The 70,704-nt window shown below is 40.6% G+C and overlaps 14 protein-coding genes across 14 annotated transcripts in view; 7 read left to right on the top strand and 7 right to left on the bottom strand.

The window, feature by feature from the left end:
• Positions 1-30,150: 30,150 nt before the first annotated feature.
• Positions 30,151-31,356, top strand: J4E83_011040 (uncharacterized protein; the record flags this gene model as incomplete). The annotated part of the gene is made up of 1 exon (XM_049337916.1): positions 30,151-31,356. One exon carries the CDS (start codon positions 30,151-30,153, stop codon positions 31,354-31,356), a length of 1,206 nt encoding a protein of 401 aa, XP_049182985.1.
• A 415-nt stretch (positions 31,357-31,771) lies between these two features.
• On the bottom strand, positions 31,772-34,234 carry J4E83_011039 (uncharacterized protein; the record flags this gene model as incomplete). Its single annotated transcript, XM_049337915.1, has 1 exon — positions 31,772-34,234. The coding sequence occupies one exon, from the start codon at positions 34,232-34,234 to the stop codon at positions 31,772-31,774; it is 2,463 nt and encodes an 820-aa protein (XP_049182984.1).
• Positions 34,235-34,966: 732 nt separating this feature from the next.
• Positions 34,967-38,205, top strand: J4E83_011038 (uncharacterized protein; the record flags this gene model as incomplete). The annotated part of the gene is made up of 4 exons (XM_049337914.1): positions 34,967-35,391; positions 35,437-36,277; positions 36,330-36,675; positions 36,908-38,205. The coding sequence occupies 4 exons, from the start codon at positions 34,967-34,969 to the stop codon at positions 38,203-38,205; spliced, it is 2,910 nt and encodes a 969-aa protein (XP_049182983.1).
• Positions 38,206-38,467: 262 nt separating this feature from the next.
• J4E83_011037 (uncharacterized protein) lies at positions 38,468-40,401 on the bottom strand (the record flags this gene model as incomplete). The annotated part of the gene is made up of 4 exons (XM_049337913.1): positions 38,468-38,491; positions 38,701-39,670; positions 39,720-40,214; positions 40,394-40,401. The coding sequence occupies 4 exons, from the start codon at positions 40,399-40,401 to the stop codon at positions 38,468-38,470; spliced, it is 1,497 nt and encodes a 498-aa protein (XP_049182982.1).
• A 292-nt stretch (positions 40,402-40,693) lies between these two features.
• On the bottom strand, positions 40,694-41,837 carry J4E83_011036 (uncharacterized protein; the record flags this gene model as incomplete). The annotated part of the gene is made up of 2 exons (XM_049337912.1): positions 40,694-41,296; positions 41,346-41,837. 2 exons carry the CDS (start codon positions 41,835-41,837, stop codon positions 40,694-40,696), a joined length of 1,095 nt encoding a protein of 364 aa, XP_049182981.1.
• Positions 41,838-42,386: 549 nt separating this feature from the next.
• Positions 42,387-45,104, top strand: J4E83_011035 (uncharacterized protein; the record flags this gene model as incomplete). Its single annotated transcript, XM_049337911.1, has 3 exons — positions 42,387-43,784; positions 43,832-44,852; positions 44,905-45,104. The coding sequence occupies 3 exons, from the start codon at positions 42,387-42,389 to the stop codon at positions 45,102-45,104; spliced, it is 2,619 nt and encodes an 872-aa protein (XP_049182980.1).
• Positions 45,105-45,503: 399 nt separating this feature from the next.
• J4E83_011034 (uncharacterized protein) lies at positions 45,504-47,242 on the top strand (the record flags this gene model as incomplete). The annotated part of the gene is made up of 3 exons (XM_049337910.1): positions 45,504-45,635; positions 45,694-46,187; positions 46,240-47,242. The coding sequence occupies 3 exons, from the start codon at positions 45,504-45,506 to the stop codon at positions 47,240-47,242; spliced, it is 1,629 nt and encodes a 542-aa protein (XP_049182979.1).
• Positions 47,243-47,631: 389 nt separating this feature from the next.
• J4E83_011033 (uncharacterized protein) lies at positions 47,632-48,034 on the top strand (the record flags this gene model as incomplete). Its single annotated transcript, XM_049337909.1, has 2 exons — positions 47,632-47,881; positions 47,934-48,034. 2 exons carry the CDS (start codon positions 47,632-47,634, stop codon positions 48,032-48,034), a joined length of 351 nt encoding a protein of 116 aa, XP_049182978.1.
• Positions 48,035-49,305: 1,271 nt separating this feature from the next.
• Positions 49,306-50,444, bottom strand: J4E83_011032 (uncharacterized protein; the record flags this gene model as incomplete). Its single annotated transcript, XM_049337908.1, has 3 exons — positions 49,306-49,522; positions 49,570-50,282; positions 50,340-50,444. The coding sequence occupies 3 exons, from the start codon at positions 50,442-50,444 to the stop codon at positions 49,306-49,308; spliced, it is 1,035 nt and encodes a 344-aa protein (XP_049182977.1).
• Positions 50,445-51,003: 559 nt separating this feature from the next.
• Positions 51,004-53,001, top strand: UTP25 (rRNA-binding ribosome biosynthesis protein utp25; the record flags this gene model as incomplete). Its single annotated transcript, XM_049337907.1, has 1 exon — positions 51,004-53,001. The coding sequence occupies one exon, from the start codon at positions 51,004-51,006 to the stop codon at positions 52,999-53,001; it is 1,998 nt and encodes a 665-aa protein (XP_049182976.1).
• Positions 53,002-53,420: 419 nt separating this feature from the next.
• On the bottom strand, positions 53,421-55,125 carry J4E83_011030 (uncharacterized protein; the record flags this gene model as incomplete). Its single annotated transcript, XM_049337906.1, has 4 exons — positions 53,421-53,719; positions 53,867-54,152; positions 54,210-54,801; positions 55,118-55,125. 4 exons carry the CDS (start codon positions 55,123-55,125, stop codon positions 53,421-53,423), a joined length of 1,185 nt encoding a protein of 394 aa, XP_049182975.1.
• A 394-nt stretch (positions 55,126-55,519) lies between these two features.
• Positions 55,520-56,084, bottom strand: J4E83_011029 (uncharacterized protein; the record flags this gene model as incomplete). Its single annotated transcript, XM_049337905.1, has 2 exons — positions 55,520-55,757; positions 55,819-56,084. 2 exons carry the CDS (start codon positions 56,082-56,084, stop codon positions 55,520-55,522), a joined length of 504 nt encoding a protein of 167 aa, XP_049182974.1.
• Positions 56,085-56,618: 534 nt separating this feature from the next.
• J4E83_011028 (uncharacterized protein) lies at positions 56,619-57,533 on the bottom strand (the record flags this gene model as incomplete). The annotated part of the gene is made up of 1 exon (XM_049337904.1): positions 56,619-57,533. One exon carries the CDS (start codon positions 57,531-57,533, stop codon positions 56,619-56,621), a length of 915 nt encoding a protein of 304 aa, XP_049182973.1.
• Positions 57,534-69,536: 12,003 nt separating this feature from the next.
• The window catches only part of J4E83_011027 (uncharacterized protein), a gene marked incomplete at both ends in the record, with an annotated part of 1,848 nt that continues 680 nt past the window's right edge, over positions 69,537-70,704 (top strand). The window contains one exon of the mRNA XM_049337903.1: positions 69,537-70,704. This exon is cut by the window's right edge and continues 680 nt beyond it. Within this exon, the coding sequence (XP_049182972.1) occupies positions 69,537-70,704 (1,168 nt within the window).

Below are 70,704 nucleotides of genomic sequence, written 5' to 3'. Positions count from 1 at the left end.
TAATACTAGGTAAGTGTAACTTCTATTACTAGACAGCTTTATTATAATAGAGAATAGATTTTACGTAAGAGGTTATACTAGTTCTAAGTATAGAGAGTTAAGTAGAGAAGAGGCTTTTTAAGAAAAGTAATAGTTACTCTCTCTAGTTTTCTCTTCTCTTACCTCTAAAGTCTCTACTTCTATATATAGAAAGAGGGCAACTATTACTCTATTATGTTCTACCTACTTCTACCTAACTCTTTACTTTCTTTAAAGAACGCCTTAGCTAATTCTAGAGGTCCTTAATACGCTATAGATAACTCTACCTATATATTTATTACTCTTGTTACGTCTACCTCTCTACTAATATAGTAATTACTAGAACAATAGTTACTTACGTATAATATAAGATAGTACGTTTTAACTACTAATGCAAACGTTATAGTAGAATAATAGTATATAGTATACTATATATGCGTAATTTAACTACGTATTAATAACTATCTATACTAGCTACCTATATTACATTCTTATTTAATACTTCTCTTACTTAAACTAACTTAATCTAGACTATACAAAGTCTTAACTTAAAATAGTACTTCTAAACTTAAGCTCTATTACTACTATAACTAGCACTACTGTAACTAGTACTACTAGTGTTAGTACTTTAGCTGTAACTACGTGTGTTCTAAGCTAAACTAGTAGTTAGAATAGTGTTAGACGTACTACTAGATAACTTTAGCTTAGTAAGGTTAGGCTTACTCTTCTTAGAACGCTTTAGAGTTAGAGAAGCGTTATTAGTAGCCTTCCTCTTTTTTTTAGCAGCCTTCTTAGCTAGCTTTACCTTAACCTTTTCTTCTTTCTCTACCTTAGTGTTGTTATTCTTCTTTTTATAGTAGTAGGTTAGTATAGCTATATTTAAACCTAGTATACTAAAGCTTTTATTACTTGCGTTGCTTTTATTCTCCTCTTTTATAATAGAGTCTAGCTTTTTATATCTATTAACTGTCTTAATAGTAGCGTACTTCTTAGATTAACTCTCTAAAGTTCTGCTATATATAACTTAGCTAGCGTAATAGAATAAGTTCTAAGTAGTCTTAAAACTAGAGCTAGTTGTAGATAAGTAAGGCTTTATAGTAATTTCTAATAAGATGTTAAGTAGACGTAAGAACTTGTTGTTATTACTTAGAGTAATATTAACTTTATTCTACTAAATAAGCTTAGTAAACTTTAGATGCTTCTCTAAAATTAACGTATTCTAGAATCTATAAAAGGTGTCTAGCTACTTATATATTGCTTAAATGCTAATAAAACTCTTTTTATTAACTATAGTAGGCTCTCTACACGTAAAGGCTATAATATAAGTAAGAGTATTACGTATTATACTAGCTATCTAAGTAGTGTTGTACATTTCTTTTATATAATAGCAAATAATAAGTACTTTATATTTTTAGCTAAATTGTATTAGCTAACTATAAGACTAGACCTAGATAGATAGTAATAGTAGAGGCAACAGCGCATGTAAGTTATAATATTTATAGTAAAGGTTTAGGCTAGAGTTAAGATAATATAAGAGAATAAGAACCTCTATATTATTAGAGTATATAGCGCCTTTAAAAGCTAATCTCTATTAAGTAAGATAGAACTTAAACCTCTTAATAGTTACCTCTTAGACGTTCTTCTTTATATATAACGTAATAGCTAAAGCCTTATACTAAAAGGCTCTTAGTATAGTTATATAGAAGATTATTTTCTATAGTAAGTTTATAAAAATTAGGGCCTTCTTATTACAAACATTAACCTAGTCTATTACTATAGAGAATAATACTTAGAGGTAAGCTAACATTTAAATAAAGAAGCTAGCTAGCTTTTAAGCTCTTATCTTATTAAAGTTATATCTATAAGAAAAAAGATACTAGTTCTATAGTAGATCTATACTATAGACTTTCTTATATACGTTCTTAATAAGCTTCTAGAGAAACTTAGTATTCTTTTTATTATTATAGAGCTAGCAGTACTTACGCATATAAGAGTTTTTAATAAGTAGAATATCTTCTACCTCTTCTTCTATACTAGGCTTATTATTATTTATATTAGTATTACTATTATACTTAGGCTTAGACTTAGAGCTAAACATCTTACTAGCTAGTATCTTAGCGCAGTGTATATCTTTTAATAGAAGTAGTATTAGAGAAATAGCTATAAGTCTAAGTAGTTAGGCGCTCTTTCTATTAAGAAATATTTTACCTAGATTCTTCTTATCTTTAATAATAGTTAAGTGCATATACTCTTCTATTAGAAGGTTATATAGAACCTAGATAGATATAGAGTTCTTAAGCTTAATAGTATAGCGTAATAAGGTAGGTATAGCCTTGCTAATACAATAGACATTACTCTTATTATTAATAATACATAATAAGTTAAAATTACGCCTAACTATAAAACGCTTCTATATAGTAGTAAGATAAGTTCTAATTATCTTAGTAGCGAAGCTACTATTGCAAACAAAAGCCTTATAGATATAGATAGTAAACTTAAAGTGCGTATTATTAGAATTAATAAGCGCTTAATTATCTTTAGCTTTATTATAATATAGGTTAAAAAGAATTAGCTAGTTATAGCTCTAATATAGAGTGCTGCTAATATAGGTACGCGCTATCTTATTAGAATATAGTAACTAGATAAATAATAGAAGGCCTATAAAGTTATAATACTTGTAAGAGATAGAAGTAGTAGTTAAGATAGTAGTCTAATTATAGTCTAATAGGCAGATAGTATTTAATATATAGAACTTTATGCCTAGAAGAAGAGTTAGTGCATAATAGTAAAGGTAAGAGAGTAATAGCAGAATAAGAAAAGTTAGAGAGGGTAATAGTAAAAGAGAAGAACGCAAAGAAGGCAACGTTTAAGAGAAGAAACTAGAGAAGATAACTATAAAGAGAAGAGATTATAGAGAGAGCAACTATTGCTCTCTCTATTTTCTATTCTCTACTTCTACTTCTTTCTTTTAGTAGCTACTCTATACTAGAGAAGGTACAAACTAGGTATAAGAAATAGAAATATACTCTTTAAGTTCTAACTCTTATCTAATAATACTTTATTAATAAGACTATTTAGGTTATAAGACGCGCACTAATTAGGTTAATTATTATTATAAATACTACTCTACTTATTTTTATTAATATTGTTCTTATTCTAGTTATTAGCTAGTATCTACTACTTCTAAGTCTTTAGGCTGTGTTACAGAGTAAGTGTCTAGTATAATATAACTATAATAACGTAGGCGTTGCGTTTGTTAGAGGCGTTAAACATTAGGTAGAAGTAAGTAAGATGTTAGGTAATATAGCTAGTCTTTAGAGGTAGTGTTTACACACTATTTCTATAGATATAGACTAAAAAATACTCTAAGAACTTAGAGTAGTTCTCTATAAGCTAACTAATAAGATGTAACTATATAATAATAAATATAGGTTAGAGTTTAGAAGCTCTCTTAAGTAACTTCTAGTTCTTATTATTATAATATATCTATAGCTTAAACTTATAATTATTAATATACTATAAATAGAGTTAGCTAATTATAGTTCTTACGCAAGAGAAGAGTAGTAGAGAGAATTTAAAGAGGGTAACTATTGCCCTCTCTATAATTCTACTCTATTAGCGTTACTCTTTTTAAATTCTTCTATCTTGCCCTCTATAAAATATACTATAAGTTAGATTAGGTAGATAGTGTTTAACTTACTAATACTAATATTATTAGTAAGAAGTACACTATAATTTACATTACGTCTAGCGTCTATAGTAGCCTACTTACTATTAGAGTTCTTATTAATAATCTTATTATACTAGCGTAGGCACTTTGTATTAGCAACCTCTTATTATATTAACAATTCTACAGCGCTAGTTATTTGCTACTATAAATTAGTGTAGAACCTAGCTAACTATTCTAGAACCTTAGAGCTTAGGTAAGTCTATATATAACTATAATTTAGCGCTACACAATAATCTTTTAGCTAGTAGGCGTAGTTATCTATAATATTAGCTACGTTATTAACGTTAGCGCGTGTAGTTAAGTTATACATATTAAGAGTAGACCTATCTTTGTTATTCTCTTAGTCTTCTCTATTAGTTAAGGCAAGTAACTTATACTACTTTAACGCTAAAACTTAGGTTGTAAAGTTAGAAACGTTGTTAGCAGTCTTCTAGAGTTTCTTATCTACTTAGTAGCTAGTGTATATGCGTATCTTTTTAACTTAGTCTTTCTATGTCTTAGTGCTTACTACCTTATACTAGGTCTTATCTACCTCTTTCTTTAATTACGCAGCCTCTTTTCTAGATATATTACTAGTTACTTCTATAAGCTTATTATTAAGGTTAGTAGATTACGTATTTAGTTTCTATAGTTAGGTAGTTATATTCTCTATAGTGCGTAAAGCGCTTACTTTTGCTTTATTCTAATGCAGTATAAGCTTAACAACTATACTAGGCGCCTTAGTTATATACTATTTAGTTTTCTAAAAGTCTATAATAGTATTAAGAATATTCTTAGAGTAACTAATAATATAGCTATTATAGAACTAAGTAGCTTAAGAGTTATTAGAGTTAGGTATATAGTTAAATTTTAGCTATTATACCTACTACTTAAAGCTATTATAAGAAGAGCTAGTGTTAAGACTAAGACTAGTAGTAGACTTAATAATCTTATACTTTGTCTTACGCTTAGATTTACCTTTCTTACTATTCTTCTCTTTATTATCTAGAGAAGACTTAGCTATAGAATTATCTAGTTCTTCTATATTGCCTTTAGAATTAACTATAATAGCCTACTTAGTAAGCTTTGTGCTATTAATAAGTTTTACAACTAGAGTACTATTAGAATTCTATCTCTATATTTTAGCAACAGAAGTAGTAGTTTCTTTTAGCTTTTTAACGTTCTAGAAGAGATTAGCGTTAGCTACGCGCGTATTAGCAGCCCTCTATTAAAGAATATAGAGAGGCTTAATTAGCTTATACTTTAGAGATAGTGTATTATAACATTTACTATTAATCTTTTATATATTCTGTCTAGTGTTTATATTTATATATTTGCTGCTCTATTAGTCTAAGAGCTTAATAAAACTTATAACCTGCTTAGGTTCTATATTTTACTTAAGACTAGTGCTTTTTAGTAGCGCTCTATAAGAGGCGTACTAATAATTTTAGAATATAGTAATAATAAGAGTATATAGAGTTACCTTCTTATTAGAAAAGCTATTCTCTAAGTGCCTAAGACTAGCGTTAAAGAGGCAGAGGTTTAATCTCTAAAGGTTACTAATACGTTTAAGTATTTAACTAAGAGTAGAATAGTTCTTAATACCTATAGCTATCTTAAACTTTCTATTCTAGGTAAAGTAGATATAGGTAAAGTATGCTACGTTGTTCTTAATTCTAGACTACTTAAGAATATTATTAAACGTAGTAGTATATTTAAAGCTATAGAGGCGCGCAGCGTTAGTGTTAATAGTACGTATCTTACTAGAGTAAAACTCTAATAGCTCTAGAAAAGAAAAGGTTATAGTTATATTCTCTATATTAGATTGCTAATTAGCCTCTATATTAAGATTAGAGTTCTTATTGTCTATATCTAAAGGCAGAGAGAGTAGATTTTTATTGTAGAACTTCTCTTTCTTGTAAAAATAGTCTAAGTTAGAAAATAACATAGAGACCTTTAGCTCTATACCTTAGTTAGTATAAAAGTAATAGATAATTATAGAGGGCAACGCAAGGAGAATAAAGAGTAGAGAAATATAAAAAGAGTAATAAAAAGAGAAAAGAAACTAGAGAGAGAAATAGAGAGAGAGAAGAAAACTAGAGAGAGTAATAGCAATAGAACAAGAAACTAGAGAGAGTAATAGTAATAGAATAAGAAACTAGAGAGAGTAATAGCAAAGAGAAGAGAATCTAAAGAGAGTAACTATTACTCTTACTAAATTTGCCTCTCTCTACCTCTTCTAACCCTCTACTTCTTGCGTTGCCTTCTTGTAAATAGAAAATAGTAGTAAATCTCTAATTCTAATATTTGCACTCTAGATTTAGTAATAGTTAATATAGTGTAAACTACCTAGAAATATATAAATGTTAGTAGTTAGAGAGAGAGAGAAGAAAGAAGAAATTTAAAGAGAGTAATAGTTTATAAACTTACTTTTAGTCTCTATATTATAGTCTAGGTAAGAGACTATTACTACGTAATTATTAGTATTTCTCTTATTAACGCTTTTAATGTTATAATTACCTAGAAGCTATTTAGTAGCAATTTACGTAATTATAGACGCTCTAGAGATATAAGAGCGCGTAAAGTAGGCGTAGGCGTAGGTTACTATTAGTAGTTAGGTATAGGTAGGTAGATATAAGTAGGTAGAAGAATAATAAGGTAGAGATCTAAGATTAAAATAGATGCTAAGATTAAAGCAAGGCACTAGACTAAATAGAGTTAGCTATTGCTCTACCTATACATGCCTCTCTTTTCTCTCTCTCTCCTCTAATTCTCTGCCTTCTATCTACCTACAAAGCCTTTTCTATTTGTCTTACCCCTCTAATTCTATTATTCTATCTAGAAATAGCCTTAGTGTAAATGTATTTATTAATAGCTACATAGTAAGTTATAGACTATATTATTCTATACGTATTACTTTATAGGTAATACGTTAGATTACGTCTAATTTCTAGAATAGGTTTTCTACTCTTTAATTAGTAGGTGCATAGGCTAAGGTCTGCACCTTATCTACTACTAGACTATTATAATATAGATATAGAGAGTTTCTATTACGTACGTGTATATTTAGTTATTATAGGTGTTTATTATAATATAAAGTAGATTAATAGTACTAGCTTTACTAGCTATAGAAACAAGAGGCTGTAGAAAGAGAAGAAGTAAGAAGAGAGTACAACTTAGTAAGAGCAACTATTACCTTCTTTAATTTTCTGCTCTCTCTTAATTTCTACTCTATCTAAGAGAGTATCTATTACTCTCTTTTTATTCTCTCTAAACTATTTTCTACCTCTTTCTTAGCCTATCTTTTATATCGCTGCTGTTACTATACGTACTATAGTTGCCTTCTTCTTCTATAGTAACTTCTACTTTACTTTCTCTATTAAGAAGAACTTCTATATTAGCTAATTTACGTCTAATGTAATATAGCTAACATTACTAAGTAGCTTAGAGAAAGGCTTTGTTTTCTAGAAGTAAAACGCAAAATTAGCGTTATTATTACTATCTAGGTTATTATTGTAGTTATGTATATAGTATAGCTACATATTTCTTGCGCAGAATAAAGTAGACTATAACGTAGCCTACACATTCTCTACTACGTGTAGAAATGTGTAGCTTTCTATCTTTAGATTCTTAGTTAGAGTACTATCTAAATCTTGCTATCTACTATAGATAGATATTAGAAAGAAACACTAGAAATATAGTAGTCTACCTACTATATTATTATTTATCTTAATAGTGCAAAAGTGCTTTACTAGTATCTAGGTATAGTTGTAGAGAGTAGTGCCTTTAGAGTAGTTAAAGTCTTCTTTTACAACAAAGTAAGCTATATAATAGCTTATCTAGAACTTACTAGTAGTAATAAGTTATTACTAAAGAAGTTTAGTTTATTAGAGATTTAAGGTAGCTTAATAGCTTATAAATGCTAATATCTACTTAATTTACGCAGCTTTAGATAAGAGGTTTAGTGTTAGAAATAATTCTGTTATTAAAACTATAGATAGTTAATAGATATAGATAATACTTAAATAGAGATGTACTCTAATGCCTATATCTCTTTGTAGACCTAACAGATTAGATTATACTAAACTAAGTTAGAGTTAGAGTTTGCAGTAGTAGATTAGCATAGCGCTAGTTAATAGATAGTGCTATAGTATAGAGAGAAGGTAATAAATGTACGTTAGGCTTAGAATTAGAGAACGCTTTGCGTTACGTACTTATAGTAGCTATAGCGTGTAAACTAAATAGAAAGAGTAGCTCTAGAGGTAGTACTATAGACCTACTAGAACGTAGTATTAAGTAGCTAACTATGTAGGCTTTATAGATATTGCATTTTTCTTTATATTAGTAGTAGCTAATATATTATATTAGTCTATTAAAGTATTTATCTAATATAACGCAAATACACTAGTTAGATATAGAGATATTACGCTGTATAATTTAGTTAAGAAGTTACTAGTTAGGTAAACTTAGTTTGTAGAAGAAAGACTTTAGTCTACCTCTAATTAAAATATAAATAATATAACGTATTCTATTTTATTCTCTACGTTCTACTATTTAATTATATATAATAGAATAATTAGGCTCTTCTATAATAATAATCTTAAATATATTAGATACGTCTACACTAGAATTAAAAGCAGATATAGCTACTATAACGCTATTAGAGTTTTGCTTAAACCTAAATTAGGCTTATTTCTGCTTATCTTTACCTATACCTATATAATACTAGAAGCTATACAGCTTCTTTACTAGCTATATAGTATTATCTTAGAAAGAGATATATACTAGAAGTTTACTAGCTATCTAAGCCTTAGTAGATAGATAATAGACTATAGCAAAGCTTTAGATAGTAAGTTTAGATAGTATAGTGCATACTTAATATACTAAGTTAGGTTAGGTAGTGCGTTATTAGAATGTTTATACCTATCTCTATAGTTCTATAAGATAATACGCTTTCTTCTTACTATAATAAGAAATAGTAGTAGAAAGTAAGGTAATAGAAACGCTATATTAAGCTACGCTATGCACATTTATAAGTCTAGCGTAGTATTTATAGTTAGAAAGAAGAACGTAGTAGAACTTATCTACTACTACTTATTCTAAGCGTCTAATATCTTAAGCCTGTATTACTATCTCTTAGAAATAGGTATCTAATAGGTACTCTAGTATAGCTAGAACAATGCTAGCTGTTTTGTTAAACAAAAAGTTACTTTACTTACTTTAGATAATTGCTAGATATTTGCACTTAGAGATAATGTCTTCTTAAAGTATAATAAGTAGTGTAACTAGAATAGCCTGCCTATAATTCTTGTAGTAAGTAGATAGTAGAAACACTATACTCTTACTAGATTCTATACTAGTAATGTAGGCTACTATAGGTTTATAAGCAAGAATTATATTAATTACTATTTTCTAGTTACTATAAAAGCTCTTTACGCTAAAGCTATCTTAAAGAACTACTCTAATATTAAGTAAAGCTTAAGTAGTAAGTTACTTCTTAAAATAGAAACTAGTAGTAATCTTCTTACTACTATTATAGCTAGAGTTAGCGCTATAAAAGCCTAAGTCTATATACTACGTAGTAGACACTATTTAATATACTTCTAGTGTAGTAAATCTACCTTAAAAAACTACTACTATAGTAGAGCTATAGATACTAACTCTAGTGCGTGCTGTGTGTCTAGCTTAAAGTTTATAATACTTATTCTGCTCTTCTTTAAGTGCCTTATTAACCTCCTCTAGTAATAAGATCTATACACTACTAGTATAGCTCTTACTATAATTCTTATTAAGTTTATAACTAAACGCTATAATTAAGTGTTATATAAGGCGTAGTGTAATAGACTAGCTAAGATATAGTAACGTAGCGTCTTAAACAGCGTTGTACTTACGTTATATATAAGAGAATTATTTTCTATCTACATCTATCTATAGCAGCAGACTCTAGAACTAGTAGTAATAGGCTTCTTATTACTCTTTAGTTTAACCTTCTATAATAATCTACTAAAATAGGTAAATAAAACTATAGTACTATACAAGAAGTAAACCTACTTATTCTAGTAGATAGTAATAGATTATCTTAAGAGATTTGTTGCGGTTATATCTCTTATAGTAACGTAAGACTATAGTAATAAGGCCTTTATATATAAAGAAATTACGCAGGCTATTATTAATAGAGTTCTCTACTTAAGCGCTAAGAAGTTCTATTATATAAGCTAGCTGTCTACTTATAAAGTATATAAGAAGAAATAAGGTGCTTAGAAGCTCTTATATAATATTGCTATACTAAAGAATATAGTTATACTAGTCTAACTAAAATGTTGTTTTATTATGTTTCTTTTCTTAGATAGCTTTTACTATTTAGTGTAGAATAAAATTTATAGATATATTCTTGCAAGACTCTAGCGTTATAAATAGTAAATAACCTAGCTATTACTCGCTAGAGTAGTAGTCTATAGATTTCTATAGTAGTGTAGAAAGATCTATAAGACTATCTATAAAGGTAAGATATAGAATTAAGTTTTTAGCTTTATGCTATAAGAACTACACTATAGCGCAGAACTTATTAAACGTAGTAGAGATCTTCTTTATAGTAATAGTAGAGCTATTCTAGTAAATAAAGGCGTTAACAGTCTCTCTATATTAAGCCTAACTAATATACTAAGTAGATAAGATTATCTACGCTATAGGCGTGTAGTACGTCTCTTCTAGGTAGTAGTTAATCTAAGTGTAGAAGCTATTATTCTTTTTCTACGCCTTCTACTCTAACTACGCAGTTATAATAGTAGTAGCAGCTATATTTTACTTATTAATTAGTATAGCTACCTCTATAGGCTGCACGTTAGGCTTACTATTATTGTCTAGGCTACCTAATACTTCTACTAGTATAGAAGGCGTTAAACTAATCTTATTCTAGAGTTTTTAATAAGCTGCAAAACGCGCGTACTTCTTAATTATACTTAGATTAGTGCTAAATAGGTAGGTAGATTAAAAGCTAGGCTGCTATATATTAAGCGCAAGAAAGGCAAGAGAAGTAATAAGCGTAAACTTAAAGTTATTTTTAATAATAGTCTATTTAAGAAGAGATATCTAGAAAGAATAATATAAACGCTCTAAGGTATCTAATTTACACTAGTAATAGTAAAGAGAAACCTTAGAGAAGAGTTCTAGAACGCTGTTAAGATAGAATACAAGCGCATTCTATACGTTTTGCTAATTAGAAGTAAAGGCTAGAAGAGTAGCTAGCTAAGAACAACGCTAGAAATGCACCTAGAAGAAGAACTAAAAGATCTTAGCTACTATAATACTATACTAGAGGTTAAATACCTAGTAATATATAAGAGAAGAGGTAGATATATACTACTTATTCTCTACTATAATATAAATGCGCGCCTATTACAACGTACGCGTAACTATATATTAATATATAAGTATTATACTTTTAACTATATTAAATAGAAAGTAGGTCTTTACCTCTAATAGAAGAGTAGTATAACAACGTACCTTCTTCTATAATAGGCTTTATACGCATTTCTAGAATTTTGTGTACTAAAGGTATAGATTAGTTTACTACTTAGGTGCGAGAGAGATTTATATAATTTTATTATTATAGTGTTAGACTTAGAATTACTTAGCAGCTTTATAGCAAGTAAATAGCTCTTTAAGTATTACGCTAGTACTCTCTAGAGTAGAGCTATAGGCTGCTGTAGTCTTACTATTATCTATAGCTTTAATAGTAACTTTCTCTTAGTCTTTAAGTTCTAGTAGACTATTATAACTATAGAGAGGTATAGTTAGTATAACCTTAAAATGTTGTAGCACCTTTAGATCTCTGCTTTCTAGAATATGTACAAAAAACTACTACGTATAGATAACGCGCTAGTGTATAGCCTACTATTCTACCTACGTATTTACTTTTACGCTAGTAGCGCGCACGTTATACTAGTTGTAGAGATGTTTCTTTATATTCTTAACACTAGAGACGCCTATGCATGTATACCTATATTACTTACACTTAACTAATTAGTAGAGAGTAAGACCTACAAGAGTAGGTATAACCTAAGTAAGTAGCTTAACGTTACTATAATTCTATATAAATTCTATAGCTTAGAATTCTACTTTGTTTTAGATAGTTTAGCGTATAGAAGAGAATAGTTATTTACTATAGATAGGTAAGCTAAAGTAGGTAATAATGCTGCTTAGTAAGACAGCATAGTAATAGGCTTTATAGATAAGAACGCTATAGCTAGGCTTTGTATAAAGATAGAAGAAGGCTTTAAGTAACATAATATGTAGTGCTAGTAAAGAAGCTTAGTGTAGTAGATTAGACAAATTATTAGTACTTTAAATAAAAAAAAGAGTTATATAATCTAGGTATAATATTTAGACTAAGATTATAACTATAGCTAAGAAAAGTAGAGTATTAAACTACGTATATTTCTATGTCTTTACGCTAACGCTGTAGCTTTAACCTTATTATAATTGCTATACTAAAAACTCTAAAAGCCTACTTCTATTCTATATACTACTCTAAGAAAGATAATCGCTAACTTATAACTAAGGTAGTAATATAGTTATACCTCTCTAATCTTATATTCTTTCTTATAATTCTAGATAGCTCTCTACCTATTACTACTTTTGTTATAGTATCGCTAGAGCGTGCCTTATAATAGATATACTAATATCTAGCTAGGCCTACGCTGCTAATAATAATAAAGCACAACTATAATAATCTAATATAGTCTAAGCACGTTAATAAGAGCATAGGCTTAGATAAGAAGAAGAATGCTTTATAGAAGTCTAACGCGCTAGTAACTAGATTAAAGTAAAAATAGAAATTAACTACTAGATAAGTAAACAAAGCATTAGTAGACAAGATAAATATAAACCTAGTCTATTCTATAGTAAGTACGTAGAACTAGAAAGAAGCTAAGAGTGTAGTTATAGTAAGTAATAAAGAATTAAAGTATTAATCTTACGTTATAAGCCTTTCTAAAGTAGGCGTGTTGCTTAGCGCTTAGATAATGTTCTAGGCAGAGGTAGTAGAGAGTTTTAACGTATTTAAGAACTAGGCAGCAACTCTAGCTATATAGAAAAGGTAGGCTTATTATAGAAAAGAGCTTTATAATTACGTAGCCTAATATCTTCTAGTTACAACATAATAATCTTTGTAGGTAGAAAATAGTATGCTAGGCAGCGCAGCTACTAGATTAGAGGATAACAAGGTAGCTAAGTTCTAGAATAAGTACTTTAAGCTTAACAAAATAGAAGTTAACACTCTAGCTAGTTAAATAAGAAAATAGTATAAGTTAAACCTCTTCTATAAGAGGTTTAAGCGTCTAGACACAAAAATTAGATTGTAAAAGCGCAGTATAGAATAGCGCAGAGTTTAGTATAACTTACTTACTAAGAAAGTACTTTTTGTAAGTACGTAGTTAAAGAAACTTAGCAGAGAGCTAATAAAGAAGTTAGACCTAGTGCTCTAGAAGAAGTTTAGAGAAAGACTAGATTGTAGGTAAAGGTAGAATATAATAAAGACAAGAATAGAAAGCCTAGAGGTGTTTAGCCTGCTACTAAATTCTAATAACTTAGATATCTTTATTAAGAAGAGGTTAACGCAGACCTATATATAATAATAGATAGAAATAGTTACTGCGTATAATAAGAATGCTTAGATAATAGCACTCTAGATAGAGCTATTACTACTCGCCTGCGTATAAGAGAAGCCTCTACTAGATAACTTTAGGTTTCTAGAGTAGTTAAATAGAATAGACTTAATAATAAAGCTATTAGCGCTTTTAATAAGGTAAGTATACGTCTATAATACGTAGTGTTCTGTGCTTTTCTAATAGCTAGATAAGAGGTATAGTTACTAAAGTTAGTAACTTAGAGAAAGGTTAAAGTAAAGAATAGAAAAGTAAAGAACTAAATGTATAAGAGAAGATAAAAGAGTAGTATTAGTAGAAGAGTAACACATAAAACATAGTAGTACTAGAAAAGAAGAGAAGAATTAAGTAAGAGCAATAGTTACTCTTTAGTAGTACGCCTACTACCTATCTGCGCGAAGGCTATTTTATCTAGAATTAGGTACTAAGATTAGTATAGTTCTTAGATAGCTCTACTTAGTTCTTAAGCTTTAAATAGATTCTTAGTTTCTTGTATTCTTACACTCTTACCTCTAGTTCTTAAACTAGCACACTTAGTTCTTAAATCTCTACCTCTAGTTCTTAAACTAGTATACTTAGTTCTTAAGCTAGCACGCTTAGTTCTTAAACTAGCACACTTAGTTCTTAAGCTAGCACACTTAGTTCTTAAGCTAGCACGCTTAGTTCTTAAGCTAGCACGCTTAGTTCTTAGATTACTACACTTAGTTTCTAAACTAAATTTATTACGCACAGGCTATTCTACACTTAGTTTCTGCTAGGTATTATACGTTCTAATATAGTTAGATTATAAATTCTAGAAGTATTAAGAGCTAGACTATAAGCTAAGAACTAAATAAAAAGCTTTATAAGAGTAGAAACTAAATAATCTATTACTTACCTAATCTATAGTTATATAGTATATATTATATAAAGTTTATTTTAACTTTTAGAAAGAATAGAATATTATAAGTTATTATAGCTTTAGTAAATCTAACTTCTAATAAATAAAGTTATAAAGGTTATATAGATAATAGAAAGAAGATATCTACTTTAATAGATAATATTATCTTTATAGTAGACCTTCTTTTATAAACTATAATAGTAGTAATACTAACTTAGTCTAACTTTTAAACTAAGTTTTAGAATTTTCTATAATATCTTTAGATTTAGCTATTATTACTAGTAGTAATTAATTAATATAACTTTAGTATATATATATACTTTAGTTTTATGTATATAGAGTATATTATACTACTATAAGTATTAATTCTAGCTAATAATAATTAAAAAGTCTAAGAGTAGCTCTATTTAGGTTTAAATTACTAAAATATACTATAGTAAGTTTTAGACTTATACTAGTAAAATAGTATATATATCTTATTCTATATATATATTATAGTAATTTAATAATTTACTATATTAGTAATATATTTACTAAGTAGCTATTTAGTATAATTTATAACTATAAGCTAAAATAAGTAGTTATTTAGAACACGCTAAGAGAATTACGTATTTATTACTTCTTCTACTTATTAGTACTTACTACTCTAAACTATAATCTACGCTATATATTCTACTTAAAGAAACTAGTAGATAGTTAAAGAATATACTTAATTTTAGATTAATACTTAGTAGATATAAAAAAGAGAAGATAGCTTATATACGTAAAGATAATATAAATTTAGTAGTAGAATAATAGCTTTAGCGTAAAGAATATAGTTCTATACTACTAGTTAATCTTTATATATATATAGAATATATTATTTTTAGTATAGAGTAAAGAGCGCTATAAGTGTAGAGTACTATTTCTAGTAGCTAAGTATTTATAGAATAAAAGTATTTACACTAATATTATATAGGTATTAGAGAGTATAAAGATATATTACTATAAGAACGTAAGGTAGTTAGTATAGATAAGAAAGTATATAGATATTAGTTTAGTAGAAAAGAGTTCTATTATAAAGAGATTCTATTATCTAAAGTATTATATAAAAGTCTAATACTAAAAAGTATAAGTAAAAGATAAGATAGTAGATAATAAGATAATCTTAAAGAGCTCTTATTAAAAGACGTTCTTTCTCTAGATAATTCTTAGATTATTAAAGATCTAATTTATATAAGAATACCTTATACACTAGTATAAATATTTTCTTTCTAGTAGTATAGTTTTATTATACTATCTAGAATATATTAATTACTTATAGTATAAAGAAAAAATAAAAAGAAAATATAGAAAGAAAAGTATAAAGTAAAATAAATAATTAAGTAGAGATATTAGTAATACACTACTATAGTGTAGGTAGTAGTTAGATTTTAGATAAAACAAGAAGCTTACCTAAAATCTAAGTACTAGTAATATTACTAGTATATCTAGTCTACTTTATATTTTATCTACTATAATATAGCTTAGATAAGCTAGTAGAAGAAGCTAATAGAGCTAGTATTAGTATCTTAAACTAAGAAGAAAGTAGTAGAACTAGTAGTAGTAATATTATTAAAAAGCGTAAGAAGCTAGAAAGTAATAATAGACTAGACACTAGACTACTAGTGTAAGCTTAAAGAGTTTTAAATAAAGAGAAAGAGGTAAGTATAGTATTAAGGTTAGTAGTATTATAGAAGTAGTAATAAATATTTAGTTTTATATTAATTTTATTAATAAGATGTCTAATAGTATCTTCTATACTATAATTATAATTCTAAATATACTACTATCTCTTATAAGAAGAAGGTATACTCTTATTAGTAAAGAAAGAAATATCTAAGTATTTACTATTAGCGCTCTTAGTAAAGATAGCCTTTTTAAGCTTCTTAACTACTAGCTATAGTATTTTAATCTCTCTAATAATATACTTATACTCTTTCTAGATATACTCTAGAATACTATTCTTATTCTTACTAAGAAGTTTATAGACCTTCTTACGTATAAGAGAGTTATTCTAGAAGACTTATATAAGAATAGCCTTCTAGATCTAGAAGAAGAAGTTAATATATATATCTACTAGAAATACTTACTTAATACTACTATACTTATTATAATACCTAGATAGTATTATAGAAGAGGCTATAAGATTATAATAAGCTTTTAAGATTTTATTATACGTTTCTATAGCTAGAATCTCTATAATACTCTAGCGTACTATAATATACTATAGAAGAATTATTTAATAAATCTTAGTTACTAGTTCTATAGAGCTATAAAGCGTTATAGAGTAGATAATATAAATATCTTCTTCTTTATAAATAGACTTCTTCTACTTTACACCTAGCGCTATTACTTATACTTTTTATATCTAATTAATATTATTATACTATTCTTTAATAAGGCTAGTAGAATTCTTCTTAGTAGTCTTACGCTATTATAAGTATAGCTTTATATATTAATAGAAGCTCTCTAAAATCTTTATATAGTTCTAAGAGTTTTTATTATTAATTAAAACTAATTCTTAGATTATATCTATACCTTAACTCTAAGTATAGATAAATAATAGATTAAGATTAATATAGTAGAAGAACGTTTTATTACTTAGTATAGTGTACTTAGCGTAGTAAGAGTAGAAAACTATAGTATATTCTTTATAAAGTACTAAGTAGAGTATCTAGTAATAAAGATTAGTATAGATAGCTTATTAAATAAGAGAATAGTATATAATATAAAGCTAGCTAAGGTTTTTATTACTATTAATATATTAGAAGTAGTAATAATATATTTTAAAGAATTCTTTAATAATCTTCTTAAGTTTTTTATTATTAAAGAATAGCTACTTAAAGTTCTCTATAGTAATATTACTCTTCTACTTAAAGTCTTCTACTAGCTTACTCTAATCTATCTTTTTACTAACTTTTTTCTAGAAAGAAATTAGATATAGATTATAGGCTATCTAAGAATAAAAGTAATAGCTAAGAAGGTTAGAGTCTTATTTACTAAGCTTATACTACTTAATAAAGAGAATAGATATAATTAGATAGATTTAGAGTTTATACTACTTATCTTAGAAAAGATATAAAAGAAGAAGAATATTATTTATAGCTTTTATATTTATAGCTTACTTAAAGAGACTTATATAAATAGCTATTACTTATATATAAGTCTAATAGATATAAGTACTATTAATTAATAAGCTATTAGAGTAGTAACTAATATAGACTTCTTAATACTACGCTTAGATAACTTTAACACGTTTATAGTTATTAAGTTTAGTGTACTTAGAGTAGCTATTAAGAATTAGTTAAAAAAAATTAGAAGTTCTATCTAGATATTTATAGTTTTTAGCTATAGTTAAAGCCTTAAGCTTATTAGAATTCTAGTCTTTATCTTCTAAATTATTTTTATTAAGTATAGTGTCTATCTTCTTAGATAAAGATTAGTAAGCTAGAGTAGATTTTAGAGTACTAGTGCTAGATAGTAGTAGTAGTAGTAGAAGGCTAGTTTATATACTATAAAGCCTTAATTTCTATAACTTAGCTACTACTACTCTTTTCTTAACTACCTTAAGACTAGCCTAGCGCTCTTAGTGTACCTACTTCTCTAGATTTACTAAAGAAGTAACTAATCTAGCTCTACTAAGTTACTTTACTCTAATCTTCTTTAGCTTTACTTTAATATAATTACTACTTTTATTAATTACTCTTAACTTATATAGAAATAATCTAAGTTCTATTATAATAGAGATAGCTAATTAATAGGTAAGATAAAGCTTTATCTAATATCTAGCTATAGTATTAGTAATTATTATATTATTACTACTATAAAAAGTATATATAATCTAGTAGTTCTTATTAGAATACCTATTAGCTATATATAGAAAGATATATTACTAAAACTTATATTAGCTATTATAAGTACTATCTTTCTTATACTTATAAGTAAAAGAAACTATAATATTTCTAGTAGTAAAGCTAAGTATACCTAGCGTTATACTATACTTCTTATAGTTTTTTTTTAATACTTTAATAGAATACTTTAAAAGAGATAGTATCTTAGAAAGTAGATTCTTCTTAGTAAACTAAATAGTTACTTTAATAGAATCTCTTAAAATAGCCTAGTTCTATATAATATATTAGTTTTAGTACTTTTATATAGAGTATAGACATAAATAGCTACTACTTAGACTAAGAAAAGAGCTATATTACTAATATCTAAACGCCTAAAGTAGAACTATATATTAGATATAGTCTAGTAGTTATATAAAACCTTACTTAAAAAGCAAAAGACGTAGCTTATAAAACTAGGCTCTAATACGTTAACGCTCTTAGTAGTAGTAGTTAGCTCTATAATATACTTATTTTTAGTATTCTTAGCTTAGCTTAAGACTTAATACTAGCTATTAAATACTTTAATACTACTATACTTATCTATAAGCTCTAGTAGTGCTTTAACTATATTAGATACTTTAAGAATAAAGTTAGTAATCTAGTTAAATAGAAAGGTTACGTTAGTTATAAAAGTGTTAAGAATAACTTTCTATTACTTAGAAGACTACTATTTAAGACTAGTAATAAACTCTATTATCTTACTATTAATATTTAGATTCTAGAGATTCTAGTTCTAAGCTAAGATAAAAACTTAGTTCTTAGCTTTAGTGTATAGAGCTTAGATAATTATAAAAGTGTTTTTCTTTAGTTATAAACTAGAAGAAGTAGTAGAAAAAGAGCTAGTATTACTTCTAGAGGCTTAACTATAGATACCTAGAGTAGTAAAATTCTTAGTTAGACTAAGTATATAAGGCTTAAAAGATAAACTTTTCTAAAAAAAGAGTTTTTATAAAGAAGAGCCTTAGCTATAAAAGAAAGTTAACTTTCTAGTATCTATAGCTTTGCTTTTATTCTTATTCTTATTACTAGCTATCTTCTACTAAGCCTCTAGTAGCGTAGGTATCTTTCTTTAGTAATCTAAAACTAGCTTTTATAAAGAAACTCTTACTAGACTAGCTTATAGTATAGAACTAATAGTACTAAGCTTATATATATATATATATAGTTATACTTATATACTTATTTATAGAATTAGTTATAGATATAGTAGACTAAGCGCGCGCTCTTATATATAGAGTTAATAGTAACTAGAAGTTATAGAGAAGGTTTAGGTAGCCTATAGACTTATTATACTTTTCTATACTAAGTGTAGTAGTTATAGTTATAGTTATTATTATAATTACTAAAGTAGAAAATAAAAAAGATTAGATTAATAAAAAGAGAAAGAAGATATAGTCTACTTTTAAGAGATAACTATAGTGTATAAAAGTAAAAAGAAAAGATTAAGAAAGTTAGAGAAGAAAGAAAGAAGTAATAGTTAAAAGAAGATATATATATATATATAATTAAAAAACCTCTATCTATTATAGTATTATAATATTATAATATTAATAGGTAAAGTTAAAAGGTAAAATTATAGTAAAGATAAGATAATTAATTATATAATTAGCTATTATACTTAGTAGTATTCTTACGTATATAATAGTATTAGTAAATAGATAGTGTTACGTTATTATAGTAGTAATAACTAGATTTTAGGTAAAATTCTAACCTACTTAAAATCTATATATTAGAACTATTATAGCCTATAATTATTAGAATTATAGCTAAAAAACTATAATAACTATATAAATATAGTTTAAAGAGAGTTTAAAGCTAGATAGAATAGTTAAAAGAATAATACTTATTATAATTAGTACTAGTATTTCTAATATTAAAGTTATAAAAAAGAGCTATAATACTTATAGCTTTTTCTTTTATTATCTCTAAAAGCGTATAAAGGTAATAAAGTATTAGTTACTAAAGATAAAGTAGTTATAGTTATTATAGTAGTTTCTAGATAGCTATACGTAGAGTTATAGCTAGTTATTATATAAGAGATTATAGCTACTATATTCTCTAGACGTTCTAAGTATATTAAGATAGTAGTAGAGTAGATACGTTTTTATCTACCTAGCAATAGTTACTTTCTAGAGATCTAACTATAAGTAGGCTAATATAACTAAAAATTACTATTCTAAGCTTTAATTTAAGTAGCTTAAGAAGCTTAGAATAGTAAATTAACTAAGTCTAGGTAGTTATTACTAGGTAGAGGTAGCGCCTTAGTAGTTATATAACTTTATAGTTTAGTAGACTAGTAGTAGAAAATCTAATATAAAATAGAATATAGTAAGGTAGTAAGAATAGTAGTAGCTATCTTCTCTATCTTATCTTAAGATTTATAGTACTTATACTCTACTAAGAGTATCTAAATATATACTACCTAGCGCTTATAAGAAGAGGTATTACTATATATAGTAAACTCTTTATCTATATTATCTAGTATTAATATTATAGTAGAGAAGATAGAAGTAGTAAGAAGTACTTAGAGTAGCGTTTACCTTAAGCTCTAGTAGTAGCTTCTAGCTAAACGCTACTATAAGCGCTATACTATCTTTATTACTACTTATCTTATAGTTTATAATATATTTATCTAGTATAGTTTAAGACTATAGAGAAGTTAGACACTTCTTTTACTAGTAGTAGTAAAAGTTAATAAAAGCTAGAAAGAGAGTATAATAAGTAGAGACTTATTATTACTATTAAGGTATAAGTATAGTAGAAAAGAAGCTAGAATAAATTAAGGTTAAAAGTAAAAAGAGCGTTATCTCTCTAGTTTTAGTAAGACTTATAGAATACTTTTCTATAAAACTTATATAGTTTATATATATTTATAATATTAAGATTCTTTATAGTATAGTTAATATACTAGAAAAGAAAGAAATAAAAAGAAAATAAAGAAGTATACTTTAAATACTTAGTAATAGTAGACTATATATTTATTAAACAGGCTTTTAGATAAGAAAGCCTATAGTAGACTCTTTTTTCTCTTTCTTAAGTAAAGACTATTCTATAGTCTAAGCTTCTTCTTTATCTAATACTAATAATATAATAGAATTAGAGAAAGAAATAAAGTTTAGTCTAAATACTTTTTATTCTTCTTCTATAAGGCGCTTAGTAATAACTATACTTAGCTAACTAATAAGCTTTAGAAGAATACTTAGCTAATTAATAAGCTTTAGAGTATTACTTACCTTCTCTTTCTTAAGTTATAGTTAGAAAAAGTATTTTAGCTATTTTCTTTATTATTATTAATAGAGCTAGCTAGTACGTTAGTAGAGATATTAGTGTTCTTTTAGTTATCTAGGTTATAGAGCTTTATCTAGCTATAATATTACTTAGTAATATCTTTTAGTGTACGTTAGTAAAAGAGCTTTAGCCTCTTACTAGAAATAGTGTATAGAAGTAGAGTTCTATTAAGATTCTTAACCTAGTAGATATTTTACTCTAGCTATAGCTATTAAATATAATAGAAGCCTATTTATCTAGTGTTAAGCTTTTTATCTCTAGATATATTAATCTTCTATATAGAGTTTTATAGAAGAACTAAGTTACTAAGTAGAAGCTTCTTATAGTGTATCTCTTTAGTATTATTCTAATAATTTTTCTTAGCTTAATATAGTTAATTAGTGTAGATAATAGTATTCTTAGTAAACTAGTTCTAGAGGTCTAGTTATATTACGTGTATTACTAAAAGTTATATATAATTCTTTACTTCTTAGAATAGAAGAGTCTACTATATTAGAAGCTCTAATTCTAATAGTAGAACTAGGTTTTAACTAGTAATTAACTAGTATAGTAAATAGCCTATCTAAGACTAAGTAGAAATATAGTTAGTAAGAAGAATAGTAGGTAAGTTATTTATCTATAGGCCTAATAGCTTAGTAAGAGTATTAATAATAAGCTTATATCTACTCTTAATCTTACCTATAGTCTATAGATTATATAAGAATAACTAGATGTGTTTAATCTTATAGTTAGCTATAAAATACTTTACTATCTTAGTAAAGTCTAGTTTACTATTAACTAAGATCTTACGTATTATACTTTATTAATAGATAATATTCTTATAAATAAACTTAGTAATAGTGCTAGACTTATTATTAGAAAGCGCTCTAGCCTCTAGCTATCTACTTAAGTATTCTTTAGTAATAATAAAATACTTCTTATCTTAGTAGTAAAGTATATAAACTATATTAATTATAACTAACTTCTAGATTACAAAACTATACGTATTAGTTAATATATTAACTCTTCTCTTTAAGAAGTAAAGCTAGTATTTAGAATAATACTAAATTCTTTCTTAAATATCTTTATATATATTAGGCTACTAGTAATATTAGAAAAGTATAAAGTATATAGTATTAGTTCTATAATAGCTAATAGTTTTATATATTAACTATATAGTTTATAAGTAGATATTAGTGTTATTAATAACGTAGCGTATAGCTATATTTCTTAAAGTTTTATAAAAGAGCGCGTAATTACGTATAAAAAAGTTTAGAGCTCTCTTCTTCTATATATAAAGCTCTTTTAGTATTATACTTTTAGAAATCTTAAGATTAATAAGAAACTAGGTAATCTATTTAGATTATTTAGTATACTTATACTTAAGTACCTAGAATACTCTAATAGGTAGTAGTTCTTCTTTTATACTTCTAATTATATAGTTAATAAACTTCTTAAGATTATTCTTAGATTCTTCTAGTAGAACCTAATTATTAAATTTAGAGTAGTAAAAGAGAGTATCTATAATAATATTCTTCTTTCTAGAGACGTAGATAATATTAAAATTCTAAAGAAGAATAGTAGAGATCTACTAATTTATAACTAATTCTAGGTTATTTATAGAAGAGTAATTAAGCTAGGTAATAAATATTACTATATTAGTTTTAATAGTAAAATATATACTATATAGGTATATATAAAACTTCTTTAAGGTCTATAGTACTACTTTATATTCTAACTTAGTAGAATACTAAAAATATTTTCTTACTAACTAGAGTATACTCTTAAATTAAATAGAGTAGCGTCTACTATTAGCTTATAGCTATTTAAGATAAGCTTCTTCTTTATTCTAACTAGTATTAGTTATAAGAAAAACTTTATACTTTAATATATTAGAGTAGGTAAAGCTTACTAGCGCTAGTACTAAGTATATAGCATATTTAAGTGTATATATTACTTAATTCTAATCTAGGCTCTACTTATACTTTATATTTCTATAAAGAAGATAGAAGAGAGGCTTAGTAATAGTAGTAAATTCTTTTACTTAGATATAGTAGTAGATATATAGCCTAAGAAAAGAGTAAATATTATATATATTATAGTAAGGTAGCTAGTCTAAAAGCTTCTAGACTTTCTTACTATTAGAATAGTGTTCTTTAGAGCTAATCTTATAGCTAATAACCTTTAGGCGCTCTATAAGAAAGTAGTATTTCTTACTAGAAACTATTTCTTCTACCTGCTTAACGTCTATAAGAATATAGTTAAGTTAGAGAATATATTTATAGATATAGTAATAAACACTAGATATAGCTATCTTACTACTATAGTTTATCTTAGAACTTCTATAAGTAATATTATTAATAAATACTATTATATTTAGCTAATAGTTTTTAAAAATCTTTATTATAATACACTAGAATACTATAACTAAGTTAGTTACTTTTATAACTATAGTATATAAATAAAAAAGACTAACTAGTATCTAAAAGGCTATTATATTCTAGCTTATAGTGTAAAGAGTAATCTAATTATAACTAGAATAGAGATTTATAAGAGAGTTAATAAGATATCTAGTAAAGTGTTTAGAGAACTTATCTACTATTAGTAGTAGGTTTATATTATATATACTAATAGTATTAATCTTTTATATATTAGAGATCTATTAAGCTTCTCTATTCTTCTTAGAGACTAGGTACTATAAGTTATAATACTAACTATTATAGCGTTTCTAAGTACCTCTATTAAGATAAGTATTAGCTATATCTACTATAATCTACTTAAGCTTCTTAGAAATAGTAAAGCCTTACGCTTACTAAGCTTTATATTTAACTATATAGATTTTATATAGTAGGTATATATCTAGGTATATTCTACTAGATTTAGTAAATTTCTATAATAAAGCTACTTCTCTATTATAGAGTATCTAGATAAAAAGATTTCTCTCTTCTTACGTAACCTATAATCTAATATAAAAGTTAGCTAGTCTCTTAGGTATAAAGTAAGTTTCTTATAGAAATACTATATATTATAGTTTAAAAATATTATTATAAGGTTCTAGGTCTAGTTTATAAATAGATAGATAAAGTTATTAACGCTAAATAGCTTATTTCTTCTAGTTTTCTTATCTAAACTCTATTAGCTTATCTACTTAAGAAACGTTAATAAGTTAAATCTTCTTATCTATAGTCTTATATAAAGTAGTAACTTCTAGTTACTAATAAGTTTTATACGCGTAATTAAGTATCTTTTTATAGTTAATCTTATATATAATAGTATACTTAGTAAGCTTCTATTTATACTAAATAATTAGCTTAGTATTTTTATCTACTTAAGGTACTTCTACGCTATTATTAAAGAGAGAGCGTATCTATCTTTTCTATATTTATTAGATACTTACTAGAAATAGTATATTATATTATCTAAAACTATATATTAGATTACACTACACTTTTTAGTATAGATACTAAACTATAAAAGAATCTTAAAGTAGCTCTAAAGTAGAGTTAGTTATAGTACTAACTTATATATATTCTATAGCGTTATTATTCTTATTCTTTTACTTATAATCTATAGTAAAGAATAGGTATATAGGTTTAGAATCTAAGGTAATAAAAAAAACTAACTTAGTTCTATTCTTAGACTAAATATAATATTATACTCTACTAAATACGTTATATTATATTCTAATATATAATACTATATACTATAGTTTTCTAAGTATAGCTAAGTATATAGAATTTATAATAATATAAAAAGTAGTATAAATAACTATAGTGCTAATACGTATAGAGACGTTAAACGTAGTACTAATAAATAGCTTATAGCTACTATTAGTAGAAGTAACTTCTTATAGTAGATTACTAAGCTTCTATATCTAGTATTTATATAGTATTTTTAGCGTACGCGCTACGCTAAGATAAAGAATATTTATCTACGTGCTTATATTAATAAAGTATTTAATAGAATTACTATAAATATAAACTTAGGCCTTTAGTAAGTCTATCTAGATAAATATATATCTAGCGCATCTCTATACTCTATATACTACCTTAGTAGATATATAGTTAAAGATATTACTTTATAAGTTACTATAACTAGTAACTTTATATTAAGTTTACGTATTTAAGTAGTATATATTAATAGTATTATAATAGATATTAGTGTTATATTAACGTAACTATATAGTTAGTAGAGTTTATAATAGATATTTATAGAAGGTATAATAGTAAAGTATAAACGCGTAGAAAAGCGCATAGATTTTAGGTAAAAACTAAGCCTATCTAAAATCTATAGCGTAGCTAGCCTTAAAGCTATTTACTATTCTAATACTATCTATACTAATACTATTCTTCTTTAGAAGATTATATAATTAATTAGTAATATTATTCTAACTAATTAGGTTAGAAACTATTATCTTTTATACTTTCTAACTTAGAAGCGCTATTATAATATAATTAGGTTATTCTTTAATAAGCTTCTTAAGTTCTAGGTTAGAAAGAGTATCTAAGAACTTAACTACTTTTTTCTTATAGTCTTATAATAAATATCTAGAATTAGCTAATATACTATTATTAATATAGATATTAGTAGGTAGGTTAATAACTATAAATAGCGCGTTAGGTACTTATAGAAGAAATAGCTATTCTAACTAACTATTCTCTAGTATTATAGTAGTATCTAATATCTATAAGTTAGAAACTTATCTAATTATATTCTTCTTAGGTAATAGCTAAGAGCTCTGTAACTACTTAGAGAGTCTACCTCTTTTCTTAATATAGCTATTATAAACTTAATTAGAGTTATTAAAAATACTTTTATTTAGGTATCTAATAGTATTACCTTTAGCGCTATAAAGAAACGTAGTATTCTTACTACTAATAATAATACTATTAGAATTAATATTATTAAGTAGCTAGGCTTTTTTAGAGTACTTAATATCTTTCTAAAACTAGATAAACTACTATTAAGTATTCTTATAACTAATGTAATAGTTTAAGTAAGTAATTATATTAGCTAAGTTTAATTACTTAAGAATATACTTAGAGTAAGAGTCTCTCTTAAACTTTTTAGAAAGAACACTAGACGTAGACTATTCTATTATATTATTAGTAATATTAAAATACTTTTTAATCTTAGATCTAAGCTATTTAAGCTTATAGGTTAATAGAAAAGTACTAAAGATTTAGTTAAGGTAATTATAGAGTAGGCTAAAATAGTATATTCTTTACTTACGCTTACTATTCTAATAGTAACTAATCTAATCTAGGTTATAAAGGTTATTATAAAGTTTATAATTAGTAATCTTATAACTTTTTTTATTATATATATAGTAAGTGTTAGTATACTTAGCTTTCTTATACTAAATAGTTTCTCTCTTAGAAGCTATATTTCTAGATACTTTAGTAATAAAAAAACTATTATTTCTCTTAACTAGAAGCTCTTTCTTAGTTATATAGTCTATAAAGTATAAAGTATTATAAAAGTTCTTAAAGATTAGAGTAACTAATAAGTAAGCTATAAAGAAATAAACTATATCTATATTAAGCTTTAGTCTATTTAGTAAAGTTATAAGTTATTCTACTTTAGAATCTATATTAGAAGAAAGTAGAGATTTTTACTTCTTCTATTACTTCTTAAAATAAGTAATAATACCTTTTACCTTCTCTAGGTTAAAAGTAGTACGCTTATTAGTAAGTATAATATATCTTATCTTAGTATCTATACTACTATGTTTCTAGGTATATATATTATTAATAGTATTATTCTTTTTATAGTGTTTCTTAAGAAAGGTATAAATCTTATCTATATAGTACTTAGTCTAATTATTACCTTTAGAAGCGTTAGGTATTATAAAAGTAACTATCTACTTATTATACTTTAGAAGTCTATAGTAGAAGAAAAAGCTAAGTTTCTTTTATAGAACTTACTTATTAGTAATATAAGCTTCTACTATTATATAGAAGTAAGTATAATACTTAGTAAAGCTAAGTAGATTATTTATATACTTATAGATAAAAGTCTATAAGTATAAGCGCTTATCTATCTTAATAGTAGTATTCTTATCTACTTAGTATTTCTTTATATTTACTTTAAGCTTAGCCTAGTTTTTTTTCTTATAACTAGTAAAAAGCTTAATAATATAAGTAATAGAGTAATTCTTATTACTAATATAATCTAGAAGAATAGAGACTTTTATCTTATTAGAGAGGCCTCTATTATTAGCTTATTAGTTATAGTCTTTAAGAAACTTAGTAATATTATTACTAGTAAAGACTAGAGTAGTATATCTAGAGTAAACTATAGAGACTATACTATTAGTTGCTATTATAAATAATAATATACTCTCTACTTTAGAGATAGTTCTAAAAGTTAGTATTTTTAGTGTTAAAGTAGTTAAAGAAGTAGTAGATAAATGCTTAGAAGAGAGAATTGCTAGATTTCTTAACGCCTTACGCTTTTTCTATTTCTTTAGTAGTTATTATAGTTCTAAATAACTTATAAAGAAGCTAATACTTCTTTTTTTAATAACTTAAATACTAAATAGATATTATACTATAGAGATTATATAATTAAAAGATAAGTTCTTAATACTTAATAGTGTTTAATTCTTTTTATCTAATAGTAGAGAATACTTTTTAAATACTTTTATAGTTAGTATAGCTTAGCGTTTTACTTACTATAATACTCTATTAGATTATTAGTTCTATTAAACTATAGTTCTACACTAGTATATATTCTAAATATACTATTATAGTATTATATTAACCTAGCTAGTCTAGTATTTTATTATACTTCTAATATTACTATTCTAGATATTAGTTAAATTAATATTTTCTAGTGTTTCTAAGTAGTTACCTTATCTACGTAATTATCTTATCTAATGTTACTTAGTAGTAAAAACGTAGTTAGCTTAAACATAACTACTATTATAGTTCTAGCTAATCTAAAGAAAAGAGCTAAGTCTATACTTATTATATCTATTATAGCTATTATTACTATATACGTTATATTAATATATACTAACTACTTCTTATACTATATAGTAGAATATATCTCTATAGGCTTTACTATTTATATAGGTATTAGAAAGTATAAAAATATATTACTATAAGAATATAAAGTAGTTAGTATAGGTAAGAAAGTATATAGATATTAGTTTAGTAGAAAAGAGTTCTATTATAAAGAGATTCTATTATCTAAAGTATTATATAAGAGTCTAATACTAAAAAGTATAAGTAAAAGATAAGATAGTAGATAATAAGATAATTCTAAAGAGCTCTTATTAAAAGACGTTCTTCTTCTAAGTAATTCTTAGGTTATTAAAGATCTAATTTATATAACAATACCTTATACACTAGCATAATATTAGTATAGATAGATTATTTTATAATATAAATAACGCGTAGTTTAATAGATAGACTAAGAAGAAAATTAATTAAACTTAAAGTAAAATCTATATACTTTATAGTAGAACGTAAAAAGCTATAGCTTTAGAAGCTATAATAGAGTAATAGAGTATTCTAGTATTATATATAATATTACTTTATACGTAATAGAGTTAACTCTAATAGAAGACTATACTAGTAGTAAGTATAGTAATTATATAAAAAACTTTAGAATTTAGCTCTAAACTTCTTTACTCTATAACCTTTTAATATAAGTAGCTATAAGTAAGCTAAGTAAAGTATTAAATTTATATAATTATTTTATATAAAATAGCTTACTTAAATTTTATCTAAGCTCTTAGATAGTAAAGTTTAAAAGTTTTAGAGCTACTATCTTAGATTTATCTTTTTATTTCTTATTAGCTTTATTATCTTTACTAAAAATTACTTAGAGCTAGTAGCTCTAAGTATATTCTCTAGAGTAGATTTACTAATATTATATTATAAGTTACTAATATTATACTCTAATATTACTATATATATACTAGAATTTATATAATAATAGTTTATTATTTTTTATTTTAATAAAGTTAGATAAGTTATATAAATAGTATATAGTTATTATATTAGTTAATATTTTATAGATAGCTAGTATATTAGATAGATATATAATCTATAAGAACTCTATATTTTCTATAGCTTAATATAATATATAATAGTAGATAATTATTAGTATTATTATCTAAAAGATATATTCTTATAGTAAAAAGTTAATTTATAGTATAAAAATAATAGAATTTAAATAGTAATATCTATAAGAATATTAAATAAGAATACTCTTTAATTTTACTATTTTAGATTACTAAGCTCTAACGCTTAGTCTAGTTTAGTGTAAGAATACGTATTCTTATTACCTTATATTAATTAGGTTATACTTATATACTATCTATAATAATCTTAGAGCTCTATAAGTAGAGTAATTACAGATATAACGTAAGAAAAAGCGTAGTCTTTGTTGTAGAACGTAGAGCGGGTAACTTCGCGCGTAACGTCGCGCGTAACGTGACCTCGGCTTTACGACCCTCGACCCCACACGCGGCAACACGACAAGTCGGCTACTTCGCGCGTCAACAACGAACGTTATGCGACAGCCGTAAACGCGACAACAGCACCAATGTGAACACCACACACGCCGATGATGCTCTCCCCAGCGGCAGCGCGCACACTGCGCATCTTGCGCCCAGCACACAACGCTTTGCGCCTTCGCATCCACCCCCAACGATGCCGCTTCAGCAGCACCCCTTCCCCCCACATTATGGAAACAACCGGCTTCACTTCCACACAACTCGAAATCCGCGACGCCATCTTCGCGCTCTGCTCCCGCTTCCCCAACAGCTACTGGCGCGACCGCGACGACAGCAGCAGCGACCCCTCGGACTTCCACGCCGCGCTTGCAAAAGACGGTTGGCTCGGCATCGCATTACCAGAAGCATACGGCGGGTCTGGGTTGGGCATCTCAGAGGCGACGATGATGATGCAGACGATAGCGGAGAGCGGGGCCGGGATAGCGGGCGCGCAGGCGATTCACGCGAATGTGTATGCGACGCAGCCGTTGGCTAAGTATGGGAGTGAAGAGCAGTTACAGGAAACGATACCGAGGATAATATCGGGGGAGTGGCGGACGTGCTTTGGGGTTACGGAACCGGATTCGGGGTTGGATACGCTGCGGTTGAGTACATTTGCGAAGAGAGATGAGGATGGGAAAGGGTATAGCATAACAGGCCAGAAGATATGGATAACATGTGCGCAAGTCGCTTCACGCATGATCCTACTCGCACGCACGACGCCACGGGACGAAGCCGAGAAACCGAGTAAAGCGCTGAGTATGTTTTGCATCCCGCTTGATCGATCAGCACCCGGACTGGACATGCGCCGCATCAAGAAGATGGGCGGGCGCGCCGTCGACGCAAACGAAGTCTTCTTCGACGCCTACCATATCCCCGCTTCATGCCTCGTCGGCCGCGAAGGCGAAGGCTTCAAAATAATCCTCGGGGGCATGAACGCAGAACGGTGTCTGCTCGCAGGCGAAGCCCTCGGATTAGGCTACGCGGCCCTCACAAAAGCCGCCGCCTACGCTAACTCACGCCACGTCTTCCAACGCCCCATCGGCATGAACCAAGGCATCGCGCACCCGCTCGCGGACGCGTACATGCAGCTTGAAGCAGCGAAACATGTCACGTACCACGCGGCGCGGCTGTACGATGCGAGTAGGACGGATGCGGGTATAAGGCAGGATGCGATTGGGGTTGCGGCGAATAGCGCCAAGTATCTTGCGGGTGAGGCGGCGTTTGCGGCGTGTGAGAGGGCGGTGCTGGCGCATGGGGGGATGGGGTATGCGGCAGAGTATGATGTGGAGCGGTTTTTGAGGGAGTGCTTTGTCCCGCGGATTGCGCCGGTGAGTAGGGAGATGGTGTTGAATTATATTGGGGAGAAGGTGCTGGGGTTGCCGAGGAGTTATTGAGTGTGAGGGAACACAGCAGGAAACGGATTTGAGGGTAGCAGAAGGGGAGTTAGGAAACATTCATCACTACCCTTCCGCCTCCACTACCCACCCAGAAGCTCTCGGGGTGCGGTGAAGCTATGGGGCATGGGAAGGACTTGGTGGAAAGCACTGTTAACAGCTTAGGAAGTAAATCCTTGATACATGTACAAAAGCAAGGCTACGTAAAGAGAGCCTATCGGATAGCTATTCATATATCCATATCCAACATGAATGGCAATTGAGATCGTCTCTAGTCATATACAACAAGAATCAAACGCTATTAACATGCGCGTGTCCAACGCGACTCCATGACGCCGGTGAAGATCGAATACCAACGCCTTGCTATCCCAACCCGAACTTCGCAACAGCTCAGCGCAATTCTCACTCCGCTTTCTCACACCGCCGTCTCACCCTCCTCAACCCTCACTTTCTCCTGCACCAAATCAACCTGCTTAACCGGATGCAGCAGCACAGCCGGAAGACACATCCTCCCCTCGCCCGCAACCTCATACTCCTCACCCCCATCGTTATCAACCTTATACCCCATCCACCTCTTCCAAAGATTCGGCGCAAAGCCAGCGTGATAGTACCAAGTCGTACCGAGAAAGTTATGTTGGCGCTCATCGCTAAAAACAGACATGCGAGCGCCGCCACTCGCGCCATTACGGCCGTTGTTGAAGATAGCGGCGAGGTATTGCGTCGGCCACTTCCTGTCGATAAACACAGGATGTGGTGCGTAAACGGCTTTGAGGCCGTGGTGCAGGGCACAGGATGCGGGCCACATTTCGGAGAACATGGTGTGGCGGTGGCGCGACTGTTCGCGGTGCATGGTCTCGAGGAGGCGGCGGGAGAGGCGGCCGGAGGTGTTGATGGCGGTGCGGCGAGGGGGCAGGCCGTTCTTCTTGTCATAGCCTGTGACGTCGTCGGCGAGGATCCAGTTAGTGTGGTCGGGATCGAAGAGGGGGTTGAAGACGATGAGGTCGGCGGGTTCGCCAACGCCCCATTCGTACTTGTCTTCTGTGATGGTTGTGTTGGGTTTCACAGACTCGTCAATCTCGATGTCGGGGTAGTCTTGGGGGAGTTCTGGACCCCAGACTGGCTTCTCGGGTTTTTGCATTTCGGCGAGGGGGACGTGGGGGTTGGGTGGGAGATGCGAGGACCATTTGTTGGCTTGGTTGTTGGTGCCGTGCTGGGTCTGCCAGTGCACCATCTGCTTGAACTCTTCCCAGGTACCGTGGACGGATGGGACGTAGAAACGGGCGTCGCGCTCCCACAGCCCTTTGCGCGGCTGGGCGGTCGTCCACTTGGAGACCTGTTCGAAGAGATGGTAGTGGTGGCCAGTATACCGTACGTCCATCTCCCAGTGCCAGAAGAAGTCGAACTCGGGGTGCTGGTGTGCAAAGTACGTGACTGGCATGAAGGTGGAGCGATAGACGCCGTGTACAGGTAGCCCGCGGTAGTTGGACTCCTCCAGACCCCCATAGATCAAGCCCATCTGACGTTCCGACCAGAGCGTGCCCATACCGGCAAACTCAGCAGGTAGCGCGTTCTTGAGGACTTCCTGTTGGATCGCTTCGTCGGCCCAGATCTGCTTGTTGTCGTCGTGGACTTGGATCAGGAAGTGGGCTTCGTACTCGCCGCCAGACGCGAGGCTCAACTCGGACACGAGTGCGCGCAGGTACATGATGTCTTCGTCGTCGTAGTTGTAGTCGTCCCATGTTCGGACGAGGACTGCGGTCCTGGGGAGGAGCGTGTTGTGCGCCGCCTTCGGTTGTAGTACGGTGCCGTTTGCGGGAGAGTCGTCAGCATCGCGTCTCTGCATAGTAAACGAGTCTGTCCGGGACTTTGGTTGCTTCTGAAAGCGGCCCTTGTTCTTCTCCAGGCAGCGGTCGATTGCCTCCGCCCAGCTGACGTCGCGGAAGTCAACCTCGGCGTCCGCCTTCCACACGTCTTCGATGCCTTCGCGGTCGCCCTCCATGCCGGCGCCCGTTCCGCCGCGCCGCTTGCTGTAGCCGAGGCCATACGGACCGAGCCGTCCGAAGCGCTCAAAGCAGACATCGTCCCTCAGACCCAGTGTCTCGTAGCTCCCAATGACGTTATCTGGCATGCCCTGGGGTACGCCCTTGTATGCCCGCAGCCCTGGCACCTTGATGGTGTCGTTCGCATCGAGATAGCACGTCTCGACCGGCCCGTATGTATCCACGTAGTTGACGCCGCTGTAGTCTGGGTACGGGTCGAACGGTATCGATTCGGCAATGTGTGCGCCCTGCGACTGTCGCTTATCGACGTCGCTCTTGGGCTCCTCGGCGGGCAGCTCAGGGTCGATGTCCTGCTTGGTGGGGTATTCCGGCACGTTCTTCTCCCGGCTCACCAGCGACCGCACGCCGCCGTGGTAGCGCTTCAGGAACGGGAAGCTCTCCCAGACGTTGGGCGGCGGCGGCGGCTTGTTCAGGCCGAGCTCTGCATTCCGTATCGAGGCCCAGCTGCTGCTGAAGAGGAAGTACATGAAGAAGAGCAGCGTACTCGCCACGGCCAGCCCGAAGTATCTCGTGCATGCTCGCGGATTCCGGTAGCTGTATGCGCTGACGGTGGCTTTCGAAGGGGCTCTCCGGTGGGATTTGGAGGACCGTCGCAGCGGTCTCGATTCGATGTTGTTCGGGTTCGGGTCGTATGCGCCCGAGGATTCCCGGGATGAGGATGGGCTCGTTGTGCCCGAGGACATGTAGGCCTCGTAGTCGTCGCTTTGGTAGCCCTTCTCGTTGACTTCGCCGTCCTCGACATCGCGCTCGTGGGTCGCCGCCTGGTTGTACGACTTGGCTTTCCGCTTGCCCACGGATAGCGGACGGAAGCCTAGCATCTCAATCGGGGCGTGGTGTGACGGTGACTATCGCATGTGCGGTGAGGTGACGGCGTTGCGTGAGGGTCGGTGCGAGGGAGGCAGCTGGCCAATGAGGTTGTTACGTAAGGAATCAAGAGGTGAATTGGATATATACGTGTCGGAAAGCGTATCAGTCGTATCAATGCGTAGCGGTGCAGTTGGCGGTGCTGGTGCTGGTGGTGCTGCTAGTATACAAAGTTGCAGCCCGCCCAGGGTGCACGCTCGGAAACCGGAAAGATTGCCGCGCGCACTAAACACGGCGTTGGCGGAACAACCACCGCCACTACGCGTACTACACAGCACCACACGGCCGACATGGTGGAATATCGATTCTTCGAACTTTCGCGTCGACGCTACAGTGTCAGTGTCTGACTAGGTAATGTGAAGGAACCCGCTTCGTGGCGCAGTCGTGGCGGTGAAGCTCGAGCTGTTCAGCCTAATGGGAGCGAGGCTGACGCTCTTCCTGGTTCATCAACAGCATTTGGTAACATTTTCAGATCCTTCCCGGTAAATCCTTGGGGCTAGACCAGGCTACAACAAGTTCCGTGTATCGTCGGTCGTAGAAATGCCTGAGGCATACCAGAGTCCCATCTTGTCGTGATGGCTTTTCGGCCCTGCTGGCACCGCGTCGTGTGCTGCGCCTGCTCTTCATTTCTGCCTGGACAGCTCGCTCTATAAAGATGTTTTGCATCTCTATTCAGATTGATCATCATGCTAGTATTCTGGTTACGTATCTTGGTTACAATGTCAATCCGCAACACTGTCGTCGCTGACAACACCGCTTCTGCTTCGTCACAGGGCGTCGCGGGCCAAACGACTGGTCTCAATGCCGTCCCCGATGATATCCACCACCTCATTCTCTCCGATATCGCGGACACATCACCCGCAGACCTACTCAATGTGGCACAGTCTTCTGAAGTCTTGCACGATGCGGCATTGCCATACATATACCGCAACATCATCTTGAATGGAGAGTCAACGGCATACAAGGCACTTGTGGAGCAGCTCTCCAAGGATGAACACAGTGATCTCACGAAGCATATTCGCAGCATCACCATCAAGGACGAGGTACCCTCTGAAGACCTAATTACGATACTCAACAAGATTTCGCGACATAAAAATCTCCGATCACTCAAGTACGTTGATTCGCACTTTTGGAAGCACTGAACTGACTCCGATAGTTGGGAGACCTCCGCGCACATACCTCCGGCAGTGTACGACACGATCCACGCGATGTCGCCGAAGCCCGAGATACGCGTCGTTGTCGTGGATCGGAAGACGGCAAAGACTATTCCACATCGTCAGATCGACATGAAGCTCCTGTCATCTCCACTTCTTGTCAGCTTGACCTACGAGGTATACATGCAGGGCTTCGCTCCCGAGCACCCTTGCCGATCCGAGTGGCCCCGGCTCTCCCAGGCATTGGCAACTGGCGGAAACGTTAGATCCCTTCGGCTTCAAGTTTTGCAAGACGGCCACAACCTTTTCACACCCGATACGGAGCCGGCGAAGATACCGCGCCTCGATCTCACCACAGGTATGCGCCTCCCTCTACTGGAGGAAATGACTCTTCAGACGTTGAGATACCACGGCCAGACGGCCTATCTCTGGGATCCCGACTATTGTCGCATGCTCCGCGATGCTATCGACCCTTCCCGACTGCGTAAGCTTGACTTCGGCGGCGAACATCCCGAGAACTTCTTCACTTGCTTCACGGGGCTTTGCCCCAAGCTAAAAGTATTGAGTTTTGGGATATGGGACGGTGATACAACGCCTGCGAAGCGGTTCATTCAGTCGATCGATGGACTTGAGCATCTCGATCTGTCACGAGCGCAAGCGGGTATAGACAACCTTTGGCCCGCTCTTGAGCAGCACAAGGATACACTCGAGACACTGATCCTTGGGCCGACATTCGAAGCATACTGCCACAAGGTTGTCATGCCTTTCAGCCGTCTGAAGGACATCGCGCGGACATTCCCTAGGCTCAAGCATCTAGGCTGGGACGCACCCTGCGCCCGCAACGTAAGCCCCGCCCACCCTTCCCAAATCATAGTTGCGCTGACCGTACCATTAGATCGACCCGCAACATCTCGTCGCCCTATTAGGCATGAATCTCACGAAGCTCGATCTCTGGCTGCACATTCCCCAGGAAGCAAACGACTACAGCGAAAAGCTCGTACAGGATATCTGGGGCAACATCCCCCACCCCGAACTTAACAAAGAGAGTACTGTCGCATCTGCGACCGGTATTGCAGATCGTCTTTTGGGGTCGGGGCAAGGCGCGTTCAAGTGGCTTACTCTTCATCTCTCGCGAGAGGGGGCTTCGGATCGCTGCCAGCCGTACATGATGTACTCGAAGCTTCAGCTCAGGCGGAAAGGAAGTGGAGATCAGGTGCGAGGAGAAAAGTGGGATGTGCGTGGTAAGTTGGATTGGTCTTATGAGTCTACTTTGGTGGAAGATCTGCTTTTTGAAGAGAGATGTGGGAACGTTGGTCAGGATAAGGTGCAGGAGGTATTTCGTCTTTGAAATCTAGACACCTATGTATTCCCTTTGCCTTCACTGCTTTATGCTCCTTCGATGTATTTGGCGACTGAAGTTTTGGTCGGCTCTCTGCCATCCTCTCCGTCCACTTGTACTGCGATGGCGGTGAGCGAGCGATGAGCCACTCACGATCCCCGGAATGCATCGCCATCCTATCCGCGAAGGCACCCCTCAAATGAGAGAGATCGCAATCATCAGGCTCATGGTTGGCTCGTCTTACCTTGGGTCATACGTGGACCATGGAAAGGCGGTGGGTGTCGGATGTTTGGTAGCGAACGTCGCAGTCGCCAATCTGCTTGAAAAGCTTTGCACCCAACATATTCGTCAGTCGCATCTCTTATCTCTCCTCACAGCACTCGCAACGATGAACGAATATGAGTTGGAACAACAGACCGATGAACAGGAGGTAGTAGTCGTCGATCAAACCCCCACACGAGAGCAGCGTGCGGCTGCACGCCGCTTCGAAAAGTTCGAAAGAAGAGCCATAAGACGACGCATAGCCCATCTCGACCAACTGCTCGCACGCGCTCGCGAGAAGGCATACGCGGCACATTACCGCGCGGCTGATCTGAGTAAACAAGTCGAAGAAGAACGGCCATCCCTCATCGAGGCCTTGCTCCCATACGAAAAGCGCAAAGCAGCAAGATCGAAACAAAGAGCCAGAACGCACCACACGCAGCTTCTAGCCCGGTTCTTCCGCCTGCCGAGAGAGATCCGCGACCTGGTATACCACCATGCCTGGAGCGGCACGATGATATCCTTCTACCAGGAGCTAACTTGGAACTTCGCGGAGCGGGATACGATCCCCTTTGGCCCAATCATCACGGCTGAGTATGAATCGACTGGGGCGTACAAGGCTAGCCTAATACAGCTACCGCCATGGGATCTTGCATTACTAGAGGACGGAGACACCTGCAAGGGACCTAGACACGCACAAGGGTACTCGTGGATATGGACGAGCCGCCAGATTTTCTCAGAGTCTACGGAGCAGTTTTATCGCTACACCCAGTTCACACGACCAGTGCGGGCTGAGCGTCACTACTATCACACGTGCGCGCATACCGTTCCAAGACGCAAATTATACGAGTCGGCGTACGCCTTCCCGAATATCCTCCAGGCACGCCACGTATTTCTCGACGTGGGATACGAAATATACCTTGAGGTCGCCAACGAAGGTATATCGGCCTCGATTCTGGAACTCCTGGCTATGGCGGAAAAGGGTGAAGAGAAGAAGGCGCTGCAGGTGAGTTGGATACGGAATATGGCGGACACACATTCTTTTCATCTTAAGGATTTGGTGCCGGCAAGCACGCCTCACTCTATGGCTAGTAGAGCGTTTGAGGAGCTGGTGTTGAAGGATTTGGAGAGGGTGGGCTGGGAGATTGCGGTTGATGAGCGGGAAACGTAACTTGCGGGTACGGCGGGGACATGGAGCGAGAGCGGAATGGACAAGTATTGCTAAGATGACAGAGATTGAGTGTTAGCAGCGGATTCTGAGCCGGAAGTTGGAAGTGATAGTGACGGTGAAGGGGCAGCGAAGGACGCGACAGCTTAGATGGACGGGTGTCATTGCTAGCGCCCGCTTTGATAGTCGCAGATGTAACAATATCTCTACCTCATACTAGCCACTTCCCTTGCTTATCGACCTACGAAACCATGAAGCTTTCTTGTCAATCGGAGGTGAGGTCAAGTTCCTGGCACGCATTGTTACCGTCGATCCAGGAACAACCAGAGTATCCCACAGTTGCGGTGGAATGACGATATCATCTTTGACCAGGTCGTAATCTCCGCTGTCGACTAATTGGGAGAGCACTGCCACCCCAGAGCTAATGTTTGCGATAAATTCCCGCATTCCCTAAGGCGATCAGTTTCACAACCCTAAGCAAGTTGGGTAGCTACTTACCCCCCAATTACTGCACAAACGCCAAGGGCATTCGAACTTGCGATCGATGGCATCGTAGAAGACAATCGGTGCCTTTCTGGCTTTCTCCACTTGTTCCGCAGCTTCTTTCTTTGCCTTTTCCTTTTCGATCTTTGCCTCCTGTTGGGATATAAGCAGATTCTCTAACCTATCGAATTTACTGCTTTCCGTCTTTGCCCTCGCCGTTTCAGCAGCTTCCTTCTCTGCCTTTTCCTTCTCGACAAGCAAATTCTCCAATCTATCGATTCTATCCTTTTCATCGCGTGAAACGTGTTGCCGTGAACTACTATCGCGTACCGCCTCTTCGTCCTTGCGCTCGAACGACTTCTGTCGGTGCACACCAGCATCGACACTCGAATTGCTGATCCATTTCACCTTGGAGTCCGGAGTTCGCATCTGTTCCAATAACTCCCCGAGGGGAATCCGGCGTTCTTGTGGCTCGTGGTGGCGTACCGACTCTCCGCCTTTTTCCTTAGACGGTGTTCTTTCATAAGTTTCAGATCCCGCTGTCGAATAGCTATCTTCGCTTGTAGGAAAGGGCTGGGGTTCCTCATGTGCAGACATCTTCTCACTCGCATTCCAGCTCCACGTCGGTTTCAGACTCTGATGGTCTAGCACATCTCTGGCCAACGCGCAAGACATTTGCTGCATCTCGACAATTTGTGTACATTTCTGAGATGCCTGAAGGGCGCAGTCATCCTCGTCGAATTCCCCGTTCTGGAAGATGGTTGAGTCGTGCCTTTTCGTAATACCTTGTTGTGCTGCACCACGTACAATCAACTCTGCACCCGCACCGGGTGTCGCGTCTTCAGCCTCTATTGCAGCGCTGAAGTCCAGAGTGAGTGTACAGGAAGAAGCGTCGTCTTGCTGGGCATCTCTATGATGATGCAGACACTCCGTAGCGTCTTCCGCAAACTTGATGTTGCTCTCAACCTGTGTTTTTAGACTCTCGCTGTATAAACGTCAGCATGATACTGCTATTACAATCTTGTACGGCCTACCTGATAGAATCCGGGGCATCTCGCTGCAGTACGACAGCCAAGTTCATGGTAGAAACAAGGACGATGATGGTGGTCTTGAATGAATCCACCAAGCTCTTGACAAACATAACCTTGGGACCAACTTTCATCCACCTGAATCGGAACCGTATGAGCGAGATGGTGAAAGCGCGTCGTGAAGGATCATGTTGGACTGGCTCTCCGATGAGCATCCTCAGGTCTTCGATAAGAGTTCGACATGCAGAGATCAAGACGACAGTGATCTCGCGAAGCTTCTCCGTCTTCGAGTGTGGCAGATCCACGACCATACTCAATTGCGTAAGTGAGCTTGAGAAGACAGAAATGTCTGCGGCGATGAGCCTAGCCTCATATTCAGCGGATTTGATAACATTGGCGACTTCAAGCAGCGTTCTGGCTAGTTGCGCGCTCGCGCCTGCCAGAGTGATGAGGGAAGCTGCCAATCCGATGATTTCTGCCATGGTGGTGAAGCCGTGGAAACTGCGCCAGGTGTCTCACGGTTATTGTGAGGAATGACAAGTAATTTGAAAAGTCCGAGTGTGCAGCCTTCTTGTTGCTCCGCCTCGTCGAGGCTGAGATGCATGCATTGCTGTGCCGCATCGCATGGAACGCACATGTAGGTGCCCCGCACCGGTAAGCATCTTCGTGACAGAGAGTACTCAGCCATGCTGCGCCGCCGCCGCCTAAGTAAAAGGGCAAGAGAAATCTAAGGCCGATCCCGCCACCAGTGATGAATGAGTCTCACGCGGAGTGCGAGTTGGAGATGCGGCCGAAATGAGGTGCGGTGACGCGGTGACGCGGAGCAGATGAGCAACTCACGACTTCTGAAATCCACGCCACACCTAACCAATCAGCTCGTCTTGAATGAGAAGCACCACCAGCGTAGGAACTGACGACCCAAATACACTGGAGTGAACACATGTAATAACCGAATAGCCCAGACAAGCGAATCTCTCACCCTACCCACTCTCCACATCCTCCGCCTTCGTCTCAATCTTAATCTCAGGCCCCTCAATCTTCTTAACCTTCCTCCCCTCCCACCAACTCATAACCCCCGCAAACATCGCAACCCCACACCCCAACGCAATAAACGTGCCCGTCGCCCACGTCGGCCTATCCAAGCGATCATAATGCCACATAAAAAAGCAAAGCACAGTCTGCAACAGCGTATTCAAAACCATCATATCAACCGTAAACGCCAGTTTCCACATCTGCGTCGGCGGCGCCCTCTCCCCCGTAAACGTCTGCGGCATCAACTCCTCCTCGCCCCTCCAGCCCTCGTTCTCCGTGAACCAGGCCGGCGGTCGGAACCAAGCTTTATTCTGGTTCCAGAGCCGGCGCATGGCGTTTGAGTCGTGGAAGTGGACGGCGCGGAGCATCCAGTAAAAGTCGCGGAAGCGCCAGGGGGCGAGGCCGAAGCCGGTGACGCAGAAGAGGGCGTTGAGGATCTGGCTGTCGATTTCGAGCCAGATCTTGCGGGAGCTGTAGTCGTCGTCGCAGCTGGGGTGGCACATGGCGGGCGCGGCGTTGAGGAGAAGGAAGAAGAGCATTGCGCCCCAGGCCTTCGAGTGTTAGTGTAAGGGGGCATTAATGGGGCGGGCGCGTACGTACGACGATGTTGAGACCGTAGATGGTGATTAGGAAGCCGGAGGGTGTGAGGAAGAAGACCCAGAAGGCTTTCAGACCATGCTTGATGGTAGGGCCCCATGGCTCCTTGTCCGCAGACGCGTGCTTCTCCTTCAACGTTCGTCGACGGTGGAGGCCATGCCCATGAGGCCTGCGCGACTTCTTCCCAGTCTTCTCGTCTACCTCTCCCGGCACCATCGCGTCTGTGGCTGGCTGGTCAAAGATCCTAGTCTGGGATTTGACCAAGGTGAGCTCTCCGTCTTCGTCTGGGACCGCTACTCGAGTGGCATGGCCATGCGCATCGAACGTGATGTTTGACCCTCCCGACTCTGGCTCTCGCAACTCTGTCAAGTTGGGCGCTTGAGCCATTGCCGTCGCAGTGGCCTGCCACATGCCCAGCTGCGGTGTCGTGTGCAGCAACGACAGCGACATCCCGCGCGCCCGCCCAATGATGCCCTTCTCTTGATCGTCGGCCATGGCTGGATATGTATGCGCAGCCGTCGTCGTATGCGAAAGCAAATTCGGACGTCCAAGTCGAGGGTAATGATGGAGTGGGTGCTTTTGCTTCACATGTCACTGAACCTGCGCTCGGAGTCTCGCCGTTGAGCTACTCGGGAGTAGAGACGGTGACGCCTATGTATGCTGCCCTCGGTCCAACTGTGATAGGCGTAACAACACGGACGATCATGGCGCCGCCACGCGAAGTCCTGAGATTCCGGTCCAGACTATCGAGATAGACACGGCCGAGCACAATCTGTTCGTGCGAAAGTTCGTTGGGCGCGGATGATCGGCGGCGCGGCATGGGCAACACGCCGTGGATTGGCCCGCTTCGCCGCAGAAGATCCGCGACCTGCAGATTGCGAGCCGATCAAGTAAGAGGTGTAAGCGTGTGCTAGAGGCAACCCGGAAAGACTGATTACTCGTACCAAGACCAACAGTTGGAAGATGTTGATGCCCGTCATTCGTCTAATCTTCCTATAATCCATCGGGAGCCCGATGTAGCTTCCGCGTGCAGCCGGTATCGCAATGCCTCTCAACTTCAGCTCCAGACAGAAGCGCGGCGAGTACCATGACGGGAAAGCGCAAAGTACCGGAAGAGTCAACACGTTCGGCCAGGTCGCCATACAATTCCACAGGAACACGACGCATCTGAAATACTGGTTCGACAAGCTCCAGAAAGATTCCGCGGCATGCCGACCGCCGGGATGCGCAAAACCGCGAAGAGGAAGCACGACGCTGGTGGATGAGTTCATCAGCGACAAGACAAGCAGTATCGGCGCACCGCGACTGAACATCGCAATACATATCTGCGGGTCTCGCGGCGATGTGCAGCCTTTCATTCCAATTGCGAAGCTGCTCCAGGCTGCTCCACATCACCACCGAGTGCGCATCTGCACGCATCCCGCCTTCAAGGACTTTGTGGAAAGCAACGGGGTGGAGTTCTTCTCCATCGGAGGCGACCCCGAAGCACTCATGGCCTACATGGTGAAGAACCCAGGGCTGATTCCAAACATGCAGTCCATCAAAGCCGGTGACATTGGCAAGCGACGAAAAGAGATGGCCGAGATGATGGAGGGGACCTGGAGAAGTTGCATCGAGGCGGGTGATGGCATGGGCGAGAGAGTTTCAGCGTTGGACGTAGACGCGCCTGAAGATTTGTTCATCGCAGATTGCATCATTGCGAACCCGCCGTCCATGGGCCACATCCACTGCGCAGAGAAGCTTGGCATCCCGCTGCACATGGTCTTCACTATGCCGTGGTCGCCAACAAAGGCTTTCCACCACCCGCTAGCAGCCATGGAATATGGCGAAGTTGAGAGGTCCGTCGCGAACTACTTCAGCTTTGGCATCATGGAGCTGCTCACTTGGCAGGGTTTAGGCGATGTCATCAACAAGTTCAGGACGCAGACCTTGCACCTAGACGCTATTAGCCCGCTCTGGGGTCATCTCTTGCTTTCGAGACTTCGCGTCCCATATAGCTACCTATGGTCACAGGCTTTGATCCCTCGGCCAGCTGACTGGGACTCACACATCAGCATTACCGGTTTCTCGTTCTTGGATGCTGGGTCAAATTACACGCCGCCGGACGACTTGGCCGAATTTCTTGCGAAAGGCCCTCCTCCGGTGTACATTGGTTTTGGCAGCATAGTGGTGGATGACCCAGTGGCTCTCACCAAGCTCATCTTTGACGCTGTGAAGTTAGCAAAAGTCAGAGCGATAGTCTCCAAGGGCTGGGGCGGTGTGGGTGCGGGTGATGTGCCGGATGATGTGTACCTCATCGGCAATTGTCCGCACGACTGGCTCTTCCAACGGGTTTCGTGTGTGGTCCATCACGGAGGTGCGGGTACGACGGCTGCTGGTATTGCCTTGGGTAGGCCTACGGTTGTTGTGCCCTTCTTCGGTGACCAACCCTTTTGGGGACAGGTAAGTCAGCGTTGAGACACGACTGAGCCGACCTAACGATACGATAGATGATCGCAAAGGCTGGAGCTGGTCCCATGCCCGTGCCGTTCAAGCAGATGACTGCCGAGAGCCTTGCGACAAGCATTACCTTTGCGCTCCAAGATTCGGTCAAGGGCGCTGTCCAGAAGATGGCCGAGAGTATCGCAGAGGAAGACGGCGCCGGTGATACTGTGCGCGACTTCCAGCAGAAACTCGGCATTGATGGAATGCGGTGTCATATCTGCCCAGATCGCCTCGCTATCTGGCGTGACAAAGAGACTGGCGCACATCTCAGTGGCTTCGCAGCCTCCGTGCTTGTTCAAGAAAGACTGTTGGATCTGAAGCACTTGCGTTTGCTGCAACATCGGCATTACTACACCCACGAGGGAGCTGAAGGGCCATTAACCGGTGTGGTCGCTGCTTTCGGAGGACTCATGTCTTCTCTAGGCACAGATACTGCTGAGTTCTCGCAGCGGCTGAAGAAGAGACCACGCGAGACGGACTCCGACGTCGAAACCTTGAGGAGAGTACCAACCGTTGACGAGCCAGACTTGGAAAAGGGCATCACATCCAAACACTTCCATCACCTGGCGTACAGAATGGCGGCCAAGTCATGTGATGACGACTACACACACAACTTCGAGAAGCCTCAAAACCGCCCGGGGATATCAGCTCTTCGCGAGAAGATTGCTGCGAGGAGAGCAAGAGGAGGCCGTGGCTACCAAATCACAAGCGCTACCGCGCATTACGTTGGTGATCTTGCGGCTACAGGAGCCAAAACCCCAGTCGCCTTCTTCTACAACATCGCAAACGGCTTCCGGAACCTACCCTCATACGCAATCCACAACGACCCCGCGCGACAAAGAGACGAAATCACCGGGTTTGGTAGCGGCTGCAAGCTCGCCGGCAAGGAATTCGTGCTCGGCCTCAGCGACGCAGTTGTAGGCATCGTCCGCCACCCCTATCTCGGCGCGAAACAAGAAGGCGCCATGGGCTTTGGCAAAGGAATTGGGCGAGGTTTGGCTGGGCTATATCTCCATTTGGGAGCCGGTAAGTTCGGGTTCCGAATATTCCGCTTATCCGCTTATCTAACAACTGTCAGCGGTCTTTGGCCTGCCAGGATACTTCCTGAAAGGCGTCGAGAGGGGCCTCTTGGCTCGGCATCTCACTGCGCTGCAGGCGGAGATTTTCTTTATCCAGCTGCGCCGATCTGCGGTTGCGTTCCGCGGTGCGAGTGATGCGGAGAAGGCAGCGGTGGTGAAGAAATGGGCGGAAGTGAAATCAAGCATAGACAGGCATTAGCGAGTAGTTTTTTCGTAGGGCTGGTGGCCTCGTCTGCAAGGCACCCCGCGAAGGATGCAGCGAGGGATGCGGAGCGTTCTGATTGATAGCCAGTAGCGCAAGAACAGCCGGTGGCAGCCTGGGCCGCTACGCCCCGTTGGTTTTCGCTTCAGCGCGGTGAGCGCTAGCCAGGTAGCACCGCGCGACCACCGATATGGCTACGATTGCGACGGGCTACAAAAGCGATTGCCAGGCCGTTGCGAAACGTGACATCAATATACCCCTATCCTCTTCATTCTTGTTCGACTTTGAGATGTTTTACGCCCCGTGGTGATCGCTAGCAACGTAGCGACAAGCTTACGACTTCTACGCCCCGAAGCGTGCCGCAGGGACACGACGTCGTCTCAGAGGCAGCGTACCATGGAGTCAATAGACTTGAAGCGCGTAGCATGGCAGGTCGCGCTATCTGCAGCGACTGCCGCCATTGCTGTTTTCATGTTCAAGTTGGTGAAGATGCGCATGATCTTCTACAGGCTCAAAAAGCAGGGCATGGTACGCAGCCCTCTCCAAACACACCACAACCCATGAGCTAACATCCCACTCCCCAAAGCCAATCCCAGCATGGGACTTCGCAACCGGAAACATGAGAGTAATACCAGGCCTTCTCAAACAGTTCCCCGAAAACTCCCAGCAATCCGATGCCTTTACTCTACTCTCAAACTCCTTCCCCGACTCCGACAACTGCTTCTACGTCGATCTCTGGCCGTTTACTAGTCCACTCATGATAGTCACGTCGCCCGAGATGGCAATGCAAGCGTGTCAGGAATACGATCTGCCCAAGCCGCCCATTCTGATTCCATTCTTTGCGCCGTTCGCGGGAGGCGCGAATCTTTTCGATATGAACGGCGCGGAGTGGAAGAGGTCGAGGGCGCTGTTTAACCCGGGGTTTAGTGATAGGGTTATGATGGAGAGCACGTCGCATATCATCGACGAAGCCGAAGTTTATGTGGGATTGCTAAGAGAGCATGCGAAGAAGGGGGATACGTTTTCGCTGGATCGATTGACGTGTGATTATATGATGGATCTCATCGGTGCCATCACCATGTAGGCATACCAACAGACCGTCACGTGTGTCACAGGTACTAACAACAACCAGTAACGCACGTCTCCACTCCATGACCAGCCACAACGCCCTTGCAGCAGCAATGCGTAGCTCCATAGAATGGAACTGCCGGGACCAAGAGATGAATCCGTTTAAGCGCTGGAACCCGTACCGTCCCTGGATCGAATGGCGAAACGGCAAAACGATGGATCGCTATATCAGCACGGAGCTCGACAAGCGATATGAAGATTGGAGGAGCAACAAGCCGTCCACCCGCGCCAAGTCTGTCATGGATATCACAATAGCCGCGTACATGGGCGAGCGCAAAGGAGCGCCAAAGCTGGACCCTGAGTTCAAGCGGTGGGCGACGGTTCAGATTCGGCTGTTCCTGTTCGCTGGACACGATTCGACTGCTGCTACTATTGTGTACAGTCTATACATGCTGTCGAAGTACCCAGAAGCCCTGGCTAAAGCTCGTGCAGAGCTCGACGAGGTCTTTGGCATGGGAAACGATACGGCTGTCGGTGTGCTCAAGAAGCATCCAGAGCAGATCAATAAGCTGCCTTATATGAACGCGGTAGTCAAGGAGACTCTTCGCCTGTTTCCACCCGCTTCAGGCATGCGAGGCGGTCTTCCAGGCGTCTTCCTGCGCGACAAGAACGGCAACAAATACCCCACCGAAGACATCAACATCTGGGTCGTCCACGGCGCAATCCAGAGGAACCCAAACTACTGGCCCGAACCTCACGCCTTTTTACCCGAGCGTTGGCTCGTCGAGCCCGGTCACCCTCTGTACCCACCTAAAGGAGGATGGCGGCCGTTTGAATTTGGGCCGAGGAATTGCGTTGGCCAGACGCTGGCAATGCTGGATATCAAGATCACTTTAGCAATGACGGTCCGCGAGTTTGATGTACATGACATGTATGAGGAGTGGGATCGGCTGCATCCTGCGAGTGGCATCAAGACGGTGTTTGGGGAGAGGGCGTATCAAGTGCCGCTGGGAGCTGCGCATCCGGTGCATGGGTTCCCTTGCAAGGTCTCGCGGACGTCGTCGTAGATTTCATGTCCCATAAGTTTGGAGAATGTAATGATCAGGTGTGGGGCTCTAACGCGGGCATCTCCAAAAACACGCCGCGCCATGAGTGTCTCGACCGTGTCGAGTGAAGTGAAGAAATCATGGCTGTATTACCACGTTCTTCTAATGCGTGTGACAGGTGATGCAAACAGATGTGGTGGCGGAATGTCAGTCGTCCGACGTACCATGCTGGCAGCAGCAGCGTAAGTGCGGTGGTCGCAGGAGTCTTGTGGAAGGTGCCATGGAGCTCAGATGGGAGCGACGATGACGCATTGGTGAACGCTGGCCTGCCATCCTCGTACCTGCTTTACCCAACCTTCACTCCTCAACAACAAACCACAATCACAATCACAACCACAACATCACGCACCATGACACTCACGCCCGCAGAAGTAGACGCCATAATTGCCATGGCCTGTGCATTGCCTCCTCAATGCCCTCCCCAAAAAACGCAACAAATAATAGACGACGAACGCGCAATTGCTCGCCTCGAGAACTTCATCGCCAACAAAGCACCAGGGCTGATCCGCAGGCACAACGAGGTCGCCAAAGAGTGGCGGGTTATGAAGGAAGGCCTCAAGCGTGTCAATGAATTGAAGAAACGGGTCAGCGACGTCGAAGGTGAGCTACCATTCCGCAAACTGCTCTCAGCATCACGCTAACGTGATCAAAGGCCAGCGAGACACTGCCCTTGCTGCCCTTGCAACGAAAGAAACGGAACTGCAAAAGCACATGAACGAATTGACTTCTCTGCGAGCTTCGCACTCGCAATAGCAAATCGATCAAGCGGAATTGTTAGCATTGCGCGCCCGAGAGCATACATGGCAACAAAAGGCGTCGGGCGACGGCGCACAGCTATCGTTGCCGCATACGGAGCACGATTGAAGTGATCTTGAATCGATAACACGGCCTTGTCGACTCCACGATACATTGACGCCACGACGTTGGTGACACTTTGACTTGGCTCACACCATGGAGTTGCTGACGCCATCACCTTGACACTACGAATCGTACTCGCATCGCCAACCGTCCTCAACAACATTGTCCTGGCACGGGCACTGGCTCTCGCTCACTGATCTGAGCAAGTGCAACGCCGTCGTCATGAAGAAAGTACTTGAACCGACTGACCCAAATCGACAAAACAATCACAACCGCCTTACACCGCGGCCATTGAACCTTGACGTAAGTATAAACCCCTAGGACACTTTCTCAAACCAGCGATGCTAACCCCAAGACAGAAAATGGAAAATTGGGCTATCGCAGACGGCGAAATGGCAAGCGGCTTGTGTGGCTAATGAATGCACGGAGCATGGTTTTACTGCGTTCTATCGGATCTCGATCTGGTGCACTTTTCCTTTCGCTTCATATCGTGGTGTGTATCACGGTGCACTCTGTTCTATCGTGGTTTCTATCACGGTGCATTTCGGTTTCGCGCTCTATCAGATGTATATCTGGTGCACTCCATTCTATCGTGGTCTTCATCACGGTGCACTTTCCTTTCGCGCTCTATCGTGGTCTCCATCATGGTGCATCTTCCTTTCGCGTTCTATCAGGTGTCAATCTGATGCACTTTCCTTTCGCTTCATATCTCGAAGTTTCAACTCCGAGGTGCATGCCTGCTTTTCTATCATGGTGTTTCTATCATGGTGCACTTAATTGTAAATAGCGACAAACCTTGTCTGATTCGGTCATTGGGAATCAAGAAATAAAATCATACGTACAACCCCATCCGTTTGATCTTGTTCATTTCATGACTTTTCATGCATGTGGCCGAAATGCCGTCAATGCTACCGCGGGGATAAATGTAGTAGTTATACAGCGCTTCTCGGACAGACTCTAACTCGCTCGCTCGCTCACGAGTAAATCACCCCCCTGATCACATTGTCTCTCATCATAGCCCTCGCGACCATTGTCTGACCCCGAACCTATCTTCTTCCCTATAACGCTGGTCCCAGAACGTCATGTCGCGCAATGTCGCGCTTACTGCGTTAGCAGTGGCATGTCACTAGAACGCCAAACTCCATGCAGTGTGCCTTTTATCCCATTCATGCCTCCTGCTCTCTTTGTTGCCTGCCCTTGCCGCCGCCTCGTCGGTCGCCGCCCTTGCCCCTGTTGTCGCCGTCCTTCTTGCCGTCGCCCGCAAGAGGGTCGCCGCCGCCCATGGTGAGCGCAGCGGTCGCGAGACGGTTCGAGAGGTCGATTTGTGTGCGGATGGTGTTGGCGAGGTATGATACGACGAGGACGTCTTGGATGTGTGCGTTGCTGGGTATGTTAGCATATGTCTGAAAGTATGGATAATTCTGACGTACAAGTCGCGCTCAATGTCGGCGGGCTCGACCTTGGGTGCCAGGCTGAGTGCGTTCATCAGGAACTGGCCCAGCGCGGACGATGGCTCGGCCTCCTCGTCCAGCACGTTGTTAACGTAGTTGGAGACGCGCTCGAGCATGTCCAGGACGTGTGTGATGGCCGTCTCCAGCGAGTCGAGGTCGGTCATGACGTCCTGCGATCGGTCCTCGCGGTCCTTGGCGGACGAGATGAGCTCCAGGCCCGACCGCTCGGCCTCGCCGTACTTGATCTCGTGGGGCACGGGGATGAAGAGGCACGAGTCGGCGGCGCGCTCGGCGGTGACGCCAATGGGGGCGGAGATGTACGTCTTGGACTCGATCTCCTGGCCGGGGACGGTGGAAACAGTCAGGTGGACGGCGGGGTGTGGCCATGTGCCGTCGCCTTGCTGGCTGTAGAAGTTCTGGATGAGGGCGGAGAAGGTGTTGAGGTCGCTGCTGGTCGCGTACCAGCCGACGAGGACTTCGCGGGGGTTGGCGCGCAGGTGCAGGGCGAGCATCTGCTTCTGGTAGTCCATGTCGACCTCGACCTGCTCTTGCGTCTCGGTGTGGGGGACGGCATAGCAGTTGCGGATCTCGATCTCGGTGCCGTCTTCGCTGCGGGTGCCGAGGAGGGTGCCGATGACGCGCTCTTGCTCGGCGGGCCGGCGGAGGGAGTGATCGAGGATGGAGAAGACGGCCTAGCAGTGCGTGTCAGAGAGTAGAGCAGGCAGCCTCGACCGTGGCTTGTCGCATACCTGGGGCTGGATGGCGACGTTCAGCGGGGCAGTCGACGGCTGGGTGCCCATGGAGGCGGGGCCGAGCGGGCGCGCCAGATGCAGGAAGGAGTCGTTCTCGGCCATGGTGGCGGTGGTGATGGCGATAGGTTCTTGTTTGGTGGGCGTGGTGGTGAGGCGCTCGGAGACGTCAAATGTGGTTGGTGGGGCACGCAGCGATATTCTTCACGAAATCTGGGCAGGGTGCGTTCGCTTGCACGGACCATCTGAACTTTTTCGCGGCGCGGAGTTAACCTACGAAGTGTCTCAACGGGACGATACTACCTCCCACATCCATACACTTCACTTTTCTCTCTGCACAAGAGGTGGTCGCAACTTCTACCCACCCCCACTAGTCATTGCGAAAAGACCTGCACCTTGCATCAAGCTCCCTTCACATCGGCGCATAGCGCAACCGACATGGCGCCAATGAGAGGACGAGGCGGATCTCGTGAAGGAGCAAGGGGCGGCAGTAGAGGCGGCAGAGGCGGCGGAATGGGAAGAGGCAGAGGCGGCATGAGAGGTCGTGGAAGAGGTGGAAGCAGAGGCGGATTTGCCGCAGCGAGAACACGAGACGAGGTCGAAGATTCGTGAGTACGGATATTGGTCGCGGGCGCATACGTCCAATCCTAACAGAACCAGAAACATGCCCATGCGCGAACCCACCCCATCCGACGAGAGCGAATCCGACGTATCAGAAGACGATGTCTCGGACGAAGAGGAAGAAGAAGCGCAACCCATCTCGAACGCCTATGCGACTCTGCTGCAGTCTTTCTCGTCGCGCAGCACTGGCTCGGAAGAGCATCGCAAGAAGAGGCGGAAGCTGGAGCACGACGAGCCTGAACAGGAGGTCGAGTTGGATGACGACGCTGAATCGACCACCCTGGAAGGCGACGAGGCGGAGGACGAGCAGGCAGAGGTTGATCATGAAGAAGACGTGGACGATGAAGACCAGGAAGAGCAGGAGCTCGAGCAGGCCTACCAGAAACACTTTGCGAACCCCGACGAGAACGAACTAGCCACGCGACTCAAGCGGATAGCAGCCAACCAGTGGACATCACAGAAGCTGGATCGAGCGTCCGGAAAGGGCGTCGGCATACTCCAGGTTCCCAGCGACGAGGTCAAGCCGAACCGGAAGCTGCGAAGCGTACGCGACGTCCAGTTGAAAGCGCGACTTGTTGAAAACGCACAGAAGAAGGTCGGCGCTTTCGATGAGCTCGAACAAGCCATCGCACCCTCCATATTCGGCTACCAAGACCTACTCTTCGGCGCAAGAACAGTTCAAAACGCCAGCCGTCTCCGCGACATAACCTGTCTGCACGCCCTCAACCACATCCTCACGACCCGCGACCGCGTCCTCAAAAACAACGCCAAACTATCCACATCCAAAGACTCCTCCGACCCCTCCATCGAATACCGCGACCAAGGTTTCACACGTCCCAAGATCCTCTTTCTCCTCGAGACGAAACAAGCCTGCGTCCGCGTCCTCGACTCCCTAACCTCCCTCCACACCTTCGAGCAACAAGAAAACAAAAAACGCTTCCTAGACTCCTTCTCCTTACCCGAAGAAAAATTCTCACCGGACCGCCCCGCCGACTTCCGCGAACTCTTCGAAGGAAACGACGACAATGAATTCCGCATCGGCGTAAAACTTACGCGGAAAACGCTCAAATTCTACTCCACATTCTACAACTCAGACATCATCTTCGCCTCCACCCTCGGTCTGCGGCGCGCCATCGAGACCGGCGACCCCAAGAAACGCGATTCGGATTTCCTCTCCTCCATCGAAATGGTGATTATGGAACAAGCCGACGCCGCCTTGATGCAAAATTGGGAACACGCAGAATACGTGTTCGAGCACTTGAATCTCCAACCGAAAGATGCGCATGGCTGCGACTTTTCGCGCGTGAGGAGTTGGTATTTAGATGGGCATGCGCCGGTGTTCAGGCAGACGATCATCCTTTCCGCATTCCTAACACCAAAGATAAACACCCTGTTTAACAAACACATGCGCAACTACGCCGGCCGCCTGAAATACACTCCGGACCACACAGCCGGACTTATCGAGTCACTGTCCTGGGGTATAAAACAGACGTTCACGAGGTTCGACTCCCCATCGCACCTCACGGACCCGGATGCACGGTTTAAATTCTTCACGAACTCGGTCCTGCCGGGTATTAGTCGGTTACCTAAAAGCCCAGATGGCGGGTTGGGTGTGTTGGTGTTCATACCTTCCTACCTAGATTTCGTCCGCGTCCGCAACTCCCTCGTCGATTCAGATATCGCATACGCATCTATTAGCGAGTACACCGATGCCACCGATGTCCGCAAGGCACGTAGTCATTTCATGAATGGCAAGCATTCCCTCCTCCTCTACACCGGCCGCGCCCACCATTTCCACCGCTACAATATTAGGGGTGTGAAGCGCGTAGTATTCTACGGTGTGCCTGAAAACCCGGTGTTCTACGACGAGGTTGTGGGATTCGTGGGGAAGAGCATTGAGAGGGCGGAGATCAGTCGCGCGGAAGCGAGTGTCAAGGTGTGTTTTTCGCGGTGGGAGAGGATGGAGTTGGAGAGGATTGTGGGGGGGAAGAGGGTGGGGAGGATGGTGGGGGATAAGGGGGATGTTTTTGATTTTGTGTAGATGTATGTGTTTGTTCGAGTTGGATTTGGTGGACTGCTGCGTCTACAGAAATCTTAAGAGCTAGTACAACTTTTCTCGTCTTCGAGGCTAGCAAAAGCCATCTTACACTCACTTCTCTTCTCTTCGTTGCAACATCCTAGGTTCGGACAACGACAACATGCTTCCTGATGAGGTTCTTCTCATCCACCTGGGTGGGTGGGGGAGGCGGGGGGGAGGCGGAGGGGAGGTGGTGGAGGTCTCGTCTACTACATGCTCACGTAATGCCATTGTGTGAGTCTGTGTGGCAGTCTTTCTTGTATCTGGTCGACTGGTGCGTCTGAAGATCTATGAAGCAGATAGTACAACTGCCTCGTCTCAGATGCTTTCGGAAGCCATTGCACCCATCGTACACTCACCGATTCTCTCCTCGTTGCAACATCCTAGGTTCGGACAACGACAACATGCTGTCTGATGAGGTTCTTTTCATCCTCTCTCCTCACAACATTCTTGGAATCATCGTCCATCTCCAACGCATTTGTGATGTTCATCCCGCTCACCATCTTCGCAGATACCGGTTTAACCTCACCAACCCACGGATCCTTCGCCACATAGAAGAGAAGGTACGGCAAACTCGCCCCTGGCGGTTTGAACAGCCGCACCTTCTCGATGTACCTGTTTCCGCCAAGCTGGTCCTTGTGCTGGAGCAAGAGATAGCCCGCCCATCGCCCTACTGGTGAACCTGTTGTCTCGTTAGCCCGCGTTTCTTCCTCCGACCTCATACAAGAAGCGAAGTAGTCAAACATACCCAGTATAGCCAACCCCCCCTTCCCCCCCTTCCCCTTCCCATCCATCAAAAACTCATGCCCCGGCCACAACTTATACTCACTCTCCGGCGGGTCCAGCAACCCCAACGCATGCCGAAAGATCTCCCTACTCCCCGCATTCATCACCTGCGTCACAAGCAGATACTTGAGTCCAGCCAGATTCGCTGCGCCCACGCGGTTCCACATGGCCCACCCGATATCCTGCGTCGTGCCTATGTCGGGCAGTTCAGAGGGCAGGGGCGTGCGGAACCAGGTGTATGTTTTTGCGGAGTAGGTCATGGACATGATGTTCATGAGGGCGAGGAGGCCGGAGGGGTTGGCGGCGAATTCGTAGGATGCGCCTGTGGCCTGGGGTGGGGGTGTTAGCCTCGGTCTTCATGGCGGCTGAATGAGGGTGGAGTGTACTCTGTATTCCCTTCCGCACACATCATAATACTGCTTCGCCTCATTCGGCAACTCCCCCTTCTCATCCCTCTTAATCGCCGGCCCATCCCTATGATTAACCTTGAAACACCGATTCGGCCCCCCATCCTTCGCCGCCCTCGTATCCAGTCCGATCTCGTCAAACGCCGCTTTGATCTTGTGATACGCGTCAAAGTCGCACTCGTTCTTTATCTTCTCGCTCAGGGCGTCACTGTCGTCGAAACCCCATTTCGCGAGGTCGGCACGCCCGTCGCCGGTGAAGGGGGACTGGCATGTTTCGGCGTACTGGGGGAAGTCTTTGAAGAGCCAGCGTGCGATGTTGTCTTTGGATTTCATGGCGGAGTCGAGGGTTTGGCCGGTGGAGACGGCTTTGTCGAATTTCGCGTTGGGGGGTGGGGGGTCGGCGGTGGTGTGGACGGTGGAGGGATCGAATGTAGCGGCGACATAGTTTATGGGTGTGTCTTTGAGGTTGGCAGAGTAGGTAAGGTTGATGAGGGGGTCGTCGCTGGGAGGGAGGACGTGTGTCGAAGCCAGTGTCGCGATCACTGCGATGGTGAGGATGTGGAGCTTCATGCTGGGAGCTCGTGTGGTTGGTGCTGGTGAGTGAAGACTCTGCAAACGAGGTGAAGGTAAGGCATTGTGTCGGGGACGGTGGATACGCTGCGGTGAGAGCAAACGCGCTTTTCGTTGGCGAGTGAGGTGAGAGCGACCCGTGGAAGGAAGGCGCGGCCAACATCAACATTCGAGTTCAGAATCATCTTATTGCCATATCGCACCTATGCTGCTCTTCAACTTATAATGAAAATAAGTTTTGTACAGCCTTTAGTGGGTTGCGCAATGCAGTGAGCGTTCGGTCCATGACTTCAACATCATGACATGCTCACTCGCACTGCGCCATCATGCCCGAAGCACAATACCAGAGAAAGAATAAAACACCCATTCCTTTCTAGTTCGTATCGTTCAACCCGAGCACGTTCTACCACCTCTTTCCTTCCGTCTACCAAGCTCCAGCTTGAACTCCCGCATCTAATCCAGCAAAGTTTCACTCCTCTTTTCTCGTTGCCTTAACTACTCTATTCCAATTCCCATCACAACAGCAACCAAATTTCTTCCCCGCTCGACATGTACCTCAACGACTGTAGCATCACCAAACTAGTCTTATAACCTTATACAAGAACAAAAAGCTAAACACGTCTGCAGACTACATCAAGACAAAGACATGCAAAGTTAGTGCCGTGACGTTAATGTAGGCTCTAGGCTCACATCACATCCTATGCACCCAACAGAAACCTTCACAACTTCCCCGCCAACCCCCCCTTCGCAGCCTCAAAAGGCACAGCAACATTCTTCTCCGCCCACTCCTTCTCCGCCTCCGTCCCCGGCATCGGCGGCACCATCCCATTCACCTTCCACAGATCCCTATCCACATCTTCACAACTATACTCCCAATCATACCCTTTATCCGCGATAAACGGTTTCAGCGCCTTATCCACGGCATCCATAAAGCGGTGTTTGTGCTCGAGTGAAGTACTATTTCCAGTCAGTCTGGACGTCCACACATGCTATGTGTTGGATTGTGGGATTTAAGTACAATTGCCTCGCAAGATGTTCCATCTTGATTCGTATCATGGGGACTGAGCTATCGCGGCCGGGCTTGTTGGCGTCAGTCATGGGAGAGGGACGGGGTACGCCGCCGATGAAGAAAGACTCGGGTTGAATGGGCTGGAAGAGGACGTTTACGTAGAATCTAGGGAGGCCGACGATGGTGTAGAGTTTTGTGATTTCGTTTGCGAGGGCGGTTTTGTCGGGGAGGGAGGTGAAGGTGTTGGGTGGGTGGTAGATTATCCAGAGAGGCATTGCTGTGGTTGACGGGTGGGTATGAGCGAGGGAAATGGGATGATAGGCAACGGTGTTAGTCTTCTAGATACTGGGTATACTACGAAGCTTATATAATATCCAGATATGTTCATGCCGACGATGTAGGTTTACCTAGGTAGGTTGCACGTGATTCGGAATAGTAATCACAACCGAGTGGTTAGTAAGGGTCGCGCTAATCATGCACCGCATTGGGACTAACAAGAAGACGTAGATCTTGGTACACCGCGCAAGAACGACTAATCATGAACCATCGCGGTCTTCTGGGCTTCGCTCTTGGATCTGAACTCTTTGAGCGATTTAACTTTGGGTGTAACCATCATGGTGATTCATCGTTGCGTGGTAACGTGGTTTTGTGGGAGTTTATTCCCCCCGCATATTGTTACTAGACGGGTGTCACTAGTACTGGATAGCAGTTTCGCGACTAGCGTGATTGGTAGACTACTATTACGTCCGTAACAATCGTTGGCTTGCCCGCGTTGAGACATGCGGCTCTATTCTGCAACGGACCCGCGTTCACAACTCCGCTACGACTCTTCGTACGACCTCATCGAGATCTTCCTCTTGCAGCCCTAGCAGATCATTCGCAAAGCCTTCCTTCTCTTTCCAGTCCGCAGCGACCACTCCCCACACTGCGACGACCTCTTCCCTCGCCTCACCATCTCCACTCAGCATCTTCGGCCGAGAAACATCCAGCTCTTCCTTGCTATTCTGATCGATGCGCTCGAACTTGTCGCCTGTAGCCTTCTCCAATGCATCAAGAACCTCGAGTTGCGTAACATGGTGGCTGTGAACGTAGAGTATCTTGTTCGCGGTCTCATCTGGCTTCTCCAGGATCTTGATGACCGCTTTGCCGATGAAGTCCAGGTTTGAGGCGGAGAACTTGATGTTGCCGCCGTCGAGGATGTATGCTTTGCGAGCCTTGACGTCGAACTTGAGCAGACCGCAGGTCATGCCCCAGTCGAAGAAGTGGCCTGTGACAAGACTCGTCCAGGTAAGCTTCCCCATGCCGTCTTCCCGCTCCTTCCCTTCCAATGTTAAAAGGTAATCCCGAACGTCTTTCTTGCCCTTCATCAGCGGCAGAATCTCATTCGTCTTGTCATCCGCAGAATCGCAGCTGCCGAACTCAGCGGGCATGACGCGCTTCACGCCGGCCTTGAACGCGGCATCGATGAGCTTCTTCTGCGACTCCACATGGCTTCCTGCGATGGTGATGACGAGGGCGTCGATCTTGTTCTCTCGCAGTACCTTGGCGACCCCATCGACGTTCAGGTCGTCGGGGACTGTGATGACTTTCGTTTTGGGGTAGACGGATTTGGATGTTTGGCGGTTGAGCACGAAGATGTCGAACTCGGAGGTTTTGAGCGCGTTGAGGACGGGTGCGCCGAGCGTGCCTGTGCCGCCGATGAGGGCGACGTTGGTAATGGCCATTGTGTTGTGCGGTGTATTGAAGTAAAGATCACGTGACCCACTAGTGTCGAGTATATAGTCTGGGGATCCCCCTAGGTTAAACTAATTCATCCTTTTACTTAAATTCTTCCTCCCTCTCTAATAGGTTATAAGCCTAGGTGCTCTTTCTAGCTGCGAATTTAAATATATTCTAGCTAAGTAGCACCTTTCTAAATATATATTTTACGCTAAAAGTCCTGCTTAGTAAGATAGAACATTTAAACTAAAATAGAGTATTCTACTCTCTATTACTCTAAACTATTACTAGACTAGCCGCTACAACGCCTGCCTACACTATAGTAAGAGACGCCTACTACGTTAACATAGCTACTAGGCAGGTTACCTAAGTTTCTAGCGCGCTGCTAGAATTTACTAGTATAGGCAGCACTACTAGCCGCGCAAATAGCTACAACGCCTCTAAGTCTAGCAAGGCAGGCCTAGGCTAGGTACCTATTATTACACTGTGTAACAGGTTACCTAGCAGCGATCTAGATAAATTCTTAACAGCTAAACACACTAGTCGCTTATTAAATAATAGTAACAGCAACAGCGATTTAAGCACGCAAGAACGCAGCTTCTATTAAAGAAGAGAGTATAGCTACTTTAATATAGCGCAGCTTAAAACTAAAGATAAGCTAAACCTTAGTAACTACGCTAACACACTAGAGGAAACAGATTTAAGCTATTGCTCTTTAGGCAAGTCTAAGCTAAAAGCACCTACTAGCAAGAGGCGCGGCTGCCTACTAAAAGCTAAGCAGCCTACTCTAGCGCAGACTAACTAGTTAGCGCGCAAGCCTAAAGCTTTCTCTAGTAGATTAAATTACTAGCGCGCTTTAGAAGAAGCCGCTAGCGCTCTAGCTGCCTCTGCGTAATAGTAACACTAAAATTTACGTTCTATAAACTATTGCGCAACCTCTATAGCAGAACTACAACCTACAATTTTATTACTATAAACACACGCACCTGCCTTTAATTCTTTAGCCTTTCTCTAAGGCCTTAGCTCTCTTCTCTTACTACTAATTAGCAAACTAAACGCGTCGCAAACGCCTATAATAGCTAAAACTACTACCTTAACAAGCGCGTCGCTTTAGAACGTTAAATAGCGATATAAGCATACTCTAAAGATAATAGAGGGACACCTAAAGCTGCTAGACTCTATAAACTACAGTAGATAGGTAAAGAACGTTAAAAACGCTCTTACCTAGGCTAGGCTGTAGAATATGCTCTAGCAGCTACCTCTAGGCCTACGCGCTAGAAACTATAACAAATAGGTAATAAGAGACTTCTAGATAAAGAGTGTTATAACACTAAATATTAAGAAGAGGCCTATAGACGTTATAATAACCTTGTCTAACAGCAAGAAGCTTACAGCGGTAGAAACCTAAATAACGCTAAAGGCAGCGTATAGTTGCTCTAGTACCTCTAAAGTTTAGGCGCTCTAGAATAACTTTCTAGACACTACTCTCTTGTTCTCTAAGAGCGTCTCTAACTTCGCTAATTTACTTGCTAAAACTAACGCAGCGCTATCTTGCATAAACTAGGCCTATAAGCTACTACCTTAGCTAGTAAACTTATACTTTCTTAACAATCTTAGCAACTTATTTAAACTTTAGGTACAAACCTAAGTAGCTGCCTAGCTAGATATTATTATAAGCGACCTTTAGTAAGTAATTAAACTACGCACTCTAGCGCAGGGCGTAGTTAAAGTTAAAACCTAGCTTCGCACTAGCGCCGCTAACGCTCTTAAAGTTGCTGCCGCTAGTAGCGCCTAGATAGGCTAACACTGCTCTTACTGCCTAAACAAAACTAATTACACTAGCGAAACCTGCTAGATACTTTACTCTAAACTGCGCACTAAGCGCAAATTTAACAGTAATAGAGGCAATCGCAACAGCCGCTATAGTAGGCGCAGCAGTAGTAAGCAGCTAAGACTAGAACTAGGTAATTTTAACGTAGTAGTTATTAACACCTGCGTTACTAAGCTTAAATACGCAGATTTAGCGCTAACAGCCGAAATTCTAAACGCTAATAACCTACTAAAGTTAGCAGCTAAGAACTCTAATTAGTATATTAACTTAGGCGCTATTTGCTATATCGCGTAGAACAAGAGCGCCTTTACAGCGCTGTACAAAATAGCTAACCTAGTATACCTAAAAGGCATTAGCGGTCTTCTTCTCTATAGATATAGTAGATTAGTTAAGATTTAAATTAACATAGCTAGTATAGAGCGCTCGTTTACAGTCTATAATGTAATTTACGCTCTATACGCCTCTTTTAACTTACTATCTACAAAGAGGCTTACTACTACTGCAGGCCTTTGTATAATCTTTAACGCTAGAGAAATCTAAATTATTAGACGCAGCACTAGGCTCTTAGTAGCTATAGGCGTAAGCTCTAGTAAGGATAACCTTTACCGCCTAACTATAGCAATAGACTTCTTCTAGCTTCTCTTGCTTACTGCCTACTACACTATTCTTTCTGCCTACGTTACTAGCGAAATTTAGCACAAGCGAATAGACTACCTATCTAGTAACTACCTTAGAGTAATAAAGAACGCTACAAAGAGAATAGAGCTAGTTACTATTAGTAACTACCTGCTTAGAAACTGTAAGCTCTACTAACTAGGCAAGTAAGCTTATTACAACTTTTAGACGCCTTATAAACGCTCTAAGACGCCTTTTAAGTAAATCTACAGCAACCTTAGCAGCTCTTACCTACTTTTACACTAAGAGAAATGCTACTACATCTTATTTCTAGATAACTACACACGCTAGAAGATAGTCGCTATTCTTAAGTACAAGAGCAATACTATTGCTGTAATAGTAGCCTTCTTTACTAAAGTTTAGTAATAGTATAAAGCTGCTATGCGCTTCTTTTACACTAATAATAGTAGCGAATTTATTAATAACAAGCTTAAAGCTATAGCTACAGTAGAGGGCTAGGTTTACAAAACTACAGTACTCTATAACCTAGAGTAGAACAGCCTAGCTAAACAAATTAACTGCACTAACTAGGATATTACGCGCGCTCTTCTTTACACAGGCACTCTTGCTAACACTCTCTAGCTAGAGCTAATTTAAACTGCTACCTACCTCTATAACAGGTCTCTAACACGCACACTAAATTTTATTACACTATTTAAGGCACTCTATAAGGAAAAACCTAGCGTTGCGTATCTACGTGTTATTAGCTGCTTAGGCTACGCAACTACTCTAGATAGTAGGCGCAAGAAGCTTAATTCTAAGGCTAAGCGCTGTATACTACTTAGCTATAGAGCTTTAAATTAGTACTGCGTCTAGATAGAAAGCAGCTGCTGCTTTTAAATAGTACGCAACGTGCGCTTCTATAAAGATAAATTTCTACTTAGCTTAGAAATTTAGCTCTAAGTTAGCGCTAATAAAGAGGCACCTCTACTAGACTAGGCGCTCTAACAGCAAGTTATAGGCTAACTAGCTAAAAAAGCTGCCTATAAGCTAATAAATATTTAGCTATAGCGCCTATATACGCTGCCTAAAGCACCTAAGGGCCTACTAAGTAAGCGTATAAGGTCGCGCTTTTAGATCGCTATAGCTAACAGCACTATAGGCTAGCAGAACTACCTTAATAACGTGTAGAAGCTGCTAATTTTAGACGTTCTAGAGAAAATTTAAGCTACTATTACACGCCTTAAACTTACCTACTAGCCGCACTACTGCCTAACTGCGATCTCCGCTCTTATCGCTTTAATTAAATACCTCTAATACACCGCTAAACACGTTCTCGCTAAACTACCTAAACTTAACAAACCTATATATAAGCAGGCTATTAGAAGCGCACGTTGCAAGAAATAGCAACAGAGTATATAGAAGAAATACAATTTGCTAATAGAATATTATACTTAGAACATTATTCTAGCTAGCAGTGTGCCTACAGACGCCTAAACACTAAGAGGGTGCTAGGTACTACGCGTTAAGCGCGGGCCTAGAGGCTTAATTACTAGGTATAAGGCCCGCTAGGTAGTTCGTAGTTTTAAGCAGCAGTATAGTATTAACTTTAATAAGACCTTTACTGCTATTGTTAAGCCTATAACCTATAAGGTAATCTTCTCTATTACTGCTATAAACAACTAGAATGTAGAACAAATAGACGTTAAGACTACTTTTCTGTACAGCCTAATTAATAAAGTAGTCTACGTAGAGCTCTCTAACAGCTTTATATAAAAAGGCAAAGTCTGCTACCTACGTAAGGCACTATATAGCCTTAAATAAGTATCTTAAATCTAGTACTAAACGCTTACTAGCTTTCTAAAAGAACTAGGCTACAAGCACCTTTATAAAGATTACAGCATCTTTGTCTACCTAGACTATCGCACTATTATTGCTGTCTACGTTAACAACCTACTAATTACTAGCTCTAGCTCGCTCTTAATCTACAACCTAAAAGCTGCTCTTAGCAAGAAGTTTTAAATAAGTAATCTTAGTGCTGTAGCCTACTACCTTAGCATTAAAATCTTGCGCGATTGCTCTAACAGAGTACTATAGCTAGGTTAGCAAACCTACATTAATAAGATTGTAAGTAAGTTTAGCGCCTTCTAGCTTCGCAACAGCCTTTATCTATTTCGCAGTAACTTCTTCTTAGTTCTAGCAACACTAGACAACTCTATTAGTAAGCTAGACTTTTAGACGCGTTACTAGACCGCTGTAGGCTTGCTTATGTATCTTATACTAGAAACGCAGCCTAACCTTACCTTTGCAGTGTTATAGGTTAGCTGCTTTTCTATAAATCTCTAAGCTACTTACTAGAAAGTAGTATAAACACTATTTAGGTATATTAAAGCTACTAGAGACCTAAAGCTTACCTTTAGAGACAGTAATCTACTTAGCTACACTAACTCTAATTACGCTATAGACGCTAACAGACGCTTAATTAGAGGCTATATATTTAAGCTTAGTAGAGCAGCTATTAGCTAGTTCTCTAAGAGATAGGTAATAGTTTTACTGTCTACCTGTAAAGCTAAATACATTGCCTAATCTAAAGCTGCAAAAGAGGTAATCTAGTTACGCAGGTTGTTAATAGAGCTTAGCTACTCTATCTAGAGTATTACTATTAAAGCTAACAATCGCGGCGCTATTGCACTAGGCGCTAATTCTCTTAATTACAGTTAAAGCAAACATATTAATATATAATAGCACTTTGTACGCGAAAAGGTAGCTAAAGGCCTAATTAAGTTAGAGTATATTAGCACTATAGACATAGTCGCTAATAGCTACACAAAACCACTAGTTAGTAATAAGCTAGCTAAATTTACGCGCAATCTTAGTCTAGAATAAACTGCTTTCTTAAAAACTAGCTATAGAGCTTCTTTCTTTAATAAAACAGAATTGCTGCTACTCTCTCTACTCTACAGAACATAGAGTTAAAGAGACAGCTCTAGTGTTCTTAGAAGCTAGAATATAAGCTGCTTACTCTACAGTAGACACAATAGAGCCTAAAGAACAGAATAGCTAACAACGTTAGAAGGCGCTTCTAGAGGCGCGGCTGTTTATTAGCTCTATAGCTTCTAAATTAATTAAGTTAATTAATCTTTCTAAGTTACTAGAAAAGTCTTAGTAAAGTCTTAGCATAATTTTAGAAAGCTCTAGCCGTAATTTAGTAGAAGTATCTTTTTAAAGATTAAATTAGGCTACTATCTAAATTACTAAGGCTTTCTTAAAGGCTAACTACTAAAGGTCTCCTTATTTAATAAAGCTCTAAAAACCTGCCTACTAACTAAGAGAACGCCTCTAAACTTTAACAAATTTAAGAACACGTTACAGCACCTTAAGTAGCTACCTTTTAGCAGCTGCCTTAATTAAGTACCTAAAGGCTATGCCTATACTTCTAAGAACATCTTTAGCTAAAGCTATAAAGGTACCTGTCTTAGTAGAATTTACTACAGGACTAACACTAACTATGCCTAACCTATATTAAAGCAAAGCCTCTTAAAAAGGCTAATCTTTCTTTATACCTACAAAGGTACTCTAATAAGCTAACGCCTATATTTAGGCTACTGCGCGTAAGTAACAGCTAAATAAGCTAAAGCCTAAATAGCTAGAGCTGCTACTTAGTCTAATAACCTAACTAGAATTGCTAACCTCTTAGGCTCTGCAGTAACTACCTGTTGCGAACAAATAGGCGCTCTAGTTAAGCTTCGTGTGCAAATTCTACTAAGCTCTCTCTTTTAAAGTAGCCTACCTTACTCTAGAAAGAACAAGGCAGGCCTCTCTCTAGAAGTAGCCTAGCAAATCTATCGCTCGCTATACACCTAAAGGCTAAGAGTTAATATAGACTCTCTATTTTAACTACTAACATAGTAGCCTACTTTGCCTACTATAAGCTAAAACTTGTAATAGATAGGCAGTAATTTAGCGCATAAATTAGAGGGTACTAGACTAGAACATAATTACTACCTTACCTCTGCGAGAACTAGCGCTTTCGCCTGCAGGCGAATACTGCTAAGTATAGTTACTTACGCTAAATATTAACTCCTCTAGAGGGCTTGTAAGTTTTAAGCATGCTAACTAAGTTTAAATTTAAAATAAGGCTTACGCTAAACTTTAAAGAAGAATTTAAGGTTACCCTCTATATATATAGAAATACTATTTAGCCTAACTTTCGCAGTCTAGAGTTAGAGTGGCAGAAAATTCTTAGAGGTACTAGGACGTTTAGAATAATTAGAAGATTCTATTTCTAGCCTTAAAAGCTATTTTAGAGCAAAACTAAAAGAGCAGGAGTAAATTAAAGGTTTAGGAACATTAAAACCCTACTACAACACTAGTAGAAGTATTTAATCTAGTATCTAGAAGATAGCACAGATTAAGTAAGAGTATTAAAGTAAAGATTACGTAACCTACTAGTGTTAAGTATATAGTCTAGGGATCCCTCTAGGTTAAACTAATTTATCCTTTTACTCGAATTCTTTCTCCCCCTCTAATACGGTGTTGATATATAGTAGGGTTGCGGGGTGAGATGAAGTGCCCAGAGTCACGTTTCGTGGGGAAAGAGTCGTCGGCGGCTGCGGGCGCGTATTGACGGCCCTACCTACTCATGGGGAGGCTTCCATCACATCTTTCAAACGCGACATCGTATATTACGTGACGTGCATCTCTATAGGTGTGCGACAAGGCGATTCCAGCGGGCGCGAGGGAGATACCGCGTTCTTGTATATTGACATCAATGATGTCATAGCACCTTCCGCAGCTACATCGACTGCTGTCGCTAGTCTATGAAGCTGGCATTTACGATGTCGTCGTCAACACTTCGCTTTATAGCACGCAGTCTATGTGCTACACTCGCGTATATGCCCAATGACTGAACATCATATCCTGGTCAGCGGTCATGTGTCGACTGCGCCGCATTGCATCTTGAGCGCGCGGGTGCGGGGTGAACGCGACTTCGCATCGAGCCCCAACAGTCCGCTGAGAGTCTATAATCACAACCATAGAGCTTTTTCTCTCTACTTTCTATTGTGCTGGCTATTTCGGCAGTACCAGCAGCGTGTCACAAAGCTGATGTCGCCCACTGCGCATACCTGTCGTCTTAACTGCCTTCAATCGATTTATCGCCGTCCATATATCAACGTCAAGTCTGCCCGATAAGATGGAAGATCAAGAAGTGCCCTACCAGTATCAGCGAATAAGCGCAAGCGAGGAGATCCGCGTCCTTCGTCTACAACCAGGCGCATTTGCTGAGCCTCTTATCGGCAGCCTCGTCGTGCGCAAGATCGGAGATGACGGAGAGAACCCGCCCGCCTACGATTGCGTTTCTTATTGCTGGGGACCGCAAGAGCACTTCACATCTTTCACATGCGACGGTAAAACCCTGCGCATCACGGTAGCAGTAGATGAGATGGTGCGACATATGCGGCAGGCCATGGAACTGTGTGATCTATGGGTAGATGCTAGTACGTATCGATGTATGCTGCAACGCATCATCTGTCCTGACCGGTGTCATAGTCTGTATCAATCAGGCCGATAATGAAGAGAAAAGCCAGCAAGTGCGTACCATGGATAGAATTTATGCCTTAGCTCACTCGGTACGGATCTGGCTGGGCTCAGCGACGGACGAAGAGGTTGATTCTGTATGGCCAATGTTCAGCGCCAGCTCTGACGACTCGTATTACGAAAATTGCGCACAGGTCGACAAGAGAAAAACCTGGCTACATGGTTTTGAGGAAACGACTTCAACCTCTCAGTTCTTGAAAAGCTTCTTCCATCGAGCTTGGTTCACAAGACGATGGATCGTGCAAGAGGTGGTTCTTGCCCGTGAGGTAATCGTTCATTACGGGCTTCACGAAGTTACATGGTATAGATTTTACCGGGGTTCGCGCATACATTACCTAGTTCTTCAAGAGCAGTGTAAGGTTCATGTTTGTGATCTTGCTACTGTGGTAAAGCAGGTCTTCGATACTATTTTAAGCTTGGAGAACTCCAGGCTTCAAAGGAAAGAGCATGTTTGGTTTAAGGGAAAGCGCCCAGAAACTCAGATGGAGAAAGCATTGCAGCTTCTGGAGTTATATCATACAGCTGAATGTGTCGACGAACGGGATCGCCTGTATGCATTGTATGGCCTCTCATTGAGCACAAGACTGCCCGCTGAACAAGACCCCAAATTGACGCGGCTGTGCCCTGTGGATTACAGCAATCACTTCTCGCACATCTATACGAATTTTGCCGTCGCTGCGATAGAATCTGGTCATCTTTACAATGTTCTCGCAAACGCGATCGAATTCGGAACACTCTCCCAGCAAAATGAAGGCTGGCCTTCTTGGGTACCAAGTTGGAATTTGAAGAAGAAGCTAGACGAAACCGAGAGTTGGCTCAAATTGGTCGCGCACAATCCTCGATTTGGGCCGAATGTCCGCGTCCCTCCCAAACTTCGCTTTCCAAAATGGACGGAAGATGAAGCCAAGCATAGCCAAGAGTACGCGACTAGAGCACTTCATCTCCGTGGTTCTATTCGTCGCATTTGCGAGGCTCAACCGAGCACCTGCAGTCTGGACGTGCTAGCGTATCTAGACACTATGCTCCATCGTCAATGTGTTGGACACGCCCTCGCAATGTCCAGATACATTGTGGCGTGGCTAGTGATGCTCGTTCTCTCACAGAACAGCAGAATATTGTCACGACCAGGCCTCGATCAAAAGACCTACTTAACTTTCAACCCATCTGCCCAGAAAGTGTATGCGGAAATGGACACCAATACATATATAGCTTTGAAGAAAGTTCTCGGGCTGCCTCTGGGAGAATCTACAGAATGGGAGTACGACTTAGACCAAGACAAGTTTCTGTCCGAAGTGAGGCGGACGCTGCAAGGCCTCTATCCATTTCGCTATAACCACGATGGATTTCCGGCGTTCGGTATCGCCTTTGCAGAAGTAAAGACAGGCGATTTTGTGTTCCGCACCGCTCAAGTAGCCAGTCATAAGAATGAACAGGGAGACCCTATGCCTCCGGTCGGTGGGTTCATAATACGGCCTTATCATCAAGCGAGCTCTGTAGGCCCTGCCACTTTCCGTCTTGTTGGCATGTGCTTTGCCCACTATCCCGACATGAAGGATCCAGAATTGGTCGAAGTTGTCTTGGTGTAGGGGATACAGGCTGAAATAGGTATGAAGACATGGTCGGGAGTTGCTGAAGGCCTCTGTGCTCCCTAAAAGCACCATGACGAACATACTAAAAGGAGACGTTTTATCATTGCAGTCAACGATATGTCGGAATAGGAAGTCTTGCAGCATCGGGGCACAGTATCCAGGGCAAAAGCTGAACAGGTGCTCTGCCATCTACACTGATATGTAAGACGAAACCTGACAGTCTTTTGAAGCAATGTAGACTTCAACTCAATTGTAGTCCTGTTAAGCTGCCACGGTGGGGCTGAATACTCGTTGGTATGAAGAAACGGCAATGGAAGAGGATGCGTTGAGACATGAGATCAAGCGGTGATGCACCGAACACTCCAGCAAACCACATCAAAGCTATCGCGAATCTCCCATATACCAAGGTACAACTTTCGTGACCGGCCTAATCCAGGACCCTGCCCCAGTCTGAGTCAAAGGCGCGTTATCCTGTTCGTTGCGACGAGTCGTGGGGAGAAAGTCAACAATCGCGATGGCAACTGTAATGGCGATTGCAACAGCAACAAAGATGAAGCGAGCGCCGCAGATGCGCCGGTATTGACATCACCAGGCGTGAGAACCTTTCTTCACGATGTGATTCCACAGGCCATGAGCACCAGCGCATGATGCGCAGAATCAGAATTGCGATAGGCGATATTCCTTCTTTTCAACATGAGTATTTGGTGTTGTCGATGCTTGGGAGCATTTCAGCGGTGTTTGATCCGGAGCGTGCATCGGGGCACCCACGTGCCGACGCAAGTTGCATCGAAAGCACGGGCGAAACCGGAGACGGAAGACCGCCCGGGACCGCGATAAGCTTCCAAGGTTTAGCCCTCCACGCAATCCCCATCACCGTTTCCAATAAGAGTCATATCGCGGTGGGAGTTTGCCTCTCGAAAGTCCTTGTGACGTGCAGTGTTCTTCGAAGAACATTCTCGTCGTCTCACTCGCCACTCAAATCCGCTCAACAACATATTTATCCAACATCACATGACGTCTTCAATCGTGAGCGTACGATTTCGACCAGCCGATCGCCATCGTGGTGTTGAGAATGTTTCAGCTGGGGGGTGCAGGCTCGCGGCGTCTGAGTGGGCCGGTTGGTGGTCGCCAGTGTGGAGGGCGGCACTAAGGGAGGCCGCGCATGCAGGCCAAGCCCAACGCCACAAAATGGCGCCGGAGCGTCCAGGCTTGGACGCATAATTGACTTGGGCTAAGAAGAGTACCTTGTTCCACACGGCGAGGGTGAGGTGTAAACTTCACCGGATGGTGATCGAGGCCTGGTGGGTTGTGGGTGTTGGATGTAGACTATCGAGTGCGATACCTGTAGTGTATCCAGGGTCGTAATCTGATCCGAGGCTTCCGATGTTGGGGATGCTGTTGCCTGGGGGCGCAGTGCAACAATAACGTGTTGTTGCTGCTGCTGCTGTTGCGCTGCTGTCTCGCGTGGTGCCACCTACTCCCACCACGTTGACTCCCCGCGGACAGCCGGCAGCGGATGACACAACGACACTGAGACGACTTGAGTCGTTAAACGTTTGCTGGCAGCGACTTAGCGGATGCGCCCCTTGGCTAACACTTAGCGAAAGGCCCCATAATGATGTAAATTGCGCGAAAAGCAAACCTTGGGCGCGCAGCTGGCAGCGACGTCGTCCAGTGAAGCGGTGGGAAGACAGTCGCGATATGAGGGTGACTACCGGTTATGTCTGCTATTTTCATGTGAATTGCTTTGTCGACTTTTGTCTGAGACGCAAGGGCAACATCGCCAATTCCGGCAAGGAGGTGGGCTGACCGGGGCCCCCCGGCTAGCGCGGCTTAGGCCAGCCCGTACGTGTGGAAATGCGCTGAATGACTGCTCCCCCCGAACTTCGTCGTCGCTGCCCTTCATCACAACATCATCGCCGTCTGGCACACCATCCCCTCACCTTCCCCCCCACCACCGCCTCTCCACGGCCTTTTGTAGCCCTGCACGCCTGTAATACGCCCTTCTCTCCTGTATTCACGAATTCTTGCCCGGAATTTCGTGCTGGTGCGGCTGTCTCTTCCTTATCAACCTTGAGTGGCCGATCATCGCGCCTCTTGCCCTCCACGTCACCACCTCAACGGCTTAACTGCTTGTTGCTTCTCTTCCTGCACTCCTTCGCCCGCACTTGATACCCCCTACCCGTTTTAATATTCTCTCCTGCACGACTTGCCCTTCGATTTTCCCGAAGATTCAAGTCGCGCATTACTGTTGTTGCGCCTGCTGCAACGTCATCCTGCAGCCTCACTAGCACTCGACTTCGATGCGCACGACCCTCACAACTACAGATGAGCTCTGTTGGTTTTAGGCTTCCACTTCTTTCACAATGCAGTCCATGTTCCGCCTCCCATGGTGTAACGAGTCGCCTGGCGACAAGATCATGGAGAAGTCCACGCTCCACAAGTCAAGACCGCTGCCGGTCGACATGCCACACTTCATGAACAACATGAATAAGATCAAGCGGAAACGGACTGACAGTCCTGAGCCAGTAGCGAAGAAGTGGAAGGGCGCGCACGGTGAGGTGAGACCGTCGACGGTCAACGCAAATGCGAATGCAAACGCGAAAGCTGCGACCGACAATGGACGTCTTGCGGACGCACCCAAGCCTGCTTCTGCTGAAGTCGATGCGCGACCCAAGGCACAGCCGAGGAAAGAAGGCGCAAGCAAGAGCAAGACCGCGAAACCTCAGCAACCGACTGCCAAATCTGACTCCATCAACGCGCCATCGACCACCATGGACTCTGGACTGACCCCTGTGCAACAAGCTATCGAGGCGCAAATCAACTACGAGATTCTGCTCAAGCACAACGAACTCCGTTTGATCGAACAGGAGCTCGCCAAGTGCCAGGTTTCTCTCGAGCAGCTGAGGCGTTGTTCGCTTATCCCATTCCCCGGTACCGAAGGCCTTAGTGAGGATGTCAGTCTCGGGGTTGGTGCTTCATTGCAACCCAGCTCTGGCATGACAGAACCTCAGTATGCTGCTCCTTGGGGAGTCACCGACGGCCCGTACACTCGCCACTACGCAAAATGGTTGATCTCGGACGCCAAGTTTGACCCCGTATCTGAACGCGCCTTCGCTCAGCAAGCTCAAGGGTACTTTGGCACTGGTGAAGGCAGGACGACGCGCGGCAGCTTTGCTGACTATGGGTCTCACAGAGGCCGCACGTCGCGAACTTCGACTGGAATGTTGAAGCTCACGCCCCTTGGTGAAACTCCAGCACCAGCGCCCAAGGTCGACCCGTTGTTGCACAAGCGATCGACGGACGGTCAGTGGGTGCGCCTGTACTGCGCTCCCTGTGGTCACAGCAACTTCTCCAACACTCAGGGCTTCCTCAATCACTGCCGGATCAAGCACACGCAGGTGTTCAAGAGCCACGACGCTGCAGCCATCGCATGCGGTGTTCCTGTGGATGTTGACAATGTTGGTACTCCTGTTGCCGCTGCCGCTGCCGAACCTGCGAGCGCTCCAGTTGCGCCTCCAGCCGTGTCATTCCCTGTTGTTG

The sequence above is a fragment of the Alternaria metachromatica genome (genome assembly GCF_023757995.1).
Source record: "Alternaria metachromatica strain BMP 0045 chromosome Unknown scaffold_60, whole genome shotgun sequence".
Taxonomy (NCBI): Eukaryota; Fungi; Ascomycota; class Dothideomycetes; order Pleosporales; family Pleosporaceae; genus Alternaria; species Alternaria metachromatica.
The sequence above is the reverse complement of the archived record's forward strand: the minus strand, read 5'-3'. Positions and strand labels throughout refer to the sequence as shown.